At 37.8% G+C, this 72,089-nt stretch overlaps 1 protein-coding gene and 1 long non-coding RNA gene across 2 annotated transcripts; one reads left to right on the top strand and one right to left on the bottom strand.

Moving 5' to 3' along the window:
- Window positions 1-3,651: 3,651 nt before the first annotated feature.
- LOC127103819 (eukaryotic translation initiation factor 4 gamma-like) lies at window positions 3,652-31,362 on the bottom strand. Its single transcript, XM_051041062.1, has 3 exons — window positions 31,339-31,362; window positions 12,343-13,069; window positions 3,652-4,484 (listed from the first exon to the last, which is right to left on the bottom strand). The coding sequence occupies exons 1-3, from the start codon at window positions 31,360-31,362 to the stop codon at window positions 3,652-3,654; spliced, it is 1,584 nt and encodes a 527-aa protein (XP_050897019.1).
- Window positions 31,363-33,848: 2,486 nt separating this feature from the next.
- Window positions 33,849-35,590, top strand: LOC127106342 (uncharacterized). Its single transcript, XR_007795339.1, has 2 exons — window positions 33,849-34,888; window positions 35,297-35,590. It is a non-coding gene; the product is annotated as an uncharacterized LOC127106342 (long non-coding RNA).
- The last annotated feature ends 36,499 nt before the right edge of the window (window positions 35,591-72,089 follow it).

Genomic DNA, 72,089 nt, shown 5'->3' on the forward strand with positions numbered 1-72,089 from the left:
AGTGCATTCCACTATAGTAATTGTAATGCAAGATTTACATTGCTCCCAAACTCTACATTTGCTTCCTTTCTAAGGTAATCCTCTCAACTCCAATTACATAACCATTCTACTAGAATTCCTTAAATCCAACTTACTTGCTCTTCTCCTCAACCATATCTCCTACAACCAAAACTCATTGGAGCTTCCATTACTATATAATGTGCGTTCTCTCTCTCCAACACGAACTCTTATAATTGATCCTTAGGTAACTCCATATTCCATAATGGTATCTTACTAACATTAAACCTTTGACAAGCTATCCTGAACCATATCTCCCTTCTAAGACTGAATATACTTGATTTATCTTCTAGCCTCCATTTGGTCCATACATGTTTCACTTGAAATAGGTAGTCATGTCCTCGAGTCTCTCCTTAAACTTCACCATTACCTTAGGCTTCCAACAAAACAGAACGTCCTTATCTCTCAAGTTCTCAACCACTTGCAAGGTACCATTCCAAATATATATCCCACGAAGTACTTTCGTTCTTCCAAGATACTCTAGTGACCTTAGAAATTGAAACGCTGATGCACTATCTCACTTCTAGACCTTATGACATACGAGCAACATGTCCATAATTTCTCCTTCACCATTTGGAATTTCTTATAATACTTATTCCATATCAGTGGGTATATCTTATTCCACTAGCAAATTCACTTATTCCTCAAAATTCTAACAAACTCATCCGATAGAATTCCTCAACTTCTCAACTCCGTTAATACCGCAGAATTGCTTGAACGATACATTACTCTTCAATTCCATAATACCCGAATCACAACTCCTCTGAAACTTCAACTGGGCTATCCGGTTCTCCTTATTTTCTAACTCTTAGCTTGAGCCTACCCTCAAAGCACAAGTTCCACCCACACTTCAGAGTTCTCGTGGTCGCTCAACCATGATCCTACCTACCACGAACATGGAAGGTAGAGAAAAACAAGAAAGAGGGGTTTGAATTGTTTTTAGAAAATAAAACTTTTTGGAATTTAGACATACATAGAAACAAATAAATTAAGCACAAATTTTTATACTGGTTCGCTTGAAATTCAAAGCTACTCCAGTCCGGCCAAGGTGATTTCGCCTTCAAAAAGGACTTAATCCACTAATCTTGAAAGATTACACGAAAAATTGTGTAAGAGAATAAAGATCTCTTAGCCCTCTGAAGTTTACAGACTTCACCAGTCACTTGAGGAAATTTCTTAGCAATATAATATGATTACAGTAATGATTGGTGCTTCTAAAATAAGCAGAAATTACAAAATGTAAGAGTAAAGAAATATTTCACACGTTAGAGTAGGGGTGTGCAAAAAAATCAGTTATCCATAACCAATTGGTATCCAAATTGATCCACTTTAAAAAAACCAAACCAAATGTTAAAATAAAAATTTGGGTATCCATTTTGTTATCCAAATATAAACCGTTACCCATTATAAAAATTTGGTTTTGTTATTGGTTATCTAAATTTTACTATGCGTTAAATTTTTATATTTGTATGTTTTCATGTTTTATCACATTATAAATCAATTTTAAATTTTATAAAAAAGTTATTTTAAAAATAAAAATCAGATTTCTTTTTCTTTTCACCAAAAATATTATATTTGGATTTTTTTTTCGAAAAAATTATATTTGATATTTTTTTCAAATAAAATTATTATTTTTTTCTAAATAAAAAAGATATTTTTTATCAAAAATATTTTGTATTTTTTTTCGTAAAAAAATAGATTTTTTTTAAATTTTTTATTTATTTTCAGAATATAATTTTATTATTTTCAATTTTTTATATATATATTTTTTTTCTTTTTACTGAATATTTGTTATTTTTTTTATGTTTTTTAAATTTAAAATAAAAATAATTTTAAAACCTCATAAAATTTGTTTATGATCAATTATGAGAGATTTTAGAAATTTGAACAATTTTTTTGATGAGTTATTTATTTTATGAACAATTATGATTTATAGAGATATGATTCATAATTATTTTATTTTATGACCGTTTTTATGTAACACATCATAGTTTGAGATTATTTTTAACCGAGATATTATTTGTGGTGATTATAAAAGTCAAATTTAAAATAATTTTTTAAAATAAATATTTTTTTATATAAAATAATTTTATAATTAGTGAAAATAAAAAAGTTAGTTAAAAGAAAATAAAATTTTTTTTGATATAAAATTGATTTTTTTTAAATATAGTTTTAAAATTTTTTTTTTTATAATATTGGTTTTGAAATTGATTTTTTTAAGAAAATAAAAAATTGGTTTTAAAGAAATTAATTTAAAACTGTTTTTTTTAAACTATTTTTTTTTGAAAAACCGGTTTAAAACCGAACCGATCCACTTATAAACCGATTTCTAAAAAATAAATTGGTTTTATGAAAATGGTTTTAAGAACCAAACCGAACCATATATATGGTTCAATTTGGTTTGGTTCATGATCCATGCACACCCCTATGTTAGAGCAGCAACTCGTGTGAGAGAATGAATAAGAAATATAGTGGAGGTATTGTATTCTCGTGTGTTCCAGGCGAGTTCTTTGAGAAGCGTTCCATCCTTTATATAGGAGTGATGAGAGGATCGTTGAAGGATGTTAATGTCAGAACCTTGGGCAATGATGGATGATTAATGTCATTAATTTCTGTTTTCTTTCCAAAACAATTTTGGGGCGCCATAAACTTTTTCCTGAATTAGATTCTTTCCATAAGTGGGTTCCTTCATACCTAAGTATTATGAATTAGATGGATCGAACTTCAAAGTCTCTATTCAAAAGGGTATCATCAGATAAATGCTTGTTGCTGATTGTCTTCAGAGCTTCCTTTCACTTGATTTCATCAGAGCGTAAGTCTTCAGATTCTAGAGTCATTCTTCCACTTCAGAGTGTCTGATGTCTTTTGTTTAGTTTGCGCTTACGTTGATAAGAGTCAGAGCTTCTGCTTGCACACCTTCTAATTGGTATCTTAGACTTTGATTATATATTTGATGAGTGTCTATTTGACTGTTTTGAATAGAGTCTTGCATACTTGGAAAGATTTCGTTAGGGTACCATTTTTTTGTTTCATCCTTTCTTATCATCAAAATCTTAGAGATACATTGTAGAACTAAATTTGTTCTTACAATCTCCCCCTTTTTGATGATGACAAAACAAGTCAGAGTGATGATAAAGCAGTAAATATCATCTTAGAATCAGATAAGAACAAAGGACTCCCCCTGAGTTAAATCATGAGATTTCTCATAAGTTCTTACCATACCTTCCTTGTGTGGTAGTTGATTTGTACCTTAGCTGTTGTCCTGCATAACTTTAGTTTTCATAAATCATAAAGATATTAATGGTCTCAGTGCATTAAGAGGTTTAGATATGTATTTTCATCAGAGCTGTTACAGTTCTCCCCCTTTTTGTTAGACTCAAAAATACGTAGAAAGTAAAGCAAGAAACATATATTCATATATAAGAGAGAAAATTGGTATAGATAGGCAGCAATGAAGGCATATATCATAAAGCATAAGGAAAACATTAGAAGAAAACAACAAAAAAAGAGCCTAAGTGCCTAAGGGTTTGGAGGCGGAGGCATCCTTTGGAGCAATTGAGTCAGCAGGTTTTGAATGTTGTTGTTGACGGAGCCCTAGTGATCCAACCTAGCTCTCATAACTTGTTGTTCCTTTTGCAGTTCCTCTAGAGTTTTCAATACCAGAGGGGCGAAACCATAGTTAGATTGCTCCCACTGAGTCAGAGCATCAGCGCTGGCCTTTGCAGCTTCCTCTGCAGCAATGCATGCTGCTTTTTTAGCTTCGGCTTTAGCTTTTGCCTCAGCTTCAGCAGCAACCGCAGCTTCAACAACAGCCTTCTCTTCAGCTTCTCTAATTCGTTGCTCTTCTTCCAGGTGAGCTTTCTCTTCTGCTTCCTTTTTGACCTTTTCCTCAGCCTCTCTGACCAAGCGAGTCTGTAGCCTTACTCCAACATCTCTAAAAAAGTCATTGCTAACTTGTTCAGAGAGGCCTTTCAGTTTGAAGGCTTCATAGGTCATCCATCTGATCACTCGGTTCCAGTGGATCCTCACTGCAGAGGGATCATCATTGATGTCATAGTTGACAAATAGAGACTTGATCTTCTCCACTGAAGACTCTGCAAATAAAGTGATTGCTTCTTCTAAGGTGGGGAAGGTAGGTCCAGGTTCAGAGTTGAGGGATGGGGATGATGGTGGTGTTTGGTTGGTGTCAGCGGGAGTGTGAGTAGGGATGATGATGTCCTCAGAGATTGGTATGGTGGGAATATCAGAGGGTTGTGGTGTTGTTTGTGCAGGTGGTGTTGTGGGTTGTTGTTCAGAGGGTGGAGTTGCTGGTTGTTCAGAAGGTGGTGTTTGTGGTTGTTCAGATGGAGGTGGATTTTGTTTTTCAGGGGGTGGAGAGGTGGCTTCTGGTTCAGGTTGTGGTGGTTGTTGTGAGGCAAGAGCATGCACTTAAAGTTGGGCTAGTATGGGGGATTGGGGGTCAGAGGGTTCGGTGTTTAATGAGAGAATGTAGTATGGTGGGGATAAAGGTGTAGAGGAAGACGGTGAGGTGGTTTCGTTCAGCATTTCTTCTTTAGAAACGGGTAAGGTAGTGGTTGCGAGATTGAATTTTAGAGAGTGTGGGTTAGAAGGTTTGGTGGTGGAAGGTGGTGTTTCTGATTGGGTGTAGAAGTGAGTGGTTTGGGGAAGAGAAGAAGCAAGTCACTTTAATTTAATAGAGCGAGAAGGAGGAAAATACTTACTTGGAGAATCAGCTAGAGGGACTGGAGGTCTTGACCCAGAAGTTTCTCCCAATTTAGCCTTCTTGGCCTTCTTTGACTTTTCAGTGGGCTCTCACATTCTTTTCATGAAGTTTGGTGGATGCTCAGGCAGCCAATCCACAGAGAACTCAGAAATATCAACCCCATGGCTTGCAAGGTCGTACAAATAGTGTGCCACCACTTCTTGAGGATCAATTATGGAGAAGAGGTAGAGATTGTTGGGAATCTTCCTCTGATCCTTGAGTTCTTCCCAGGATGTGTCTAGAGTGGGTTTAGCTCTAACTTGCTCAATCACCCCCATACTCTTCAGATTACGAGCATTCAGAGGTCTTCCAATGTCAACTGTGACATCCTCCATCAGATTGTGATGGATCAGGTGATCCACCAACCCACTCTCGATCAGAACATCAGAGATGAGTCTTCCCATAGGAATGTAGGTTATGGGCTTCATATTGTTTCTAGTATCCTTGACATAATCTCTGAGATACTTGAAGAGCAGCGTTGGCAAGTTCAGTTTTAGCCCTTTGTGAATGCAGTAGAGGATGCACTTCTGATCCGTATTGATGTATTGAAGGCAGGGCATTGATGGATGGTGCCCAGGATGATCTTCAGTCAGACTCGGAGGTTCTGGTGAAGTTCCTTGTTCTTGGAGTGTTTACCTCCAGCGTTCTGTTGGAAGATAGTTGAGGCAATTTCCTGGGATGTGTACTTTTCCCTAGGGTTGATGTTGTAGATTCTTCTTCCCCCCGTCTTCTCCATGTTCAGAAGGGAGATGATGGATTTCTCAGTGATTACCATCTTGACCCCCAGAACGTATGAGACGATGTAGCGGTCATCTGTGTCTATGAAATGCCAGAACTCCTTTACCAGATAAGTGTACACAGGGCCATAGAGTCTCTGGAAGTAGGTTTCCCATCCTTGCATTCTTAGTTCCTCGGTGAGGTCCATGCCATTGCGCTTCATGTTGTCAAATTCTACTAGTGATTCGCACAACACTTCAAGCTTGTCAAAGGGAGTGGCAAGATGAATATGAGGTTCACGGTCTAGAATGTGAGGTTCTTTGTAGATTGGGGTAGAAATGACACCAGTAGTAGAAGTTGTTTATTGAGAAGAAATGGGCGTTTGATCAGTTGATTCTATCTGTTGAGAATAGTTGTAGACGGATTATTGTTGAGCATCCATGAAGAACTTTGATGAACTTTATTTGAAGTGTGAAGAAATTTGCTGAAGATGATGAAGAACTGATGAAGATGATGCACTTGATAGAGAAGAGGGTTTGTGTAGGGCGTGAGTGTAAAAGTGTGAGATTGTGATAACTGAAAAATATAAATACACAGAGAGATGCATGCAAAACGACAATGTTAGAGGCAGTTGAGAAGTTATTAAATTAATGATGCACATTAACCAAGTTGACACGCTTAGGGGAGACATGATTACAGCCCATGATGGACGTCTAATCCCAAGTCAGCACACTGCTCGAAGAGATCTCAAGGGTTTGTCTCTTGATTTCTGCTAGACAGCTGTCTAGAAGATCCAAAGTCAGACGCATGATGCCCCATGTGTTGATCTATCTGATCTTCAGGAATACCTAGGGATTGGATCCTGAGGATTTCTGATTCAGATGACTCCTAACTGGTAGAAGTATCAGAGTCAGATCCAGATACCAGATGTTTATTTCAGAGCCTTATTTTTTTGCTATTTCAGAGAAGCACATTTGGTTTATTCTGGGAAAATTTCGATTTTTAAATGTTTCAGAATGAATGAGAGTTTGTCTTCAGTGAGGGGTTTAGTGAAAATATCAGCCCATTGATGGTATGTATCAATAAATTGTAAGGATATTACCCCTTTATGAACATAGTCTCTGATAAAATGATGTTTTATTTCTATGAGCTTAGCTCTGGAATGCAAGATAGGGTTCTTACTTAAACATATGGCAACAATATTATCACAGAAGATAGGAATGTTACTCTCAAAGATCTGAAGGTCTTCTAGTTGATTTTTCATCTAGAGCATCTGAGTAATGCAAAGTGAAGCTGATATATATTCTGCTTCTGCAATAGACAGAGCGATGGTTGACTGTCTTTTGCTGGCCCACGATATGAGATTGTTTCCCAAGAACTGACAGTTCCCAGATGTACTTTTACGTTCCATTCCGTCCCCTGCATAATCTGCATTACAATAACTAGAGAGCCTATACTCTGATGATTTCTCATACATCAGGCCAAGGTTAGGGATTCCTTTCAGATACCTTAGGATTCTTTTAACAACTGTTAAATGAGATTCCCTAGGATCTAATTGGAATATGGAACAAAGACATACACTAAAAAGAATGTCAGGGCGTGTAGCTGTCAGATAGAGAAGAGAGCATATCATACCACGATAGAGCTTTTGACAAACCTTCTGGCTAACTTCTTCTTTCTCCAGAATGCAGGTTGGATGCATGGGTGTCTTGGCAGGTTTGCATTCTGCCATTTCAAATTTCTTCAGAATGTCTTTTATGTGTTTATTTTGATATACATAAGTACCTTATGAAGCTTGATTGATTTGAATTCCCAGAAAGAACTTTAGTTCTTGCATTAAGCTTATTTCAAATTCTACCTGCATCAGCTAAGAGAATTCTTGACACACAGAGGGGTTAGTTGCACCAAAAATAATGTCATCAACATATATCTGGCATATCATGAGATAATTTCTAATGTTTTTACAGAAGAGTGTAGAGTCGACCTTTCCTCTAATAAAGTTATGTTCCAGGAGAAAGTTGCTTAGTCTTTTTCTACCAAGCTCTAGGAGCTTGTTTTAGACCATACAATGACTTTTTCAGTTTAAAAACATGTTCTGGACATTTAGAATTTTCAAAACCTAGAGGTTGATGAACATACACTTCTTCTGATATATAACCATTAAGAAATGCGCTCTTTACATCCATATGATATAATTTGATGGAATGATTTACAATGAAGGAAACAAGTAAACGAATGGATTCTATCCTGGCGACTGGAGCAAAGGTTTCATTATAGTCAATGCCTTCTTGTTGACTGTAACCTTGTGCCACCAGTCGTGCTTTGTTTCTGACTACTTCTCCTTTTTCATTTAGTTTGTTTCTGAATACCCATCTTGTTCCAATAATATGAGTTCCTTTAGGCTTTGGGACAAGATCCCAGGCGTCATTCTTTGAGAATTGATCCAATTCTTCTTTCATTGCCAGAACCCAGTCATTGTCTTGAAGTGCTTCATCACAGAAAGTAGGCTCGACCAGAGATACTAATCTCAGAGGAGTTTCTTCAGATACTTTAAATGTGGACCTGGTTCTAACAGGTTCATCCTTGTTTCCCAGAATCAAATCTTAAGAGATGTTAGGGAGATTTCTTGATCTTTTCTGGGTAGTTGAGATTTCAGTTGCATCTGGACTTTGTTTCTCAGTTTCTTCTTATGCTTTAGTCTTTTCGTCAGAGCCTGCAAGAGTTATCTCCAAATCTGCAAGTTTCTCAACTAGCTTTGACTTTTCAGGGTCAAGCTTATCATCAAATATAACATGTATTGATTCTTCCACAATTTTGGTTTCTGTGTTGTATACTCTGTAGACTTTAGAGCATTCTGAGTATCCTAACATAATACCTTTTTGTGCTTTTGAATCAAACTTGTTCAAATGTTCTTTAGTATTAAGAATAAAACATGAGCGTCCAAAAGGATGGAAGTAAGAAATGTTGGGTTTTCTTCCCTTACACAGTTCATAGGGAGTCTTCTCCAGAATAGGTCTTATAGAGATTCTTTTCTGAATATAACATGTTGTATTTACTGCTTCAGCCCAAAAGTGCTTAGCCACATTTGTTTCATTGATCATGGTTCTGGCCATTTCTTGGAGTGTCCTATTCTTCCTCTCTACAACTCCATTTTGTTGTGGAGTTCTAGGGCAGGAGAAATCATGGGATATTCCATTAGAGTCAAACAGTTCTTCAAAGAACTTATTTTCGAATTCACCACCATGATCACTTCTGACTCTGATAATTTTAGAGTCAAGTTTGTTTTTCACTTTAGAACAGAAGCTAGTGAATATAGAGTGAGACTCACTCTTGTGCTTTAGGAATTTTACCCATGTCCAGCGACTAAAATCCTCAACAATGACTAGTCCATACTTCTTTCCATTGACCGACGTTGTCTTAACAGGCCCAAAAAGGTCATTGTGAAGAAGTTCCAGAGGCTTAGAGGTGGAAAGAACATTTTTATTTTTAAAAGATGTTTTAGAAAATTTTCCTTTCTGACATGCCTCACACAGAGCATCTGAAGAAAACTTCAGCTTAGGTAGACCTCTGACTAACTTGAGTTTATTTAGCTGAGAGAGTTTTCTCATGCTAATGTGGCCCAAGCGTCTATGCCATACCCATTGCTCTTCGTGAAAAGACATCAAACATTTTACATTTTGATCTTTTAGATCTGAAAGATTTATTTTGTAAATGTTGTTTTTCCTCTCTCCAGTGAATAGAACTATTCCATTATTCTGATTAATTGCTTTACATGTTTTTTGATTGAAGATTATATCATAATCGTTATCACTTAATTGGCTTATTAATAACAGGTTATACATTAATCCTTCTACGTAGAGAACATCAGATATAGAGGGAAGAGATCCATTACCAATAGTTCGGGAGCCTCTGATTCTACCTTTCTGATTTCCTCCGAAACCTCCGAAGCCAACATCTTTAAGTTCCGGGATTTGGAACATATGCTTTCTTCCCGTCATGTGTTGCGAGCATCCAGAGTCCAGGTACCATGACTGGTGTCTTAACTCTGCTGCATAAGATATCTGCAACATAAACAATCTTATCCTTTGGTACCCAAAATCTTTTGGGTCCTTTGTGATTAGTTTTCCCAGAGTTTCTTAGAACTTTGAGTTTTCTAGCCTTAGTAAAATGTTGTGTTTGTGCATGCGTGTAGTGATAAGAGAAAGGAGATTTGGGTTTGTCATCTGTAGAAGATTTATCTTCACTAGTATCATACCTTATTCCTCTTTTATTGTTCTGACTGACTCCATTTTACTCTTCTAGTTAAAAGGGATAACTCTTCTTCATCGTCAGAGTCTTCTTTTTCAGAGTTGTCATTGTCTTCCTCTTCAGCTTGGAAGGCTTTGTTCCTTTTTGATTTGTGTCTCTCAGATCTGGACTTTAGTGCTGCAGATTTGTTCTTTCTTTGAGGCTCATCTTCCTCAAGCTCTATCTCGTGACTTCTGAGGGAGCTAACTAGTTCTTCAAGGCTAATGTTGTTCAGATCCTTTGACAGTTTTAATGCGGTGATCATGGGTCTCCACTTCTTTGGTAAGCTTATGACGATCTTTTTGACATGATCTGCAGTTGTGTAGCCTTTGTCCAAAACCTTGAGTCCTGCAATTAAAGTTTGAAATCTAGAAAACATTACCTCTATAGCTTTATCATCCTCCATCTTGAAAGCTTCGTACTTCTGAATTAGACCCAGAGCCTTTGTCTCTTTGACTTGTGAATTTCCTTCGTGAGTCATCCTCCGGGAGTCAAGTATTTCTTTAGATGTTTCCCTGTTGGTGATCTTTTCATATTCATTGTAGGAAATGGCATTCAACAGTATTGTTCTGGCTTTGTGATGGTTTTTGAAGTCACGCTTATGATCATCTGTCATCTTGTTTCTGGAAATGGCAACGCCAGCGTCAGATACGGGAGGTATGTAGCCAATAGTAACTATGTCCCACAGATCATCATCGTAGTCCAGAAAGAAACTTTCGATTCTATCTTTCCAGTAATCAAATTTTTCTCCATCAAAGATTGGAGGTTTAGCATTGTAACTATCTCTTTCATTGGTGTTGGCCATAATGTTTTTCTCACGCTGGATCTCTCTACACTGTTAAGTGTTTGATTAGAAATCAATAACAAAGCCGAAGCTCTGATACCAATTCAAGGTAGAGAAAAACAAGAAAGGGGGGTTTGAATTATTTTTAGAAAATAAAACTTTTTGGAATTTAGACACACACAGAAACAAATAAATTAAGCACAAAATTTTATACTGGTTCGCTTGAAATTCAAAGCTACTCCAGTTCACCCGGCCAAGGTGATTTTGCCATCAAAAAGGACTTAATCCACTAATATTGAAAGATTACAAGAAAAATCGTCTAAGAGAATAAAGATCTCTTAGCCCTCTCAAGTTTACAGACTTAACAAGTCACTTGAGGAAATTTCTTAGCAATATAGTATGATTACAGTAATGATTGGTGCTTCTAAAATAAGCAGAAATTACACAATGTAAGAGTAAAGAATTATTTCACACGTTAGAGCAACAACTCGTGTGAGAGAATGAATAATAAATATAGTGGAGGTATTGTATTCTCGTGAGTTCCAGGTGAGTTATTTGAGAAGTGTTCCATCCTTTATATAGGAGTGATGAGAGGACCGTTGAAGTATGTTAATGTCAGAATCTTGGGCAATGATGGATGATTAATGTCATTAATTTCTGTGTTCTTTCCAAAACAATTTTGGGGCGCCATAAACTTCTTCCTGAATTAGATTCTTTCCATAAGTGGGTTCCTTCATAGCTAAGTATTCTGAATTAGATAGATCGAACTTCAGAGTCTATATTCAAAAGGGTATCATCAGATAGATGCTTGTTGTTGATTGTCTTCAGAGCTTCCTTTCACTTGATTTCATCACAGCGTAAGTCTTCAGATTCTAGAGTCATTCTTCCATTTCAGAGTGTCTGATGTCTTTTGTTTAGTTTGCGTTGCGTTGATCAGAGTCAGAGCTTCTGCTTGTGTATCTTCTAATTGGTATCTTAGACTTTGATTTTGTATTTGATGAGTGTCTATCTGACTGTTTTGATTAGAGTCCTGCATACTTAGAAAGATTTCGTTAGGGTACCATTTTTTTTGTTTCATCCTTTGTTATCATCAAAATCTTAGAGATACATTGTAGAACTAAATTTGTTCTTACAATCTCCCCCCTTTTGATGATGACAAAACAAGTCAGAGTGATGATGAAGCAGTAAATAACATCTCAAAATCAGATAAGAACAAGGGACTCCCCCCGAGTTAAATCATCAGATTTCTCAGAAGTTCTTACCAGACCTTCCTTGTGTGGTAGTTGGTCTGTACCTTAGCTGTTGTCCTGCATAACTTTAGTTTTCATAAATCATTAAGATATTAATGTTCATAGTGCATTAAGAGGTTTAGATATGTATTTTCATCAGAGCTGTTATAGTTCTCCCCCTGTTTGTCAGACTCAAAAATACGTAGAAAGTAAAGCAAGAAACAAATATTCATATATAAGAGAGAAAGTTGGTACATATAAGAAGCAATGAAGGCATATATCAGAAAGCATAAGGAAAACATTAGAAGAAAACAACAACAAAATAGCCTAAGTGCCTAAGGGTTTAGAGGCGGAGGCATCCTTTGGAGCAATTGAGTCAGCAGGTTCTAAATATTGTTGTCGACGGAGTCCTGGTGATCCAACCTAGCTCTCATAACTTGTTGTTCCTTTTGAAGTTCCTCTAGAGTTTTCTATACCAAAGGGGCGAAACCAGAGTTAGATTGCACCCCCCTGAGTCAGAGCATCAGCGCTGGCCTTTACAACTTCCTCTGCAGCAATGCGTGCTGCTTTTTCAGCTTCGACTTTAGCTTTTGCCTCAGCTTCAACAATAACCACAACTTCAACAACAACCTTCTCTTCAGCTTCTCTGATTCGTTTCTCTTCTTCCAAACGAGCTTTCTCTTTTGCTTCCTTTCTGGCCTTTTCCTCAGCCTCTCTGACCAAGCGAGTCTGTAGCCTTACTCCAGCATCTCTGACAAAGTCGTTGCGGACTTGTTCATAGAGGCCTTTCAGTTTGAAGGCTTCATAGGTCATCCATCTGATCACTCGGTTCAAGTGGATCCTCACTGCAGAGGGAACACCACTGATGTCATAGTTGACAGACAGAGACTTGATCTTCTCCACTGAAGACTCTGCAAATAAAGTGATTTCTTCTTCTAAGGTGGGGAAGGTAGGTTCAGGTTCAAAGTTGGGGGATGGGGATGATGGTGGTGTTTGGTTGGTGTCAGCGGGAGTGTGAGTAGGGATGATGATGGCCTCAAATATTGGTATGGTGGGAATATCAGAGGGTGGTGGTGTTGTTTGTGCAGGTGGTGTTGTGGGTTGTTGTTCAGAGGGTGGAGTTGCTGGTTGTTCAGAAGGTGGTGTTTGTGGTTGTTCAAATGGAGGTGGATTTTGTTGTTCAGGGGGTGGAGAGGTGGCTTCTGGTTCAGGTTTGTAAGAACAAAAATTGTTCTACAACAGACTCCATGATTTTGATGATAACAAAGGATGAAACCAAAAATGGCACCCTAACGAAAAGTTTCTAAGTGTGCAGGGTTCTAAAGAAAGAAGAAATAAATCTGATGATGTCATCAGATGCAAAACAAGATCAGATGCAAAATTATCAAGTATCAGAAGCATCTAAAGTGGAATCTCGTTTCAAGAAGCTCTGACTCTGGACAAAAACTGCAAAGTATCAGAAGCATCTGAACATGAAGTAAAGTCTAGAAGCTCTGATTCTGAACAAATGCCTTCTGTAAATTCTGAAGTTATCAGCGCCATCTGAACTTTCAAGAGATAACATCAGAAGCCAGTTTCTCCAGATACACAAAGACTCTAATCAGAATTGTTAATCATGATGAAGTAACGTTTAAGCCAAGTTAAAGTTCTGCAAATGGATTTCCTCAATTAGAAAGAGACGTTAATCTCCACTTCCAAGAGAGAAGATACTAATTGTGGTAAGTAGTCACTTCTAAGAGAAAAAGTCTACTGCAGAAGCTATTAATGGAATGGCGTAACTACATCTCAATATCCAACAGATTCAACGCTACTTCAACTCTACTTCAACTCCTATAAATAGAGAAGAAATCAACATTCAGAAAACAAGAAATCACTAGCCAAAACTATACTGAAATTATATCACGCTCAAGAAAAATCATCTTTGTTCTTCAAAGAATTTCACTAAGCTTTTGCTTATCAAGTGAAAAATTTGTTCTTAAGTTTGTAATATTTGCTTTCTTAGAAGCACTCTAGATTACACATCCTGTATCTAATTTTTTATTTGATTTCCTCAAGTGACTCTTTGTAGTCTGTAGACTTGAGAGGACTAAGAGATTTTCTTCTCTCTTAGGGGTTGTTTGTAATCTTTCAAGATTAGTGGATTAAGTCCTTGTTGAAGGCGAAATCACCTTGGCCGGGTGGACTGGAGTAGCTTTGTGTTATAAGCGAACCAGTATAAAATCATTGTGTGATTTCATTTTGCAAAAGCGCTTATTTTTTTCAAACAATTCAAACCCCCCTTTCTTGTTTTTCTCACCTTCAATTGGTATCAGAGCTCCGGCTCTGTTATTGATTTTCAAATCAAACACTTAACCGTGTAGAGAGATCCAGTGCGAGAAAAACAAATGGCCCACTCAAATGAGAAAGATTCTTACAATGCCAAGCCTCCTGTTTTTGATGGAGAAAAGTTTGATTACTGGAAAGATAGAATCGAAAGTTTCTTTCTGGGTTATGATGCTGACCTCTGGGACATTGTCACAGATGGATACAAACCTCCAACCTTAAATGGAGCTGAAGTTCCCAGAAGCAAAATGTCAGAAGATCAGAAACGTGAGTTCAAAAATCATCACAAGGCCAGAACAATACTTCTAAATGCTATATCATACAACGAATACGAAAAGATCACCAACAGAGAGACGGCTAAAGATATACTTGACTCTCTGAAGATGACCCATGAAGGAAACTCCCAAGTCAAGGAGACGAAGGCTCTGGCGTTGATCCAGAAATATGAAGCCTTCAAGATGGAAGATGACGAAGCTATAGAAGCTATGTTTTCCAGATTCCAAACTCTTATTGCAGGTCTTAAAGTGCTAGACAAAGGATACACGACTGCAGATCATGTTAAGAAGATAGTCAGAAGTCTGCCAAAGAAATGGAGACCAATGGTTACTGCTCTGAAGTTATCAAAGGATCTGAACAATATCAGCCTTGAAGAACTTGTTAGTTCTCTCAGAAGCCATGAGATAGAACTAGAGGAGGATGAGCCTCAGAAAAGGAACAAGTCAGTGGCGCTGAAGTCCAGACCTGAAAGACGGAAGTCAGACAGAACCAAAGCTCTCCAGGCAGAAACTGCAGATACTGACGACTCTGAACCTGAAGACTCTGATGATGAAGAAGAACTGTCCTTACTAACCAGAAGAGTTAAGCAACTCTGGAAAAGAAGGAACAACAACAACTTCAGAAGATCAAGACCCAGAGGGGATAGATCAGAGTCAACTTCAAAAGGTAAACCTAATAAAGATATTACCTGTTTTGAATGTAAAGAAACAGGTCATTATAGAAATGAATGCCCCAAGCTGAAGAAAGATAACTCTAAGAAAGAAAGCTTCAAGAAAAATGCCTTCAGAACAAAGAAGGGATTAATGGCCACCTGGGACGATAGTGAATCCGAATCATCAGAATCTGACTCTGATGAACAGGCCAACGTAGCTCTTATGGCTACCACATCCAGCAGCTCAGATGAAGAATCTGAAGAGGTATTTTCTGAACTTTCTAGATCTGACTTAGAATCATGTTTATCAGAAACTCTTACCTCTCTTCAGAAATTAAAACAAAAAGTTAAAAACATTAAAGGTCTTCTTAAAGCAAAATCTGAAGAGTGTAGTAAACTTGAGACAACAATTCTAACAAGAGATGATACAATCACATCTTTAACGTTAGAAAGAGATGAAGCTAAAACGAAAAGCTTAGAATTAGAAGAAGTGTTGTCTCAAGCACCACAAACTTCAAATGAAATTATTTATAAGTATGAAGAAGCCTTTCAACAATTTCTGAAGAATGGGATAAATAGGAGTATTATGGCATCCATGATTTATGGAGTAGGTCAGAATAATAAAAGGGGAATTGGGTATGATTCTGATTCTGATAAAACTTCTACCAGTAACCTAATTAAATCGCCTTTTTCATACCACTACACACACACACAAGAACACAAATTTAAAAATGCTAGAAGACCCAAAGTTGTAAGAAACTCTGGGAAAACTAATCTGAAAGGACCCAAGAGATTCTGGGTACCGAAAGATAAGATTATCTATGTTGCAGATATCCTATGCAGCAAAGTTCAGACACCAGTCATGGTACCTGGACTCTGGATGCTCGCGACATATGACGGGAAGAAAGTCTATGTTCCAAAGCCTGGAACTTAAAGACGCTGGCTTCGTAGGCTTTGGAGGAGATCAGAAAGGAAGGATCAGAGGCTCCGGAACTATTGGTAATGGTACTCTTCCCTCTATATCTGATGTTCTTTATGTTGAAGGATTAATGCATAACTTGTTATCCATAAGTCAATTAAGTGATAACGGTTATGATGTAATCTTTAATCAAAAAACGTGTAAAGCCATTAGTCAGAACGATGGCTCTGTCCTTTTCACAGGTAAGAGGAAAAACAACATTTATAAAATAAATCTTTCTGATTTAAAAGATCAAAATGTTAAATGTTTAATGTCAGTTCACAAAGAGCAATGGGTATGGCATAGACGCTTAGGCCACATTAGCATGAGAAAACTTTCTCAGCTAACTAAACTTGAGTTAGTCAGAGGCTTACCTAAACTGAAGTTTTCTTCAGATGCTCTGTGTGAAGCTTGTCAGAAAGGAAAGTTTTCAAAAACATCTTTTAAAAAAAAAATGTTGTTTCTACCTCCAAGCCTCTGGAGCTTCTTCACATTGACTTATTTGGTCCTGTGAAAACAGCATCAGTCAATGGAAAGAAGTATGGACTAGTAATCGTTGATGATTACAGCCGCTGGACATGGGTAAAATTCCTAAAGCACAAGAGTGAGTCTCACTCTGTATTCACCAGTTTCTGTTCTAAAGTGCAAAAAGAATTTGACTCTAAAATTGTTAGAGTCAGAAGTGATCATGGTGGAGAATTTGAAAATAAAGATTTTGAAGAATTATTTGATTCTAATGGAATATCCCATGATTTCTCCTGCCCTAGAACTCCACAACAAAATGGAGTTGTAGAGAGGAAGAATAGGACACTCCAAGAAATGGCCAGAACCATGATCAATGAAACAAATGTAGCAAAGCACTTTTGGGCAGAAGCTGTAAATACAGCGTGTTATATTCAGAATAGAATCTCTATTAGACCTATTCTGGATAAGACTCCCTATGAACTGTGTAAGGGAAGAAAACCCAACATTTCATATTTTCATCCTTTTGGATGCATTTGCTTTATATTAAATACTAAAGAACATCTGAACAAGTTTGATTCCAAAGCACAGAAAGGTATTATGTTAGGATACTCAGAACGCTCTAAAGGCTACAGAGTATACAACACAGAAACCAAAATTGTGGAGGAATCAATTCATGTTAGATTTGATGATAAGCTTGACCCTGAAAAGTCAAAGCTAGTTGAAAAGTTTGCAGATTTAGAGATCACTCTGGTAGAATCTGAGAAAACTCCAGAAGCAACTGTCACTCCAGACTCTGAAGAAATTAAATCTCCAGAAATTCCAAGGAAAGTCAAGAGTCGTAGCAACGTATCTGAAGATTTGATTTTGGGAAACAAAGATGAACCTGTTAGAACCAGATCTACCTTCAGAACTTCTGAAGATATTCCTCTGGGACTAGTGTCTCTGATTGAGCCTACGTCATGTGATGAAGCTCTTCAAGACAACGATTGGGTGGCAGCTATGCAAGAAGAGTTAGATCAATTCTCCAAGAATGATGTCTGGGATCTCGTTCCTAAACCCAGAGGCACTCATGTCATTGGAACCAGATGGGTTTTCAGAAACAAACTGAACGAGAAAGGAGAAGTTGTCAGAAACAAAGCACGACTGGTAGCTCAAGGTTATAGTCAACAAGAAGGTATTGATTATAATGAAACTTTTGCTCCAGTCGCGAGGTTAGAATCTATTCGTCTTCTTGTATCTTTTGCTATTAATCATTCTATCAAATTATACCAAATGGATGTCAAGAGTGCATTTCTAAATGGTTATATTTCAGAAGAAGTGTATGTAAATCAACCTCCAGGTTTTGAAAATTCAAACTTTCCAGAACATGTTTTCAAACTTAAAAAATCTTTATATGGACTTAAACAAGCTCCCAGAGCTTGGTATGAACGTCTGAGCAATTTTCTTCTGGAACAAAATTTTATCAGAGGGAAAGTTGATTCTACACTCTTCTGTAAAAATCATAAAAATGATCTCATGATATGCCAAATTTATGTTGATGACATTATTTTTGGTTCTGCTAATATCTCTGTTTGCCAAGAATTTTCTAAGTTAATGCAGGCAGAATTTGAAATGAGTTTAATGCAAGAATTAAAGTTCTTTCTGGGAATTCAAATTAATCAAACTCCAGAAGTCACGTACATTCATCAAAGCAAGTACATTAAAGACGTTCTGAAGAAGTTTGATATGTCTGAATGCAACTCTGCAAAAACTCCTATGCACCCAACTTGCATTCTGGAGAAGGAAGAGGTAAGCAACAAGGTTTGTCAGAAGCTCTATCGAGGTATGATAGGCTCTCTTCTCTATCTGACTGCTACTCGTCCTGATATTCTCTTTAGTGTCTGTCTTTGTGCCAGATTCCAATCAGATCCTAGAGAATCTCATTTAACAGCTGTTAAGAGAATTCTTAAGTATCTGAAAGGAACTCCTAACTTGGGCCTGATGTATGAGAAAACATCAGAGTATAGGCTTTCTGGTTATTGTGATGCAGATTATGCAGGAGATAGAATAGAACGAAAAAGCACATCTGGAAATTGCCAGCTTCTGGGAAACAATCTAATCTCCTGGGCTAGCAAAAGACAGTCAACTATCGCTCTATCAACTGCAGAAGCAGAATACATCTCAGCATCACTGTGCACAACTCAGATGCTCTGGATGAAACATCAGCTAGAAGATCTACAAATCTTTGAGAGTAACATTCCTATCTTTTGTGATAATACTGCTGCTATTTGTTTGAGTAAGAATCCCATTCTACATTCCAGAGCCAAACACATAGAAATAAAACATCATTTTATTAGAGACTATGTTCAGAAAGGGATAGTAACGCTGAAGTTCATTGATACAGAACATCAATGGGCAGATATCTTTACTAAGCCTCTAGCTGAAGATAGATTTCTTTTCATCTTAGAAAATCTGAACATTAAAAATTGTCCTGAGTAAAATTTGGCTCTGAACATGTAAAATGAGACTCTGATAAAAACAAATACACTTCTGCCTCTGACTCTGATACTTCTACCAAGTTAAGAAGATATCTGAGTTAGAAATCTTCAGAAATCCTTTGGTATTCCTGAAGATCAGATACATCAACACGTGGGGAACATGCGTCTAACCCTAGAACTTCTAGACAGCTGTCAAAAGAAATCAAAGGTCAGAACGCTTGAAATCTCCTCGAGCAGTGTGCTTACTGTTGGGATTAGACATTCATTTATTAGCTATAATCATTTTTCCCCCCTAGCGTGCAAATCTTGTGTTCTGTTCCAACGCAATTAAATGTGTCGTTTTGCATGTGTTTTTACTTAGGTATATAAACACTTTTCTCACATTTCACACACTTATCACTTTCACTCACTCTTAAACCCTAAACCCTCTCTCGAAGTTTTCTCTGCAACTCCATCAGTTCTTCATCTTCTTCATCAATTTTCTTCATGAATCCTCAAGAGCAAGAAGTTTTTAACTTCTCCCAACAAATGGAAGCCGCTTCTAATCCCCAAACCTCAAACACTCAAACACCCATGGTTATAGACGTCACCACGACCCCAGTTTACAAAGAACCTCACATTTTGGAACGCGAACAACACATAAACCTTTCAACTCCCTTTGAAGGTTTAGATGTACTGTGTGAATCGCTGGTGGATTTTGAGAACTTAAGAAGAAACGGTGTTGATCTTACTGAAGATCTTCACAAGCAAGGTTGGGAAACCTACTTCAACAGATTGTATGGTCCAATCTATCCTCTTCTGGTGAAGGAATTCTGGAGATGTGCAGATGCTGATGACCAGTTCATTGTCTCGTTTGTTCTGGGTGTGAAGATTGTCATCACTGAAGCATCAATTGCTTCCTTGCTAAACATGGAGAAAGCTGGAGGTAAAAGGATTTACAATATTCCTCCAAGGTCCAAGCGCATCACAGAAGTCATTAACCCTACAATCTTCAAAGCAAACGCTGAGGGAAATCCCTCTAAGAACAAGGAGCTTCATCAGAACCTCCGAGTTTGGCTGAAGATTATTCTGGGAACAATCCATCATCGTCCAGCCTCCAACTCTTCAGATTACATAAATGCTGATCAGAAATGCATCCTCTACTGTATTCAGAAGGGTATCCCGATCAACCTCCCTGTTCTCCTCTTCAGATATCTGAGGGATTCAGTCAGAGAAACCAGGAATAACATGAAGCCCAGATCCTACATTCCTCTGGGTAGATTGCTCTCTGACATCTTCATTGAGCATGGGCTGGTAGATGCTCTGGAGAAGACCAGATGTATGGATGATCTGGCAATTGACGTTGGAAAGCCTCTGAATGCCAAAAATCTGAGGAGTATGGGAATCATCAAAGACATCAGAGTCAAGCCCACTATGGATGTGACCTGGGAAGCTCTGAAGGATCAGAGGAAGATGCCTCATGGCCTTGAAAGGTTCTTCAAGAATGAACCCAGAGATGCCATTGCTATCTACCTTCAGGATCGTCTGGATGAAGGCATTGATATTTCTGATTTCCGCCTTGAAGACTGTCTGGACTCTGTAGAAGATTTGGTCAGATACAAAAGAGGTCTTTCTGAGAAGAAGATAGCTGAGGAAGCAAGGAAGGCAAAGAAAGCCAGACTTGGAGAAACCTCTGGCACCAAAGCTTCAGCACCTCTGAATGTCTCTTCTGGTAAGTCTATTCCTCCTGTCTCTTCTGAATCTATAATGGCTTCCTCTAACCCTCTCTCCTCTCAACCAATATTTACAACCTCTGAAATCCCTCCTTCAACCATCAGAACCTCTCAACCTCCACCTGTTCTAAAAATTGCTCGTAATTTCACAACAACCTCTGACCCTAATCAACTATATCACCACAGCTCTTCCTCATCCTCTGAATATGAATCACCCCCTTACCTTTCCCCTTCTTCTGACCAAGAGTTATCTGATCAAGAGTCCTCTGACCAAGAACACTCTGACCCAAACTCCCCAACCATAGCAACACTCTATGCCCATAGACTTGCTTCACAACGAACACAAACCACAGAACCTGAAATAACTTCACCACTCCAAACTTCACTTCCACCACAACAAACAACAACCTTACCCTCTGAAACTCAACCATCTGATCCCCACACCTCTTATATCACTCCACCAATCCTTCCCGCTGTCCCAGAACCAGAATCTGAACCCTTAGATGTAAACCCACTCTATGCTTCATCCCCAGATTCTGAACTTCAAGCAGAATCTGAACCTCAACAAACTGAACCTCAACCTCTAAATCTCAGCCCTCAAAACTCTCCACCTCATTCACCTGAACCTGAACCTGAACTTACCATACCTACCCTTGAGGAGGCCATTATACAGGTTGCAGAAGCTTCAGTCCAGAAGATCAAGTCTCTGGCTAAAAACTCTGAAGTTAGTGATGATCCTAAATCTGTTAGGACACACTGGAACAGAGTCATTAGTTGGATGACCTCTGAGTCTTATAGGCTGAAGAGTATCTCTGAACAAGTCAGAAATGGCTACATCAGAGACTCTGAGGAAAGACTCCAAGAGAGACTGGCTAGAGAAGCTGAGGCTAAGAGATTAGAGGAAGAAAGGTTGGCCAGGGAAGCAGAAGAAGCCAAGAGGTTGGAAGAAGAACGCCTGGCAAAGGAAGCAGAACTTCTAAGGATTCAGGAAGCTGAAGCCAAGGCTCAGGCAGATGCAGAAGCCCAAGCTGCTGCTGAAGCTGAAGCTCAGCAGGCTCTGATTCAGGGGGAGTCTTCCTCTGCGATCCCTCTGATTCTTAACACTCTGAAAGAGATAAAGCAAGATCAGCAAGAGATCAAGAAAGATCAGAATGAGCTTCGTGCCAGGATGGACAAGCAAGATGCTCTGAATGAAAACATCCAGAACATGTTTGCCATGTTGCTTCAGAGACTTCCTCAACCTCCAAACCCTTAGGCACTTAGGATTTATTTTGTTTGCTTGCCTAGTCTTTTTGCTTCTGTCTTCTTGTTAGCTCTGATATTCTTCTTTGCTTCTGATGTTTTTGACTGTTGTTTGCCTTTGTGCTGTTTAATGATATGTTTTTCTCTTTATTACTCTTTTTATTTTTTATGCCTTTTTGATTATGCCAAAAAGGGGGAGAAATTATTAAATAGCTCTGATGAAAATTATGTCTAAAACCTTGAGCATTCTGCAACAATTATAGAAATAGCTCTGATATAAATAGCTCTGATTAAATAATAGCTCTGATTAAATAACTCTAACATTAAAATTAAGAAATTGCAGAAAGTTTTCAGAAATCTCATTGCTTGGAAAGCTCTGGTAAGAACTTCTGAACTCCCTAGTACTAACTCAGGGGGAGCTTTTGTCTATCTGATCTAATATCTTTCATGTTTCATCTGATAATTTTATTTGTTTTGTCATCATCAAAAAGGGGGAGATTGTAAGAACAAAAATTGTTCTACAACAGACTCCATGATTTTGATGATAACAAAGGATGAAACCAAAAATGGCACCCTAACGAAAAGTTTCTAAGTGTGCAGGGTTCTAAAGAAAGAAGAAATAAATCTGATGATGTCATCAGATGCAAAACAAGATCAGATGCAAAATTATCAAGTATCAGAAGCATCTAAAGTGGAATCTCGTTTCAAGAAGCTCTGACTCTGGACAAAAACTGCAAAGTATCAGAAGCATCTGAACATGAAGTAAAGTCTAGAAGCTCTGATTCTGAACAAATGCCTTCTGTAAATTCTGAAGTTATCAGCGTCATCTGAACTTTCAAGAGATAACATCAGAAGCCAGTTTCTCCAGATACACAAAGACTCTAATCAGAATTGTTAATCATGATGAAGTAACATTTAAGCCAAGTTAAAGTTCTGCAAATGGATTTCCTCAATTAGAAAGAGACGTTAATCTCCACTTCCAAGAGAGAAGATACTAATTGTGGTAAGTAGTCACTTCTAAGAGAAAAAGTCTACTGCAGAAGCTATTAATGGAATGGCGTAACTACATCTCAATATCCAACAGATTCAACGCTACTTCAACTCTACTTCAACTCCTATAAATAGAGAAGAAATCAACATTCAGAAAACAAGAAATCACTAGCCAAAACTATACTGAAATTATATCACGCTCAAGAAAAATCATCTTTGTTCTTCAAAGAATTTCACTAAGCTTTTGCTTATCAAGTGAAAAATTTGTTCTTAAGTTTGTAATATTTGCTTTCTTAGAAGCACTCTAGATTACACATCCTGTATCTAATTTTTTATTTGATTTCCTCAAGTGACTCTTTGTAGTCTGTAGACTTGAGAGGACTAAGAGATTTTCTTCTCTCTTAGGGGTTGTTTGTAATCTTTCAAGATTAGTGGATTAAGTCCTTGTTGAAGGCGAAATCACCTTGGCCGGGTGGACTGGAGTAGCTTTGTGTTATAAGCGAACCAGTATAAAATCATTGTGTGATTTCATTTTGCAAAAGCGCTTATTTTTTTCAAACAATTCAAACCCCCCCTTTCTTGTTTTTCTCACCTTCAAGGTTGTGGTGGTTGTTGTGAGGCAAGAGCACGCTCCTGAAGTTGGGCTAGTGTGGGGGATTGGGGGTCAGAAGGTTCGGTGTCTGATGAGAGAATGTAGTATGGTGGGGATGAAGGTGTAGAGGAAGACGGTGAGGTGGTTTTGTTCACCATTTCTGCTTCAGAAACGGGTAAGGTAGTGGTTGCGAGATTGAATTTTAGAGAAGGTGGGTTAGGGTTTGGTGGTGGAGGGTGGTGTTTCTGATTGGGTGTAGATGGGAGTGGTTTGGGGAAGAGAAGAAGCAAGTGGCTTTAATTTAACAGAGCGAGAAGGAGGCAGAGACTTACTTGGAGAATCAACTAGAGGGACTGGAGGTCTGACCCAGAAGTTTCTCCCAATTTATCCTTCTTGGCTTTCTTTGAATTTTCAGAGGGCTCTCGCATTCTCTTCATGAAGTTTGGTGGATGCTCAGTGGTAAGGCGTGTACCATACCAAGGAGGTCCCGAGTTTGAACCTCATTGGTGGCATATTTTAATTTATCAAAGAATTAATTAATGTTAATTGATTGATCAAATGAATCAATCGATTGAATGGAGATTTCTCACAAAATTTAACTAAACCAATCGATTTCTCATAAAATTTCGCTAAACCAATCCATTGAATGGGAGGACCAATAGGAACCAATCGATTGGTTCTTCAATTTTCTTCAAAAATTCATCTGTTAACTCCATTTATTCCAATAGATTAACACCAATCCTAACTCCCAAAATATATATTATTTCCCCCCTAAAGGCTAATCTATCTAAGAACTCACCTTGAAGATGAATATGGTGAAATAGAGATGAAGTTGGTGATGATGATGATAAAGATGAGATGATGTTGGTGAAGATGATAATCCTCCATGGTTTTTTTTCTTCTTTTTCCTCCAAGCTCTTCTTTCCTCTTTCTCTCTTCTCCTCTCTTCTCTTTTTTTCTTGTTCTTATCTCTTCCCTTTCTTTTTCTTTCTGATATCTCTCCTTCTCTCTTACCTACTAACTCTCTTTTCCTTCATTCTTATCCACTTCTTCTTTTCCTTTCTACACCACACAAATATATAACATATAATTAATATATATTATAATATTAGGTAGTAATATAAAATATCTCAATTGATATTTTATCTTCTAGTACCAATTGACCAATTATTAATGTTACCAAAAATGTCCTCTCTTGTACTTATTAATATTGGTTTGTCTCTTTTATTAATGATTAATCTCTTCAGAGTTTACTGGTTACTTTATTGGTCCAAACTGACAATACTTAGAGCACATATGAGCTCAAATTGTTACAACTGATAATAGTTAGAGTACATAGGAACTCAATTGGTCTCAACTGACAACTAATTGAGCATTTAAGAGAATATGGAATATTACACTTGGTGAGCACTAAGCCTTATGGAATTATTCCATGTTATTTACAAGGCAAGGTTAAAGCTGTTAAGAAAAGCCCCAGACTCCCATACTTAACAAAGAGTTTCTCCCTCTCAACATGACCAGGGGCACAAATAATCACATAAGTATCAATCCTTCTCTTCTTTTGCTGAGAAGGGAGTTCCTCGCCAAGGCTAAATCCTTCTTCATAGCCGAGCTTTTGGTACCAATCACATAGTTTTTCTTCCATTTTCACCTCTGCGGGGGACAAAGGGCTTAGCCTAGAGTGATAAGAAGAAAGAGGCTGGCGAAAATGAGCTATAAACTAGTACTTAAAAAACCGCTTTTTCAAGAGCGGGCGTGTACTACTAGGTCCGAAGATAACACAAAAGTAAGATGAGCCCCAAAAGTGTCAGGTTTCACCAGTACGAAACGTTAAAAAAAATCACACCAATAAGTGGTGAAAGGGATGTACCAAGGCACTTAAGGGCGAAGGGAGACCAATCCCTGATCCCGGGTATCATCTTGATAAGTACAAACCACGAAAAAAAAGACTAAAAAAAATCTCCAAAGAAGGTTTCCAAAACTTATGCTCTACAAAGAGTTAAAACACCTTCATATAAGCCCAAGCTCCGAGATGAAGTTGTGAGGGGGACAAATGGCTTAGCCTAGAGTGATAAGAAGAAAGAGGCTGGCGAAAATGAGCTATAGACTAGTACTTAAAAAACCGCTTTTGCAAGAGCGGGCGTGCACTACTGGGTACGAAGATAACACAAAGTAAGATGAGCCTCAAAAGTGTCAGGTTTCACCAGCACAAAACGTTAAAAAAATCACACCAATAAGTGGTGAAAGAGATGTACCAAGGCACTTAGAGGCGAAGGGAGACCAATCCCTGATCCGGGGTATCATCTTGATAAGTACAGACCATGAAAAAAAGACTGAAAAAAATCTCCAAAGAGGGTTTCCAGAACTTATGCTCTACAAAGAGTTAAAACACCTTCATATAAGCCCAAGCTCCGAGATGAAGCTGTGAGGGGGACAAAGGGCTTAGCCTAGAGTGATAAGAAGAAAGAGGCTGGCGAAAATGAGCTATAGACTAGTACTTAAAAAACCATTTTTGCAAGAGCGGGCGTGTACTACTGGGTCCAAAGATAACACAAAAGTAAGATGAGCCCCAAAAGTGTCAGGTTTCACCAGCACAAAACATTAAAAAAAATCACACCAATAAGTGGTGAAAGGGATGTACCAAGGCACTTAGGGGTGAAGGGAGACCAATTTCTGATCTCGGGTATCATCTTGATAAGTACAGACCACGAAAAAAAGACTAAAAAAAACCTCCAAAGAAGGTTTCCAGAACTTATGCTCTACAAAGAGTTAAAACCCCTTCATATAAGCCCAAGCTCCAAGATGAAGCTTTGAGGGGGAAACTTTCAAGCGACCTATCACAACCACTTCGAAATCAGATAAGGGTAAACTACCCCTAACTCAGTGAAAACAAATTCATACAGAGGAATTTAATAACCCTTAAAAGAGCTACATATCCTCTCCCCAATAGCTACAGGGAATAATCAACCAATTCGAGGGATTACCGACCTTAATGTCAGCTTTTAATACAACCTCGATTGTATTCCTGACGGGGGAAGTCCCAACCACTTCAACGGCCACCCAATTATACCTAATGGAATTAGCCGATTTTACTAGTTGGAGTCCCTTTCAGCCTAACACATCATCTTTATAATGATCATCAAGGATGATTCAAGACACAACATCAGACTATACCTAAAACTCCAAGTGACGGACAATTTCAACATTTATAGGATCATGAGCAGTCACTCCCCAATATGTTTTAACAAAACAACTGTCATGTTCCCTCTTTTGACAAAAAACTTCTATTTCTTCCTTGGTTAAGACAGGGGGACACATCGGCTTTTCCACGAGATTTTAACCCATATCAGGTTTCTCTAGAAATAAAGTCTCTGAAGATTCCCAAGAATGAGCCTCGTATGAAAGAGATTCTCCAGACGACCCTTCCATTTCAGAATCATCACTCAAGAGGACGACTTCCGATTTGAAATTCCCACAGTTAGAAGGGACGAAATTTGAATAAGAACCCATTCCCTTTTTTTAAGATGAAAAAACATTACCCTCTAAATCACTCTCAACGGATATAGGGTTATCCTTCATAGTAGCAAAAATATAATAAAATACAGGAATGAAAAGTTGAAGGGAAGAAAGGTACCTCAAAATGCAAGGTACCTTTTGAACAAAAAGAAGATGAAAAGATTCAAGGAGACAAGGGAAACTCAATCTAAAAGAGGGCAAAAAGCCCCCTCCCCCCTCCTCTCTCTCTCTCTCTCTCTCTCTCTCTCTCTATATATATATATATATATATATATATATATATATATATATATATATATATATATATATATATATATATATATATATATATATATATATATATATGTGTGTGTGTGTGTGTGTTGTGTGTGTGTGTGTGTGTGTGAAGGAGAAGAACGATCCAAAACGCAACGGAATTTAAAAATTCTCCTTTAGTGATCCTTACGAATGGGCATGATCAGTGATAGAATCGTTACCTCTTGTGGCGATTGAAAACTTTGATGCAGATCTACTTAAGTATACCGTACCTTACGATGTTCTACAATTCACTTAAGTACACCGTACCTTACGGTGTTCCTTAGTTACTCTATCTCTCATCAATCCGTCATTTTGTGTGTGACCATGTAGGTTTTCGTGACATTGGCAATTATATTAAATCATGCATTTAACATAATAAACAGTGAGCGGTATCTAGCAACACATCACTGCTACCCAAGACACGAAAATGTCATATGATCTGACAAATCCTTTTGTGATAATACTTATGTGTACAATTACCCTTTTGCCCTTATGTCTATATTGAACATAAGGCATAGACCGTGTCATTCTTGTCCAGTTCAATATTGGGCCCGTAGACATTTATCCTATTATGCAGGATGAGAAAATTCCATCTAGGTCACTCATGTCCCTCAGCATGCTTCGTGGAGTACCCATCAACTGTCTTTTTGGTCATCCTGTTACAAACAACGTTTGATCAACAATAAGGCACTCGACTCTACATCTAGGGTCCATAGTGGTTTTAGGTCGAAGGGTGGTATACACCATTATCACCACGAAAATAACTTATGACACTTTGCATAACATTCTATATAGTATTCTCATAGCGGGTCAATCCAGTATAAATATTACTCTTAATATTCATACCTATGTTTAATACTTGATAACTCCTTATCCATGATCCATGAGATGTGATCATCAGTCTGTATACATAATAGTATTAATGCTTTAATGTTATCCCATTTCACAATAAAGCTCGAATACGGATACTTTAAGAATAATGTCCTTATGTTTAATGGGATCTCATGATTAAGTCACACTTGATACATTAAACGGACTAGCTATTCTAGGGACTTTATTAAACAAACATAATAAAGAAAAAGCCTTTTATTATTAATAAATAATTTGATATAAGTACCAAAAGTATTGGCCTCTAGGGCTTACACCAACAATCTCCCACTAGCACTAGAGCCAATCAGGCATACCCCTAATGGCCATAAATCTAGTATGGCCATCATGCTTCTGCCGCGCAAGAGGCTTTGTCAGTGGGTCAACAATATTGTCAAGTGTAGGTACTCTGCATATTTTCACATCTCCTCTATCTATTATCTCTCGAATGAGGTGATAACGCCTAAGTATGTGTTTGGATCGTTGGTCAGATCTAGACTCCTTAGCTTGTGCGATATCACTATTGCTATCACAATAGAGACCAATGGGATCCATAATGCTAGGAACTATGCCAAGTTCACTAATGAACTTTTTGATCCAAACAGCTTCCTTTGCTGCACTTGAGGCAGCAGTATACTCGGCCTCGGTTGTAGAATCAGTAACTGTATCTTGCTTTGAACTTTTCCAGCTCACAACGCCACCGTTTAAGCAAAACACATAACCAGATTGCGATCTAAAGTCATCCTTATCTGTTTGGAAGCTAGCATCGGTGTATCCAATTACAACAAGCTCTTCCTGACCTCCATATATCAAGAATGAGTCCTTATTCCTTCTCATATACTTAAGGATATTCCTGACAACTACCCAATGAGCATCACCGGGATCAGTTTGGTACCTACTCGTTGCACTTAAAGCATACGAGACATCTAGTCGAGTACATAACATGGCATACATGATAGATCCTATTGCCGATGCATATGGAATATTATTCATGTGATCCCTTTCTTCCTTAGTTGAAGGGGATTGTGTTTTTGATAGACACAAGCCATGTTACATAGGTATGAAACCTTTCTTAGAATCATGCATATTAAAGTGTCTCATCACTTTATCTATGTATGTACTCTGACTTAGGCCAAGCAGTTTTTGTGATCTATCTCTATAGATCCTGATTCCCAATATATAGGCTGCTTCATCCAGGTCCTTCATAGAAAATCATTTCCCCAACCAAGACTTTACTTGTTGCAGGATAGGGACATCGTTTCCAATGAGTAATATGTCATCTACATATAATATCAGGAAAATGATCATGCTCCCACTAACCTTCTTGTAGACACAAGGCTCATCTCCGTTCTTGATGAATCCATATTGTTTTACTGTTTCATCAAAACGAAGATTCCAGCTTCTGGAAGCTTGCTTCAATCCATATATTGATCTTTGTAACTTACATATCTTTTGGGCTTCGTCTGGTATGTTAAATCCTTCAGGTTGTGTCATGTACACATCCTCAAGAAGATTCCTATTAAGGAAAGCAGTTTTGACATCCATATGCCATATTTCATAATCATGATATGCATCGATAACAAGTGAAATCCGAACAGATTTAAGCATTGCAACTGGTGAAAAGGTTTTATCATAGTCAACCCCGTGAATTTGTTTATATCCTTTTGCAACTAGTCTTGACTTATAAGTATATACCTTACCATCCATGCCAGTCTTCTTTTTGAATACCCACTTGCATCCTATAGTGTTAACTCCTACAGGAGGCTCTACCAAGGTCCAAACTTGGTTTGTGTACATGGAATCCATTTCAGATTTCATGGCTTCTAGCCACTTCTTAGACTCAGGACCAATTATGGCCTCTTGGTAGGTCACAAGCTCATCTTGATCCATGAGTAATATATCACCTTGATCAGTTATGAGATATCCATATCTCTCAGGTAGGTGACGTATCCTGATTGACCTACGTTGGTCTTGTTCTACTTGAACAGGTTGCTCTTCCACAACTACTTGTGTTTCCTACTCTAATTCCTCCATAGGTGTATCAATGCTTTATGATTCTTGAATCCCTTCAAGCTCTACTTTCCTCCCACTGATTCCTTTAGAAATAAAATCCTTTTCTAGGAAAACTCCAGTTCGAGCGACAAACACTTTACCCTCAGAAGCATTGTAGAAGTAATACCCTCTTGTTTCTTTAGGATACCCCACAAATAAGCATTTGTCAGATTTGGGCTCAAGCTTAGTTGAAATTTGTCATTTCACATAAACTTCGCAACCCCAAATCTTCATGTAAGACATATGTGGTTTCTTACCACTCCATATCTCATATGGTGTCTTCTCAACCTTTTCAGATGGAACACGGTTAAGTGTGTAAGCTGCTGTCAATAGTGCATGTTCCAAAAGGAGTTTGGAAGATCGGCATGACTCATCATGGATCAGACCATGTCTAACAAGGTTCAATTTCTTCTCTCAGATACACCATTCCATTGGGGTGTTCCAGGAGGAGTAAGTTGGGGTAGGATCCCACACTCTTTCAGATGGTCATCAAACTCTAGGCTTAAATACTCACCACCTCGATCTGATCGAAGAGTTTTAATATTCTTACCTAGTTGGTTTTGTACTTCATTCTTGAATTCCTTGAACTTTTCAAAGGACTCTGATTTGTGTTTCATTAAATACACATAACCGTATCTAATGAAATCATCAGTAAATGTGATGAAGTACTGAAAACCTCCTCTGGCTGGTATGTTCAGTGGTCCACATACATCAGTATGTATGAGGGCCAAAAGATCATTAGCTCTTTCACCTTTTCTTGTGAATGGAGACTTTATCATCTTTCCAATTAAACAAGATCTGCATGTGATCAGTCTCCAATCCTCCTTGTTTTCTGACACTCATTCGACACCTTTGTAAGAAGTCGGTAACACATTAGTCCACTTATTTTATTATTTTGTTTAGTTATTTATATGTTTGGTATTGTTATCTCCATTTAATGAGTACATATTCTATGCATCATCATACTCCATTTTATGTCCTTTTATGGTAGTTCTTTTGGTTTCAGGTGTAAACAAGTGTACCAGAGGGATAGACAAGCAAAACAGGCGTTCTGGGCCCGTCGGGAGAAGAAAAATGGACTTACAGTAGCCCTGACACGGCCACCCATGTTGGCCAACACGGGCTGTGTTAGGAGAAAGGGCATGGAAGAGGAAAATAGGGAGCTGACACGGGTGCCCGTGTTAGCATCCCTGAGCAGGCGTGTCAAGGCCTTGTACCTCAGAAGCCAACACGGCCTGGCGTGTTTCCTGACACGGCCAGTGTTGACCTGGGTACTTGATTTTCTAATTTTATGTGTTTTTTGGCACAACTTATCCCGGAGGGCAGTTTGGACTTTTACGCGAGAAAAATTGTCATCAGGAACTATTTACAGGAGATTTGAATATGGAGAAAGGGTCTTTTTACACGATAGAAAATTGGAGACAATCAAGATTGAAGGAGTGGAAAGCGAATAAGAACGAAGATCCTTCAAGAGCGGACGCGATTGAAGATCAACGTAATTCTAAACTTTTTGTAATTTCTCAATTTTATATTGTATCTGATTTGAATAATATGATAGGCTAAACCCCCCAATGCCAGGGGGTGTCCCTGAATTGATCATGTAATGACTCTGATGTTAGATTTTCCTTAATATATGTTATTTGATTTCAATTTCACTATATGATTCGCGTAATGCTTTCTTTATGGCAAAAGTTAAGATTGATGTATGGTTAACGATTAACAGGACTGCAATGGTTAAGGTTTTCATATAGTGAAACCATAGTAGATATCACCTAGGACTAGGGATACCCTATGGTTACCGGATTATTCTTGTTAAATTAAAATGCTTGGTTTCACCATAATCACCTTAGGACTTAGAGGTTAGATTGAATACCAAAGGTTTCCCTCCGAGGTCTTAGGGGTAAATAATCTTAAGATCCGGTAATTGAAATAATGTTCAGTATTAAGGAGATATACACTCAAGGGTCATTATAGGAGATGTTTATACACCTTCCTTGGCATATCATATTAATTTGTGAAAATATTTATTTGTTTTATTCTTCCTTACAGTAAATTGTACCAAACCCAAACTCTCACTTTTGTTCAATTGAGTGACTGTTTACTCTTATATTGCTCGCAATACTCGATATCGATCTTTGGGAAACATCCCTCTTATTACTACATCGGCCAAAATAGTACACTTGCTATTTTTCTGATCAAGTTTTTGGTGCCGTTGCCAGGAATTGCCAAATATAAGTTTAAAATTATCTCAATTGAAATTTTGTTGCTCTGCAACTAAAATTTATTTTCCGTATTTTGAATATTTTATTTCTATTATATCAACTAATCTGTGTCTGATATTTGTATGCGAGGTAAGGCCTCAGTTGATTTTCCTTTTGACGCAGAAATCGAGAGAACCTTGCGAGCAAGACTCAGACAAGCTCGATTAGCCAGATTGGAATAAGACGAAGAACAACTTTCCATCCATTACAACTCAGATTCAGGTTCCGATAGAGAGATCGAAACTATGGTTGATGTTCCATCGCCAGCAGAAAGACAGTTGGGAGACTACGGAGGTGCCAATGCATAAACCGACAGATTAACTATTGTCAACCAACGAGTGAACGTGGCTAATTTCCAGCTGCACCCTGTCATACCCCTATTTTGTCCAGGCATTTTAAGTTTTCGTAAATCTGATTTCATTTTCAATTTGCATCATATACACAGCATCACATGCATTCCATCATGAATAATACCTAAAATATCAGTCGGAATAAATTCTTGGAAAATACAGACAAATTGGTTAATCCGTTTCTCAAATACGTGCAAAATCAGCGGGTAAAAAGTTTCAAAATTAAAATTGTAGATGTCGGTATTATTAATCTATGGTTCACGTAGTTTAATTTGGTGTGCTCGTTGTATTTTTTTCAGTGACTTTTTTAGTTGCATTTTGACCAGTCTGGGCCTTTTAACCGTTGAAAATTTATTTCAAAATTCAAAGAAACGTTGTATTTTTTCAATAAGTATATTTCGTGCTGATCATTTTAGTGCATCCGATTTAATCTTTTGAGCAAATTTTCGCCCGACTTTTATTCATTTTTAGTCATTTTAATTTTATTCTTTCGCCAAAATATTCAAATTAAATAAATGGGAATTTCCATATCTTCATTTTAATTTTATCATGTTTATTTAGGAAGTTGTGAATTTTTATTTGAATTGATTGATTTAATCCCATTTAAATTAATTAAATCATCTAAAAAAAGATAACTTTGCAATTTTGATTGGTTTGTTTTTTTTTGATTTAATCTGAATGGTTGATTCAAATTAATCAATGGTCCTCATTTGCAATCAATACCCATTTTCTATTATCCAATCATCAAATAGAAATAAAGAGTAATATTAAATAACATATAAAAATCTCCTTCTAGAATCCCTCTCTCTAGCTGGGCATCCAACGAAAAGAGAAGGGAGGTGTGACAGCTGGTCACGTGAAGGCTTAAGGATGCAAAACCATTTCCAACCAATTCACTCTCTAAAAAAAAAGGAAAAAATAGAAAAAGACAAAAAAACCACACCATTTACTACATGGGATCTCTCTCCACTAGGAAGAAAATAGGAAGGCGGCTCTCATCATGACTCTGTGGGAAAGAAAAAAAGAGGACTTTTCCTCTTCTAAAAGTACTCCTCAAATTCTCTCTCTTGGTTCAAAAATAAAAAATAAGAAATAAAATAAAAAGGTTGTAACAACCTACCCACTACGAACGTTTCTCTCTCTCTCTCTCTCTCTCTCTCTCTCTCCAGGAACCCACTCAACAAAATACTCTCTTTTCTACCACACGCGTCTCTCTCACCATAATATAACTCTCTTTTCACTTAATAAATAGGGGGCCACGTTACAAATTCTCTGGGCTCTCACCTCACACCTCACACTAACTCATCCTCTCCATCTTCCTCAATCACACCACCGCCACCACAACACCACAAAACCGCCACCAAACATCTCCGCCACGACCACTGTTCACAATCTTCTCACCACCGCCTTCTCCGATTCGCCTCCTCCCTCGCCGGCGAACACAACCACACAACCACCTTCTTCATTCCGACGAAACTTCCGCTCCACCTCCGCACCAACCTTCTCCTTCGGACACTCTGCATCCAACCTTTCCTCCACCAGAAACCTCCATCTCCGCCCTCACCTCGACCATCACAACTTCCTCCATCTCCACACCATCGATCTCACTCGCCCTAACCACCTATCATCTTAAACCTTAAATCCGCCGCCATCATCCTTAGCCCACTTCACAACCACCGTCGCCAAAACCTTCTCCGCCGCGAAGTCTCTCGGCTGCGCCGTCGCCTTCGCACGTCACCTCACTCCTCATCGGCAAACAAAACCTCATTTTTCATCTCCGACAAAAAATCCTCGCCTCCAGTCCAAGATCTGACTGCCCTTTAAGCTTTCATTTCCGTCGCCGGACCGTGGATTGGAGGAATCTATTGACGAAGGAAAATAACAGATTAACATTTTTGGAAGAAGCATACTCGGTGGCTCCCTTGTCTGTCCCGAATTGCAAAATATTGCGGTTACTTTCATGAACGACGGAAAATCCTTTGTACCCGCACTCAAATCGCTGCCGTGTCAATAATAACTTTGGGTAACATTCTGGTTTAGGCAAATGTCATATTATGTTTTGTCTGTGTTGTTCGGCTAACAAAAGTTAGTGTTCAAATTCAAGATGGTATACAAATTCGACATATGGTGGATATTACAGTTTGAGTAACAATTTAAAACTGTAGTTATTTTCATTTCCTCTCCTTTTTGCACTCCATTTGCATATGACTCTAATAGTGTCTGATTTCTCAATCTTTTATCGATTTCACCCGATTTGCTTATTAACTCAGTTGTTTGGTTCATACCGTAAGATGTAAATAAGTGTTGGTCTGCATTGTTTTTTTGTTTGTGATGATTGAAATAATATAGAAAGTATAGACTGAACATGCTAAATTTTTTAATTAAAAAGCGGACTTGTTTTGATCTTTTTTCCATAACTGTGATATCATAGGTGAAGAGGGAAGAGTGAGAGGAGAATTTCATATTCATGTATGTTACGCACGATATTGGAAATTGGGTTGGTTTGGAAAAATCAACTTTGTTATAATTTGTTAAATAAACTTTATTCCATCATCAAATAATGAGATTAGGAATTTTATGGGTTAAATTGTCAAGCCCACTTGCTATATACACATGTACCTATTTTGATCATACTATCTTATTACTTTTATTTTGTTTCTACTCTTTGAATGTTTGTCTGTACGTAATTTGTGGCACAACAGAGTGAACATTGTAAATAATCTCATGCTGCTATTATTTATGTTGTTTGTGTTGTGTTGCATTTTAAATTGGATTAAACTAATGGATTCGACTTTTTATGTCGATATGCCACCTCAATTTCAATACATTAATAGAATATTTCACCGAGTTATAATCTTACGAATGATATTAATTGTGTTGTCATTTGGTACAAACCGGTTTAGAGCACACCGATTCCATTAAATAAATCGACAATTGTCACTAAATCTAATTATTGAACTTTGACTAGTTAAGTTATTTTGGATTAATTAATTTTGATTAACTTAGTTATTTGATTTAATTCGATAATTTTGATAATTAATTTTAATTAGTTTAATTAATCAATTTAACCAAATTTTAATCAATTAATTTCGATCGATTTCTTCCACTAGCACTTCACATCATTTCAAAACCATTTCATCATCAATTTCAAAACAATTTTAAAACCACTAAAATCACACAATTCTTGATTTAACATCAAGCCCACCTTCAGAACAAACCCTTTGTAAGTCGATTGCTTTAGCATCGCCATCAACCTCACATGTAAATAATTTTACTAACATTCTGTACAAATTCAAACCATTTTCTAAACAATTTAACTTCTAAAGAATTTTCTCTTTTAATGTAAACTTGGGATGAAAATGATATAGGAAGCGTTCGCTTCACTATTTCTCAAGTACTCGAATGATTGGCGCACGCCATATTACTCAAACTCTTGTCACCCGATTAAAAACTTCAACCACAATATTCAAATCATTTCTCTCGAATGAATACAAATTCTAAACCCTTTTAATTCTAACCCTCGAATAATAAAAGGATGGGAGGCGTTCGCCTCACCATCTCGCAAATGATTGAACGATTGGCGCCCGCCACATTGCTCAATTTCTCGTCATCCAATTAAAACTGCAATCATATAAATTCAAATCATATTTTATATCAAACCCAACTTCACGGGAAATAAACCTTATAAATTAAATTTCAATTGAAGAGAATGGGAGGTGTTCGCCTCACCATTCTTTGATTATTCGAACGAGTGGCGCACGCCACCTTGCTCAAATCATCGCCTTTCGACCAAAACTTGCAAATCCAAATTCAAATCATCCTCCCAAATTAATACGACCTCTAAGAACATATCTTTTATAAATTAAATATCGGATGATAAAAGATGGGAGGCGTTCGCCTCACTATCTTTCGAATGCTTGAATAATTGGCGCTCACCATATTGCTCAAGTTATTAACTGCCGATTAAAACACATTAAATAAATTTGGATAACGGAATAGGTGGCACACGCCTCATTATTCCTAGAATGAGCAAGTGGGACTCCTCACTATCGTGCATATTCTACTTCCGCAAACAAACTTTTCAAAAATATTTCGAACGAAAAAGGGAGTAGAAGGCGTTCGCCTTGTTATCCCTCGAAAGAATCGAACGATTGGTGTGCACCACATTGCTCAATCTTTTGTCGTTCTTCAAAAATATCTCAAACACATCAAATCTAATTCCTCTCCCCGTGCGATCGAAACCAACCAAACAAAACATCAAACACATCAATTCAACTTATCACCCAGCGTGACCAAAACTCTTTTCAAAAAGAACACTTTAATCTTTTCTAATGTGCACAACAAACTAGTGCTTAAGTCTTCGTCGAGAGTAGACAAGCCAACGTTTAGCCTTTAGAACGCGATCCACACAGTCGTTCATTAAAAAACACCAACCAATCGTAGTTCCTGAACTACGAATGCTCTGATTTCCTTATTGCACCATAAGGATACGTATGCAGGAGATTCTGTATCTTCGCGAGCACACTAATAAAAACCTCCCTTCTCCCCTTTCTGAGGTCTCCCCTTTCTGAGTACAACGGACGTAAGGGGTGATAATACCTTCCTCTTGCGTAATCGACTCCCGAACCTGAATATGGTTGCGACGACCATTATTATATTTTCATAAAGGTTTTATCGATATTTTCCTATTCCTTCATTGGAGTAAATAAAGTTCGGTGGCAACTCTGTACGAACACAATTTTTCGGCGTCCATCGCGAGGGATCGCATTTTTTCGAGGTGAGACACACTCGAGTACCATTAATCAGCTTGAAATGAAGCATTTTACTGGAAAAGTGAATAAAGATGAAAACAAGCATTTGCAGAGATTTCTGACCATGAGCAACACTCTGAAAATTGATGGTCACACTGAAGAAGCCAAGAAATTTAGAATGTTCACATTTATCTTAGCGGAAGAAGCTGAAGAATGGTTTTATTCTTTACCTGCCGGTAGCATCACAACTTGGGAAGAAATGGAAAAGGAATTCCGGAAGAAGCTGAAGAAATGGTTTTATTCTTTACCTGCCGGTAGCATCGGTATTTCTATGGAAGAGGTATGAAATTCTGAATTTTAAGCAGAAGGACGGGGAAACTTTGGGAGACGCCTATAAGAGATTCAAGAGAGTCCTGGTAGTATGCCCCACCCATAGTATGGATGCAATTGAACAAATGCAGGTGTTTGTGAACGGTCTTAAAATAAAGACCAAACAACTGATTGATATCACAGCCGGTGGTTCCACAAATTTTTTAACAGCCACCGATATCAAGAAGATCATTGAAGCTACTGCTGCTAATGAGCACATGGAGTTGTATGATAGGTGTCAAAACAAACCAGAAGGGGTTATAGATTTAAAGCTGGAAACTAATAAAATCTGTATTGAAGATACTATATCTACTGAAGTTGATAAGAAGCTGAAGGTGATGAATATAGGCACCCAACTGGTGGCACAAGTCCAACCGGTCCCTATTGTCTGTTGTGAAATTTGTAGTGGTCCGCACCAAACTTGTTATTATTTTGCAACTCCTCAACAAGTGGAGGAAATCAAATTTTTGAAGCAGAATAATCCTTATTCCAACACGTACAATCCAGGTTGGAAAAATCATCCCAACTTCTCATGGAAAGACCAAAAAGGAACTTCTCCTCAACATGGTCAGTACCAAACTCAATATCAACAACAACGACAACAACAGGCCCCTAAGAAAGTTGATTGGGAACTTGCAATTGAAAGAATGGCTTCCCATAATGTTCAATTTCAAGAAGAAACCCGGAACAATCAGAAAAACACCACGGCATCTATAAAGAATCTTGAAGTACAAATGGGGAAAATCGCTCAGCAACTAACTTCGAGTTCTCAAGCACAAGGTGCTTTACCTAGTGCAACCGTGACAAATCCTAGAAAGCATAATAATGTGAGCGCGGTGACAACACGAAGTGGTAAAATTGATGAAGTTGTTGAGGAAATGGATGAAGAGGAAGACCAATTGATCGAAGTGAACCTTGAGATCAAAGAAAATGAAGTTGTTAGAGAAGAAGTGGTAGCACCGAAACCAGCTGTAAAAGAAACAGACATTGAGCCCAAGCCGGTTTTTAAGCTCCTATTCCCCACTAGAAACAAGAAAAAAGGGCAACATGAGAAAAACTTTGAAAAGTTCTTAGAGTTGTTCAAGAAGCTAGAAATTAACATTCCGTTGTTGGAGGCACTTGAACAAATGCCTACGTATGCCAAGTTCATCAAGGATATCATTTCTAAGAGGCGTGTCACCGACACTAACCCATGTGCTATTGGACATAGGTCATTCAAAAAAGCTCTTATTGATCTGGGAGCTAGTGTGAGTCTCATGCCGTTGTCTATTTACAAGAAGCTTGGTATAGGGGCTGTGCAAGATACCAGAATGACACTCTAATTCTCCGATCATTCGGTCAAGAAACCGTATGGCATTATTGAAGATGTTTTGGTTAAAATTGATAAGTTTGTATTTTCGGTGGATTTTGTAATTCTTGAAATGCCGAAAGATGAAGAGATCCCTCTCATTCTGGGGAGACCTTTTTCGGAGACGGGACGGTGCTTGATAAACATAAAAGAAAGAACAATGACACTGAAGGTTTATGATGAGGAATTGAAAATCGATGTTGACAACACCCTGAGGTACAAGGATGATATTTGTACCAGTCATACTATAGAGGTTCTGGATCAGGTGACGACATATGATAACCCTTTACATACACCCCAGTCTCCTTTGGAAAGAGTGTTGAATTTTGTCCATTTTCGAGTCTGATAAAGAGGTGGACAACGGGTAATCTGAAGTGCTTGCCTTGTTGGACGCACAAACCCCGTGAAAAGGATCTCGACCACGCCGGTGGAAGGATTTACGCCTACCTCAATCTAGTGAGGAGAATGAAGAACTTAAGAAGGAAACAGAGTTGAAGGAACTTCCTGACAATCTCAAATATGTATTTCTCGAACCTGAAGGAAAATGTCCTGCTATCATAAACTCAAGCTTTTAGAATATCCAAGAAAAAAAGCTCATCTGAGTCTTGAAAAAGTACAAAAATGCTATTGGATGGGGAATTGAGGATTTGAAGGGTATTATCCCTGTAAGACACCAATTTTGACCCTAAAACCCCTCATGCAAATTCATCATATGCATTGGGATCATACCTTGGCATTCTCCTTACCCCTTTATTCATTGGGTTTGTTTTGGGAGAGATCACCAAGCACCATGTGATTGTATCATACTTGTATATTGTCATTTTTCTAACCAAAATACCAAAAATATGTCTTTGCATTTGCCTAACTCTTTTGTAGGAAGGGCATGATCACCATTGATCTAGCAAGCTCACACCTAGGGTTTAAGAACCTCATGGCTAAGAGCACAATCAAATATTGATCCAAAATGTCTCAAAGTATCATATATAGTCCCAATGATCTCTACATGTCATATTGATCAAGTATTCTTCAAGAGTTTGGAGGTGATTTGCCTTGAAAACCCTAGTTTGACTGGGTATCTTAAGTAACTTCTTCAATAAGCTATCTCACCAATTGATCAAATATTTCAAGGGACACTTCAAAATTCATCATATTATGCATATATGATCTACCATGAGCCTAGAAAGTTAAGAGAATTGGAGGCTAGCAAGTTGGTTGATGGTGGTTGGCCAGATGAATTCATCTGATCAAAACTGGGTCTCCCTAGACCCTATCTCCTACAATTTTCACCATATGAAAATTATTCCAAGAGAAACTTTACTCTAAATGACATTCCAAGCAACTTTAATGTTAAGACCTAGAGCTAGTTTTGCTTGGAAAATCATTTTCTATGTTGAAACATTATAGGTCATTTTGTCTAAACCCTAATTTGAAAGTCAACTTCCCAAGGACATAACTTGCTCAATTTTTATGAGATGAAAGACTTCCAAGTTGAGAAATCAAATTCAAGATGTCTAATTCAACTTTTATGTTTGGAGTGGGATCTAATTCAACTTATATGAGCATGTGATATAAGGATACATTATAGGTCATTTTTGCCCTATACCATTGAACAAGTGATTTTCCTCAACTTCAAAAACGCATAACTCTATCATTTTAAATCCAAATCACATGAAATTGGTGACCATTTTGAAGTTATTTGAAATAGATACAACTTTTATGAAGACACTTTTCTCATTTGAAGCTCACATAAAAAGTTAAGCAAGGTGGAATATTAAGATATATCGCTTAACACTTAGAAAAAATTTCAGCATGTTAAAATTCCCAAACTTCCACCTCAAAATTCACCATGTTCCAAGTTCCAAATGAAAAAGTGTCCAACATCAAAGTTTCTCCCTTGATCTAAGCTTTCCAAAGAATCCAATTTCATGCAATTTGGATGAGATTTGCTAGGGCTGCGCATGGTCTTAACAGGTCTGCATCAAGTGGAAAAATCAAATGTCCAAAACTTCACATTGCATTGCCTTGACATCCAAGTCTCATTTGAACTTCAGAACAGTTGTACATGAATCAAATTGGATTTCTTCATGGGCCTGTACACGCCCATGCAAGCTTGTGGATCACATTGCCAAATATAGCAATTTTTCAAGTGTGCAAATATCACTCTCAAATGCTATAAATACAGGCCCATGGAGCTCATTTCAAACACACCTTGCGCGCCATCTTTGCCCCCCAATTGAAACCCTCACCATTCAAAGGAAAACCTGAGAATTTTAAACTTGAAAATTGAGTTTGAATCTCACTGTTTGGAGATTCAAAAACTCCAGGATCCAAAGCTTTGTACCATTTCTAAACCTCTTATGCAAGCTTCTCAAGTGTGATCATATCAAGTTTGAAGCAAGCAAGATCCATTTCTGCACAACATTGAAGGTAAATTTCAGAAAACTTCTTCTCTTCGATTCTCACTCAATTCTCATCAATTCTCTTGGATCTTTGGTTGTCTAAAGTCCTACCAATATAGGCAAGAAGATTGAGTTGCTTTGAGGTCAAATCGAAGCAACTCAGCTGACACACCTCAAAATTCAACTCCTCATATCTTTCTATATGTGTCGAGTTAGTTAAAATTGAGGTCAGAATCGTGCTCTACGCCATTTTTTCTTTCAGATCATGTCCTCTTTTTTCATTAGTTTAATGGTGATGAGTGAACCAGTCTGGTGGACCTCACCTGAGAAGGTGACCGTTGGTCCAGCACCGGTGGTGTGCTGGACAGGTTCTGAGTCATTGATCTTGTTTAAATTGTTTTAATCTTGGGCGTTGGTAGTGATTATCACGCGTGTGACGCGCTGACTAAGTTCCACCATGGAACGCACGTTTCCATCCACTTGATCTACCACTTCAATTAATGAGGGAGATCAAGTGGTCCACGTTTTATTGATTTTTTGATTTTCATTTTCTTTCATTTGATTTTTATTAATTCATATTAATTTTGATATTGATCCAAAAAATATGAGAGTTTCACCAATTTTTTTAAATAAACTCCTCTTTCATATTTTGAATTAAAATTATTTTTTGGATCATTATTAATATTTTTCATGATTTAATTGATTTTGTGAATATTTTTAATTGTTTAAAAATACTTTTAAGTCTCCAAAAATTCTAAAAAAAATTCTCCAAGGTCCTTTGACCTTGTTTGACCTATGATAAATCTCATGGCCATATATTTGGTGTTTTGATCAGGTTTTAGGAATTTGACAAACCATATTTAATTTAATGCATTATTTTTAGTATTTTAAATTGAATAAATGCCAAAAAATTGTGTTGAGCTATTTTGGTGGTTTGTATAAGTTTGACTTGTGTTGTTGGGCCTTGGTCAAGGTTGATTTGACTTTGCTAGGTTAAGATCATTAGATTTAGGGGATTGATCGAATGTACGTTCCATCTCCCAAAATGAATGAATCATCTTAATTTGGTAAAAGTCCTCCTTTGACCAATTTGAGTTTTGATCCATTCCCCTCCCTCTTCATCTAATTCCCCTTCTCTATGCATCCATTTAATTTGGTCTATGATGTCTCTAAATCCTAAGGCTAGTTGATTGAAAAATTAACATAAGTATGGATGAGATTAGGCCACCTTTTTGCATATTCTTTTTGTGTGTGGTATATTTCATGAGCATAATCCATTATACTATGTCTCTAACATGCATTAACACCAAAATTCTATTCCCTGGCCTCAAATAGTTGTGACTTCTACATAAGTCCAATTACGATTGCTTAACATATCGCTAAATTTTTGATACAAAAGACATAAAATTCTAGTTAGTGAGATTGTAAGTCTACCCTCCTTCATGGTATTGTGTGGAAACTTGGCCTTTTTTCCTTCCTTTGGAAGATGTCTTGGTTCAAGGATCCATGCTTGTGATAAGTGGGTTGAGTGTTCTCCAAAGAATGACTTAAAATGAAAAGCAAAAGCAAAAGCAATACTAACTTCTAACTCATTAACAATTAACATTTACTTTCAAGCCCTTTACTTTTTAATGCACTTTAACTTTTAAGCTCTATTCATTTGCCATTATTCATACCATTCTAATTATTTATATTAATGCCTTTTCACTTTGTCCACTTGGACCATATTGTGTGATATATCTTGTTCTTGTGTATTTTGTTTGCTTGTGTGGTCTTTGGCCATTAATGTACATAATATGAAACAAAAACCCTAAAAAACTATTATGTGGACTGTTGGTTTGATCTTGGGCAATTGGACTTAGAATTTAGGCAACATCCCTATGCAAAAACGACTTGGCCAATGCCTACTTTCATGTAACCAAGTGCTTGCAATTTGAAACTTCATCTGATACATCATTGTAGATACATTTGAGTTCATCTGCAACATGATCATTGTGAAGCTGATATTTTGAAATTGTGACCTGTGGAATTCATCTGTTACATGGGCAAATTTGAAGGAGATCATGGAGTGGATAAAGCTTGGATAGGGCTATCTTTATTTGATGCCTTTGCTCTTCAAGATAATATTGTATGCATTATTTGTTGCTTGATTCTAATGCCCAAGGGAATATGGGGTTTCTATATGACATTCTTGTCTATTGGATTGCTACCCATCGGTCAGATCTTTTCAACTCTTAACTTTTAAATTTATGATAGGATTAGTCTCTTCATCTCCTTCCTATCTCTTTAATTTCAAAATCTCTCCCTCCTTTTAAAAACTTCTTTGTTTGAACTTATTATTTTCAACACTTTAACCACTTTGCAAATTAGAAACTTTGGCCTTATGCCATTGCATTTTCAAACTTCTTTTCTTAAATCAAACTTGTAAATAAACTTAACTATACTCGACTTAAAATTTTCAAAAGCCAAAAATAACTAACTCATTCAAACCATTTTCTAGGCCCTTGTGCCTTTCAAACTTAATTTTTGATTAAAAGCAATGCATCCACTTTTGAAATTTGTATCACGAACTATGAGGTTTTAATCCCTCATAATTATGTTGGTACGTAGGCACAAGTCCGAAGGTCTTGTCAAACACAAAAATATAATCAACGAATTCTTTTCTCATCCCCCCATTCTATTTGTTTGTAAACATCACTTTGTCCAAAATACATATGCACAAAAGAAAGGGCTCCCTAGGAGTACCTAGGACACTTTGGGTGCTAACACCTTCCCTCTGTGTAACCAACCCCCTTACCTGTAATCTCTGACATTTTATTAGTTTTGATTTGAAAACTTCTTACTATTGGGTTTTGTTCGTACTTTTTCCCTTTTCCCTTGGAAACAATAAAAGTGCGGTGGCGACTCTTGTTATTTGATGTCTTGCTTACCCATAGCTTGATGATCATGAATTTACTGCTACAGAAATTAAGTGGCGACTCTACTGGGGAGTAGTCTCCAGTGGGTTTAGCCTACTTTTTTATGTGTATATAATTGTATATATGTGATGTACGTATATTTGTGTGATATAATTTGCTTGTTGTGCTTCGTGATCTCTGAGTGGTGAGATAAGTTCTAACCCGAACTTGAGTGCAATTAAGATAGGAGGATGGTATAGTCATGTTCGACTTGTGTGGAGTAGTCCTTAACAAGTTGGCTTGAGATCCATCTGCTCAGTGGAAACCCTTTTTGATTTGGAAATTTCACACAAGTATTTGTGGTTAGGCATTACTATCTCTAATTTAGGCATGAGAAGCCGAGGACCGTTGAACATTTACCCCCTCTTGGCCTATTTAGGACGTATTGCGGAGACTGTTCAGGTGTAGACTTGATAACAGTTGTTACGCGATACTACACTCAGACGAGTTTCTCTTGAGAATATTATGGGTCGATGAGTCAGTCATCTTAACCTGTAGTATCCGATAGATGGAATTAAGACTCTGGGAACTTTTCAGAACATGATCTACAGGTTTCATCCTTAGTTCACTCCTTTGGGATGGTTCTTACCCAGACTCCATGCTCGTGACTCACAACAAACCCTTAATTCTTGGTTGATCAAATCAAGTCTTGTCAATATCAATGGAACTTGGGTGTTGATAAGGTGTAAAAGGTGTAAACCATAATCCACTAAACTGGATGATTGATCTTGACAATGACTTGATTCATCCCTTGACCTTTGTTTGCTTGCCTTGTCTGTGATCCCTTATTTGTAGTTGTTGCATTCATGCATTCATGCGCATCATAACATTCATCACACGAAAATTTCAAGGAACTGAGGTATTACTTGCAAATATTTTCAGACCATGGATTGTGGACGAAGGAACACTAAGAAGTACAGTTTCAGATGTCTTGACTTGAAAGAGTTAAGGAAGCTAGCATCTTTTGTATTAGATCCCTTGGACTTCAAACAACACCATGGGAAGCTTCTATCTATCTTGTCTATTGATGTGGTTGAAGGACTTTTGAGTGTATTAGTGCAGTTCTACGACCCTCTCTACCATTGCTTCACTTTTCCTGATTATCAGCTTGTGCCTACGTTGGAGGAGTATGCCCATCTCCTCGAAATACCTGTTTCTAGCAAGGTACCTTTTAGTGGATTGGAAGAGATTCCCAGATCTCATCTTATTGCTGAAGCTCTTCACTTGAAGAAGTCTGAAGTAGAGGATCATTGGGTGAAGAAAGGAGGAATGTTTGGGTTGCCATCTGATTTCCTCATCAAGGAAGCTACTGCCTTTGCTCATGCCGGTAGAGTGGACGCTTTTGATGTTATCTTTGTGTTGCTAATTTATGGATTAGCTTTGTTCCCTAACATTGACGGTTTTGTTGATGTTAACGCCATTATACTTTTCTTGATTGGGAATCTTGTGCTTACTTTATTGGGTGATATGTATTTCTCTTTGCATCTAAGGAACTCTAAGGGTGGTGGAACTAGTGTCAGTTGCATTCCTCTCCTGTACATGTGATTTATTTCGCACTTGCCTCAGACACCTGCTTTTGTGGAGAACAAACAATGTCTACGGTGGTCTCAGAGACTTATGTCTCTCACTAATGATGATATAGTTTGGTATGATCCTTCTTTGAGCAGTTTGGAGATTATTGATTATTGTGGTGAATTCTCTAATGTGCCTCTCATTGGTACACAAGGAGGAATTAACTACAACCCTGCTTTGGCTCGTCGTCAACTTGGGTTCCCCTTGAGAGACAAACCTAATAACACTTTGTTAGAAGGTCTTTTCTATCAAGAGGGTAAAGATCCCTAATATTTGAAGTAGAAGATTGTGCATGCTTGGCATAATGTGCATAGGAAAGAAAGATCCGAATTTGGTCCGCGCAATTGTGTGGCTTTAGAAGCGCACACTCTTTGGGTGAAGAAGAGAGCTTTGGAGTTGAAGATGCCTTATCCTTGTGAGAGACCTATATCTATGGTTGTGGTTGAGCCATTAACTCTCCTTAACCAAGATGTAGAGGAGTTGGAAGACGCACTCGCCAAGATGAAGCAAGAGAAAGATATGTGGGAAGAGCATTTTCGTGCTTTAAGCAAGAAGCATGAAGAGTTGCAGTTGGAGTCTAAGGACAAAGATACACTTATCGAGCTACTTGAAGACCGAGTGACAAAGAGACAGAGAGAGCCGAAGGTTTCATCTTCCTCTAGTATGCCTCAGCCTTTCGTCGCTTGGAAGAAGATTGTTGATCAGCTTGTCCTCGAGAAGACTCAGATGAAGGCTTCTTTTGAGACCGAAATTCGACGCATTCGAAGGAAGTACGCGCCTGCAGCTAGATCTTCTGACGTTGTTAGGGATCCTTAGGATGACTAGTCTCCTTTTCTCTTGTATTTTTCATTTGGTTTCTGAAATTGTACTCAGTGTAATCCTTCCAATTATATAAATAAAAAGAGATTTTTTGTCATATCAAATTGTTGCAATTATTGTTAAATATATATATTTTGCAAATAATATAGTAAGTTCCTTGAAAAATAAATAAACAAGCATTACATTCCATGCATCATTTGCATAAGTAGGTTTCTCTTTCGCCAGATGTCTTATTGGTGTTTCTTTTGTGCTTCAGCCAAGCTGACTCATCAGTACAACACTCGCGCCAATCATCTGAGAATTATGGAACATCTTAAGCAAGAGAATAGAGAGTTGAAGGACGATCGCCCGCCTGACTTCCATGATGGAGTCAGTGTTAGCTACTCAGAGCAAGTCGTCTCCGACACCCGCAACTCCTCCTCCTCAAAGGACTGTTATTTCAGAGGTGGCTACCTCTACCATGCATGCTGCTACCGCTCATTTTGCGCCTACCATGCCTACCGGATTCCCATGGGGAATGCCGCCGAACTTCATGCCTGAAAGTTTTGCTCCTAATTTTGCTTCCATGTCAGCATCTAGCCCGGTCATGTCTGTGCCACCTCCCGTTGTGCACACCTTACCTCGTGTGGAGGACACCATTAATCATTCCGAGCCATCTGAGCGCCCGAATGTTTATGAGAAAATGGACGAGATGAAGGTGTAGAGGTAAATTCATGATCATCAAGCTATGGATAAGCAAGACATCAAATAACAAGAGTCGCCACCGCACTTTTATTCTTTCCAAGGTAAAAAGGGAAAAAGCACGAAAAAAAACCCAAAAGTAAGAAGTTTTCAAATCAAAACTAATAAAATGTTAGATATTACAGGTAAGGGGGTTGGTTACACAGAGGGAAGGTGTTAGCACCCAAAGTGTCCTAGGTACTCCTAGGGATCCCTTTTTTGTGTGCATATGTATTTTGTACAAAGTGATGTTTACAAACAAATAGAATGGGGGGATGAGAAAAGAATTCATCAATTATATTTTTTATGTTTGACAAGACCTTCGGACTTGTGCCTACATACCAACATAAAAATGAGGGATCAGAACCTCGTAGTTCGTGATACAAATTTCAAAGTGGGTGCATTGCTTTTAACAAAAATTAAGTTTGAAAGGCACAAAGGCCTAAAAATGGTTTGAATGAGTTAGTTCTTTTTTTTGGCTTTTGAAAGTTTAGGTCAAGTACAGTTAAGTCTCTTTACAAGTTTGATTAAGAAAAGAAGTTTAAAAATGCAATGGCATAAGACCAAAGTTTCTAGTTTGCAAAGTGGTCCAAATTTAGAAAATAACAAGTTCAAACAAAGAAGTTTTTGAAAGGAGGGAGAGATTTTGAAATTAAATAAATGGGGAGGAGATGAAGAGACTAATCCTATGCACAAAATTAAAAGTTAAGAGTTGAAAAGATCTGACCGATGGGTAGCAATCCAATAGGCAAGAATGCCATATAGAAATCCCAAACTCCCTTGGATATTAGAATCAAGCAACAAACAATGCATACAATATTAACTTGAAGAGAAAGGTATCAAATAAAGATAGCCCCATCCAAGCTTTAGCCACTCCATAATCTTCTTCAAATTGGCCTATGTAGCAGATGAATTCCACAAGTCACAGGTTCAAAATAATAGCTTCATAGTGATCATGTTGCAGATGAACTTAAAGGGATCTTCAAAGATGTATCAGATGAATTTTCAAACTACAAGCACTTGGTTTCATGAAAGTTGGCATTGGCCAAGTCCTTATTGCATATGGAGGTTGCCTAGATTCTAAGTCCAATTGTCCAAGATCAAGTCAACAGTCCACACAAAAGCTTTTTAGGGTTTTTGTTCTTATTATGTACATTAATGGTCCAAGACCACACAAACAAACAAAATATACACAAGCAAGATATATCACACAATATGGTCCTAGTGGACAAAGTGAAAAGACATTAAAATAAACAATTAGAATGGTATGAATAATGACAAATGAATAAAGCTTAAAAATTAAAGTGCATTAAAATAAAGGACTTGAAATTAAATGTTAGTTGTTAATGAGTTAAAAGTTAGTATTGTTTTCCTTTTGCTTTTTTTTAAGTCATTCTTTGGAGAACACTCAACCTACTTATCACAAGCATGGATCCTTGAGCCAAGACATCTTCCAAAGGAAGGAAAAAAGGTCAAGTTTCCATACAATACCATGAAAGATGGGAGACTTACAATCTCACTAACTAGAATGTTATGCCTTTTTGTGTCAAAAATTTAGCATTATGTTAAGCAATCGTAATTGGACTTATGTAGAAGTCACAACTATTTGAGATCGGGCAATAGAACTTTGGTGTTAATGCATGTTAGAGACATAGTATAATGGACTATGCTCATGAAACATACCACACACAAAAAGAATATGCAAAAGAGGTGGCCTAATCTCAACCATACTTATGTTGATTTTTCAATCAACTAGCCTTAGGATTTAGAGATATCATAGGTCAAATGAAATGGATGCATAAAGAAATGGAATTAGATGAAGAGGGAGGGGAATGGATCAAAACTCAAATTGGTCAAAGGAGGACTTTTACCAAATTAATATCATTCATTCATTTTGGGAGATGGAATGGAAATTCCATCAATCCCCTAAATTCAATGATATTAACCAAGCAAAGTCAAATCAACCTTGACCAAGGCCCAACAACATAAGTCAAACTTACACAAACCATCACAAGAGGTCAACACAATTCTTTGGCATTTATTCAAATTAAAAATACTAAAATAGTGCATTTAAATTAAGTATGGTTTGTAAAATTCCTAAAACCTCATCAAAACAGCAAAGAAATGGCCATGAGATTTATCATAGGCCAAACAAGGTCAAAGGACCTTGGGAGAAAAAAATTCAGAATTTTAAAAGACTTAAAAGTATTTTTAAACAATTAAAAATAAACACAAAATCAATTAAATCATGAAAAATATTAATAATGATCCAAAAAATAATTTTAATTCAGAATATGAAAGAGGAATTTATTTAATTTTTTTTTGTGAAACTCTCATATTTTTTGGATCAATATTAAAATTAATATGAATTAATGAAAATCAAATGAATTAAAACAAAAATCAAAAAATCAAAAAAACGTGTGCCACTTGATCTCCCTCATTAATTGAGGTGGCAAATTCAAGTGGACATAAACGCGCGTTCCATGATGGAACCTAGTCAGCGCGCCACACACGTGGTAATCAAAATAAACGCCTAAGATTGAAACAATTTGAACGGATCCTGTGGCTGAGAGACGTGCCAACACACCGTCGGAGCCAGAGCTCCGGTCTTCTTCTCTGGTGGACCTCACCGGTCTGGTCCACCCTCAACCATCACCAAAACAAAAAAAAGGACATAATCTGAAAGAAAAAATAGCGTAGAGCACGAATCTGACCTCAATTTCAACTAACTCCAAATATATAAAAAGATATGAGGAGTTGAATTTTGAGGTGTGACAATTGAGTTGCTTTAATTTGACCTCAAAGCAACTCAATCTTCTTGCCTACATTGGTAGGACTTCAGACAACCAAAGATCCAAGAGAATTGATGAGAATTGAGTGAGAATCAAAGAGATGAAGTTTTCTAAAATTTACCTTCAATGTTTTGTAGAACTTGATGTTTCTTGCTTCAAACTTGATCTGATCACACTTGAGAAGCTTGTAGGAGAGGTTTGGCAATGGTACAAAGCTTTGGATCCTGGAGTTCTTGAATCTCCAAACAGTGAGATTCAAACTCAAATTTCAAGTTGAAAATTATCAGGCTTTCCTTTGAAATGTGAGGGTTTAAATTGGGGGGAAAAGCTGGCGCGCAAGGTGTTTTTGAATTAAGCTCCAAGGTCCTGTATTTATAGCAATTGGGACTGATTTTTGCACACTTGAAAAATTGCTAAATTTGGACATTTCATGCACAAGCTTGCATGGGCGTGTACAGGCCCATGAAGCAATCCAATTTGATTCATGTACAATCATTCTGAAGTTCAAATGAGGCTTGGATGTCAAGGCAATGCGAAATGTGATTTTTGGCATTTGATTTCTTCCAATCATGCAGCTCTATTAAAGCCATGTGCAACCCTATCAAACTTTATCCAAAATGCATGAACTTGGGTTCTTTGGAAAGCTTAGATCATGGGGAGCAAGTTTTATGTTGAACACTTTTCCATTTGGAACTTGGATCATGGTGAATTTTGAGGTGGAAGTTTGGAAATTTCAACATGTTGAAATATTTTCTAAGTGTCAAGTCATATATCTCAATATTCCACCTTGATTAACTTTTCATGTGAGCTTCAAATGAGAAACGTGTCTTCATCAAAGTTGTAGCTCTTTCAAAGACCTTCAAAATTGTCACTAATTTCATGTCATTTGTATTTAGAATGATAGAGTTATGCATTTTTGAAGTTTGGGAAAATCAATTGTTCAATGGTATAGGTCAAAAGTGACCTATAATGTATCCTCATATCACATGCTCATAAAAAATGAATCATCTCTCACTCCAAACATCAAAGTTGAAGTAGACATATTTAATTTGATTATGAAACTGGGAAAACTTTCATATCATAAAAATTGAGCAAGTTATGGCCTTGAGAAGTTGACTTTCAAATTAGGGTTTAGACAAAATGATCTATAATGTCTCAACATAGAAAATGATTTCCCAAGCAAAACTAGCTCTAAGTCTCAACACGAAAGTTGTTCGGAATGTTACTTAGAGTAGCTTTTCTCTTGGAATTATTTTAATATTGTGAAAATTGTAGGAGATAGGGTCTAGGGAGACCCAGTTTTGATCAGATGAATTCATCTGGCCAACCACCATCAACCAACTTGCTAACCTTCAATTCTCTTGACTTTTTAGGCTCATGGTAGATCATATATGCATAAGATGATGAACTTTGGAAGTTTCCCTTGAGAAATTTGATCAATTGGTGAGATAGCTTATTGGAGAAGTTACCCATGATACCTAGTCAAACTAGGGTTTCCAAGGCAAATCACCTCCAAACTCTTGAAGAATACTTGATCAATATAACATGTAGAGATCATTGGGACTCATATATGATGCTTTGAGACATTGTGGATCAATCTTTGATTGTGCTCTTAGCCATGAGGGTCTTAAACCCTAGATGTGAACTTGATAAATCAATCAGGATCATGCTCTACCTATAAAAGAGTTAGGAAAATACAAAGACATATTTTTGGTAGTTTGGTTAGTAAAATGATAATATACAAGTATGATACAATCACATGGTGCTTGGTGATATCTCCCAAAACAAACCCAATGAAAGAGGGGTAAGGATGATGCCAAGGTGTGATCCCAACGCTAATGCATATGATGAAATTACATGAGGGATATTAGGGTCAAAATTGAGGTCTTACAGAAGGATCAATTTCTTGAGTTGCGCAAGGAATTGAAGACGTTGAGAGGTAAGGACCTGTTTGGGAAGAGTGCTGCTGAGTTATGTCTGGTGCCAAATGTGAAGATTCTGGTGAAATTCAAAGTGCCTGACTTTGAAATATACAGAGGGAACACATGTCCACTCAGTCATTTGGTGATGTATGCCCGCAAAATGTCTACCCAAACTGACAATGATCAGCTGTTAATTCACTACTTCCAAGACAGTCTGACCGGTGTTGCACTCAGATGGTATATGGGGTTGGACAGTGCAAGCATCTGCACCTTCAACGATTTGGAAGAAGCTTTTGTCAAGAAGTATAAGTATAATATGGACATGGTGCCTGATAGAGACCAATTGAGGTCTATGTCTCAGAAGGATAAGGAGACATTCAAAGAATATGCACAGAGATGGAGAGAATTAGCTGCTCAGATCACCCCTCCTTTAGAAGAGAAGGAGATGACAAAGATCTTTTTGAAAACCTTGAGTTTGTTTTACTATGAACGCGTGATCGCCAGTGCCCCCAGTGACTTTACCGAAATGGTAAACATGGGGATGAGGCTTGAAGAAGGTGTCCGAGAAGGACGATTGTCAAAAGAGGAAGCATCATTAAGTAAGAGATATGGCAACTGTTTCGGGAAGAAGAATGACAGTGAAGCTAATGCAATCTCTAGTGGGAGGCAGAGGAGGCCTCAGATCAGAAAGAGTCAACTATCCCGTCAACACGATCATCAAGTATCCTCAGTAATTCCAGTATTTTCGAACAGTCAATCAACATCAATTCAGAAAGAACAACAACGTCAACAGCAACAACCACAACAGCGAACAAACACCTACAACAACAACAATACCAACAATCATCATCAGCAAAATTTCGAGAGGAAGAAGGTCTCTTTTGACCCGATTCCTATGACGTATGCAAAACTTTATCCATCTTTGGTTCTTAAGAACCTACTCCAACCGAGAAATCCGCCACAAATTCCAGAACCACTTCCATGGTGGTACAAACCTGAACTTCGTTGTGCTTTTCATCAAGGGGCACCCCGACATGACATTGAGAACTGTTATCCGCTCAAGTACGAAGTTTAGAAGATGATAAAGAGTGGAATGGTATCCTTCGATGACCGTGCGCCGAACGTGAAAGCAAATCCACTGCCCGCTCATGGAAATTCTTCTATTAATATGGTGGATGGTTGTCCCGGAGAATTTAAAGTGTTTGATGTTTGTTTCATTCGGAGGTCCTTAGTTGCAATGCATAAGGACATTTGTATGGTGAGTGATTGTAAGCATGACCATGACGGTTGTGCTATCTGCAGTGTCAACCCGAGGGGTTGTGTGGTAGTGAAAAGGGACATCCAGCGGTTGATGGATGAAGGCATGATCCAAAATGTTCAATCCCGTCATGTAGATGACGATGTGAATGTCATAGTGCCCGTTTTCAAGAATCTGGAAAGAGTAGTCATTCAGTAGGAAAACAGTAATAGTAACAACAACAGTTAAAGATCGGTATCACCATTGGTCATACGGTTAGCGGGGTCAGTCCCGTATTCATCCGATAAGGCTGTCCCATATCAGTACAATGCGACGATGTTGAAAGATGGTCAAGAAGTTCCATTGCCGATGACCAGTTCTGTAGTGAGTATTGTTGATGTTACTAAGGTGACCCGTAGTGGTCGAGTGTTTGGGCCGGTGTTCCCAAAAGATAAGGAAGAATCAACTGTCAATAAGAAGGTGGAAGTGCATGCTGTAGATCCGGTTAGTGCTCCAAAGTGTCAGTCTGGTGAATCCCGTAATTTGAAGGCTGATGATGATGATGAGGTACTTTGTCTAATAAAGAAAAGAGAGTTTAATATGGTGGAGAAGCTGCTCCAAACCCCCTCAAAGGTTTCAGTACTGTCTCTGCTAATGAATTCAGAAGCGCACAAAGAAGCACTACAAAGAGTTCTAGAGCAAGCGTTCGTGGAACATGATGTTACGGTGGATTAGTTTGATCATACAATAGCTAACATCACTTCTTGCAATAACCTCAGTTTTTGTGATGAAGAACTCCCTGAGGAGGGTAGGAATCATAATCTGGTGTAAGACCCCAATTTTGACCCTAAGATCCCTCATGCAATTTCATCATAAGCATTAGCATTGGGATCATATCTAGGTATCCTCCTTAACCCTCTTTCATTGGGTTTATTTTGGGAGAGACCACCAAGCACTTTGTGATTGTATCATACTTGTATTTTATCATTTCACTAACCAAAATACCAAAAATATGTCTTTGCATTTGCCTAACTCTTTTATAGGTAGGGCATGATCTCCATTGATCTATCAAGTTCACATCTAGGGTTTGAGACCCTCATGAACAAAGAGCACAACCAAGAATTGATCCAAGAATGGTTATGAGCATCATATATGAGTCTGAATGTTCTCTACATGTTATATGGATCAAGTTCTCTTCAAGAGTTTAAGGGTGATTTGCCTTGGAAACCCTAATTTGACTGGGTATCTTGAGTAACTTCTCCAATAAGCTATCTCACCAATTGATCAAAATTCTCAAGGGACACTTCAAAATTCATAATCTTATGCATATATGATCTACCATGAGCCAAAAAAGTCAAGAGAATTGGAAGTTAGCAAGTCGGTTGATGGTAGTTGGCCAGATGAGTTCATCTGATCAAAACTGGGTCTCCCTAGACCCTATCTCCTACAATTTTCACCATATGAAAATGATTCCAAGAGAAAACTTACTCTAAACTACATTCCAAACAATGTTCATGTTTATACCTAAAGCTATTTTTGCTTGGAAAATCATTTTCTATGTTGAAACATTATAGGTCATTTTGTCTAAACCCTAATTTGAAAGTCAACTTCCGAAGGCCATAACTTGATCAATTTTTATGAGATAAAATATTTCCAAGTTGCACAATCAAATTCAATGTGTCTACTTCAACTTTGATGTTTGGAGTGGGAGCTAATTCAACCTTTTTTAGTATGTGATATAAGGTTACATTATAGGTCACTTTTGACCTATACCATTGATCAAGTGATTTTTCCAAACTTCAAAAATGCATAACTCTATCATTTAAAATCTAAATTACATGAAATTGGTGACCATTTTGAAGTTATTTGAGAGAGATACAACTTTTATGAAGACATTTTTCTTATTCGAAGCTCATATAAAAAGTTAAGCAAGGTGGAATATTGAGACATATGGCTTTAGGAATTTAGGAATTGGACAAACCATATTTAATTTAAATGCACTATTTTAGTATTTTTAATTTGAATAAATGCCAAATAAATTTGTTGACCAATTGTGATGACTTGTTTATGTTTGACTCTTGTTGTTGGGCCTTGGTCAAGGTTGATTTGACTTTGTCAAATTAATATCATTGGATTTAGGGGATTGCTAAAATGTACATTCCATCTCCCAAAATGAATGGATGATATTAATTTGGTAAAAGTCCTCCTTTGACCAATTTGTGTTTTGATCCATTCCCCTCCCACTTCATCTTATTCCCTTTCTTCGTTCATTCATTCCCTTTGGCCTATGATATCTCAAAGTCCTAATGCTAGTTGATTGAAAAATTGACATGAGTATGGATGAGATTAGGCCATACCTTTTGCATATTCTCTTTGTGTGTGGTATGTTTCATGAGCATAGTCCATTATACTATGTCTCTAACATGCATTAACACCAAAATTCTATTGCCCTACCTCAAATAGTTATGACTTCTACATAAGTCCAATTACGATTGCTTAACATAGCGCTAAATTTGTGACATAAAAGGCATAAGCATTCTAGTTAGTGAGATTGTAAGTCTCCCCTCTTTCATGGTATTGTGTGGAAACTTGGCTTTCTTTCCTTCCTTTGGAAGATGTTTTGGTTCAAGGATTCATGCTTGTGATAAGTGGGTTGAGTGTTCTCCAAAGAATGTCTTGAAATGAAATGCAAAAGCAAAAGCAAAACAATATTAACCTCTAACCAATTAACTACTAACTTTTATTTTCAAGCTTTTACTTTATTGCAATTTACTTTTAGCACTCTATTTCATTTTCCATTGTTCATATCATTCTAATTGTTTATGTTAATGCAATTTTCACTTTGTCCATTTGGACCATATTGTGTGATATATTTTGTTTGTGTATACTTTGCTTGTTTGTGTGGTCTTTGACCATTAATGTACATAATAATAACAAAAAACCCTAAAAAACTTTTGAGTGGACTGTTGGCTTGATCTTGGACAAATGGACTTAGAATCTATGCAACCTTCCTATGCTAAAGAACTTGGCCAATGCCAACTTGCTGAGAAATCAAGTGCTTGAAATTTGAAACTTCATCTGATGCATCTTTGAAGACATCTCTAAGTTCATCTGCAACATGATCATTGTGAAGCTGTTATTTTGAACTAGTGACTTGTGGAATTCATCGGTTACATGGGCTATTTTGGAGAAGATCATGGAAGGGATAAGCTTGGATGTGGCCATCTTTATTTGATGCCTTGCTCTTCAAGATAATATAATTGTGCATTTGTGTGTTGCTTGATTCTAAAATTCCAAGGGAATTCTGGGTTTCTATTGACATTCTTGTCTATTGGATTGCTACCCATTTGGTCAGATCTTTTCGACTCTAAACTTTTAATTTTGTACATAGGATAGTCTCTTCATCTTCTCCCCATTTATTTAATTTCAAAATCTCTTCCTCCATTTTTTAAAATCTTCTTTGTGTGAACTACTTTTGTTCTAAACTTAGACTACTTTTGCAAAAAGATAGAAACTTTGGCCTTATGCCATTGCATTTTCAAACTTATTTTCTTAAATCAAACTTGTAAATAAACTTGACTATACTCGACCTAAACTTTCAAAAAAGCCAAAAAGAACTAACTAATTCAAACCATCTTTTAGACCTTTGTGTGTTTCAAACTTAATTTTTGTTAAAAACAATGCATCCACTTTGAATTTTGTATCATGAACTACGAGGTTTTGATCCCTCATTTTTATGTTGGTACGTAGGCACAAGACCGAAGGTCTTGTCAAACACAAAAATATAATTAATGAATTATTTTCTCATCCCCCCATTCTATTTGTTTGTAAACATCACTTTATACCAAGTACATATGCACACAAAAAGGGCTCCCTAGGAGTACCTAGGACACTTTGGGTGCTAACACCTTCCCTCTGTGTAACCAACCCCCTTACCTGTAATCTCTGACATTTTATTAGTTTTGATTTGAAAACTTCTTAATTTTTAGGTTTTTTTCGTACTTTTTCCATTTTCCCTTGGAAACAATAAAAGCGCGGTGGCGACTCTTGTTATTTGATCTCTAGCTTGTCAATAGCTCGATGATCACGAATTTACCGCTACATATGGCTTTGCATATTTCCATGAATTGCAAAGGTGATGCTTTCTCCAATGTATTGGTTCACACCGGGTCTTCATTAAACGTACTGCCAAAGTCAACTCTTTCAAAGCTATCATATCAAGGAGTGGTGTAATCGTCAAAGATTTTGACGGTTCACGCAAAACAGTGATAGGTGAAGTGGACCTTCTAGTGAAGATAGGTCCGAGTGATTTTCAGATTACTTTTCAAGTAATGGACATCCACCCGGCCTACAGTTGTCTGTTGGGAAGGCCATGGATCCATGAGGCAGGAGTTGTTACCTCCACATTGCATAAGAAGCTCAAATTTGTTAAGAATGGAAAGTTAGTCATTGTTGGTGGGGAAAAGGTGTTGTTGGTTAGCCACCTGTCATCTTTCTCTTATGTTGAAGCTGAGGATGAGGTTGGAACTCCGTTCCAAGCCTTATCTATTACTGCTGAAAAGAGAGTTGGGGCACCTATGTCCTCATTGAAACATGCAAGGAAGATTGTTGAAGAAGGCAATGTTGATCAGTGGGGGCGCATGGTAGAGGTCTCCGACAACAAAGGTAGAACCGATCTGGGTTTTCAGCAAGGATTGTCTACTGCGAGATCAGAGGATATGCAACTTAGCTTCCATAGTGGAGGGTTCATTCATGGAAATGAACAAAACTTAGTTGTTGTGATAGAAGATAAAGAAGAGGAAGAATGCACCAATTTTGCGACGCATGGAAAGGCTTGCAACAATTGGACCGCTGTTGACATTCGTATTATTTTGCATCGATCTAAGTAATTGCTTTTATATATTAAAAAAATCCTTCTCCTATGCCTAAGAGGGAAGTGAACATTGTTAGGCATTTCAAATTTGATCATCAATAAAATTAATTCTATTCATCCACATCTATGATGTTTTATTTTTACTTTTTGCTTTATTCTGAAAATGGTAATCACAAAAAACATAAATAAATAATATAATTGTCCATCTGCATAATATTTGGTCACAAATTCATTTCTCTAAAATCAAAATATCAAATCATTATGCAGGTTGGTTCCTAACCCCATTGAATACATTGATCCTTCTCCTTCTCCAAATTTTGAATTCCCTGTGTTTGAGGTCGAGGAGGAAAGTGATGAATAAGTGAGTGATGAATTGTCTCGTCTTTCCGAGCATGATGAAAAGATAGTTCAGCCTTTCGAAGAGCAGATTGTGTTAGTCAACTTGGGTTCCGAAGATGATGTGAAGGAAGTTAAGATTGGATCTCGACTATGTCCAGATACGAAGAAGGGGTTGGTTGATCTTCTTCGAGAGTATTCAGATGTGTTTGCTTGGTCCTATAAAGACATGTCTGGTTTGGATTCTGAGATTGTGGAGCATAGATTGCCGTTGAAGCCAGAATGCCTGCCAGTCAAGCAGAAGTTGAGAAGGACGCATCCTGATATGGCAGTGAAGATCAAAGAAGAAGTGCAGAAGCAGATTGATGCTGGTTTCCTTGTGACCGCTGAGTATCCGCAATGGGTGGCCAATATTGTGCCTGTGCCGAAGAAATATGGAAAAGTTTGCATGTGTGTCGATTATAGAGATTTAAATAAAGCTAGTCCGAAAGATGATTTGCCCCTGCCACACATTGATATGTTGGTAGACAATACTGCTAAATTCAAAGTCTTTTCATTTACGGATGGATTTTCCAAATATAATCAGATCAAGATGGCACCCGAAGATATGGAGAAGACCACATTCATTACACCCTGGAGAATATTCTATTATAGAGTGATGCCTTTCGGTTGAAAGAATACTGGTGCAACTTACCAAAGAGCAATGACTACTCTTTTTCATGATATGATGCATAAAGAGATTGAAGTTTATGTCAATGACATGATTGATAAATCTATTGATGAAGAGGAACATGTTGAGCATTTCTTGAAGTTATTCCATCGTTTGAGGAAGTATAAACTCCGCTTGAATCCCAATAAGTGTACTTTTGGTGTTCGTTCTGGTAAGTTGTTGGGCTTTATTGTCAGCGAGAAGGGTATTGAAGTCGATCCTGCCAAGGTCAAAGCAATACAAGAGATGCCTGCGCCCAAAACTGAGAAGCAAGTCAGAGGTTTTCTCGGCCGCTTGAATTATATCTCAAGATTCATTTCACACATGTCTGCCACATGTGCGCCTATATTCAAGCTTCTTTAGAAAGATCAGTCTTGTGATTGGATCGAAGACTTCCAGAAAGCTTTTGACAGTATCAAAGAATATCTACTTGAACCTCCGCTTTTGTCTCCACCTGTTAAAGGAAGACTGTTGATCATGTATTTGATTGTGTTTGAAGATAGTATGGGTTGTTTTCTTGGTCAGCAAGATGAGACTGGAAAGAAAAGACTTGTTGCGCATTGGCTTGGGCTGCTAAGCGTCAGCGTCAGTATATGTTGAATCATACCACTTGGTTGATATCCAAAATGGATCCAATCAAGTATATATTTAAGAAGCCTGCTTTAATTGGGAGGATTGCCCGTTGGCAGATGTTGTTATCAGAGTATGATATTGAATACCACTCTCAGAAAGCGATCAAAGGTAGTATCTTGGCTGACCATTTGGCTCACCAACCGATTGAAGATTACCAGTCAGTACAATATGATTTTCCCGATGAAGAGATCTTGTACTTAAACATGAAAGATTGTGATGAACCAGTGCTTGAAGAAGGGCCAGAACCTGGTTCCCGTTGGGGCATGGTATTTGATGGAGCTGTTAACCAGTATGGTAATGGCATTGGGGCAGTGATTATTACTCCTTAAGGCACGTATTTTCCATTTACAGCTAGATTGACTTTCAAGTGTACAAACAACATGGCAGAATATGAAGCTTGCATTATGGGGCTCTAAGAGGCCATTTATCTCAAATTCAAGCATTTAGATGTCTTTGGAGATTCAGCTTTGGATGTGAATTAGATCAAAGGTGAATGGGAGACGAATCAACCCGGTTTGATACCATATAGAGATTATGCGAGGAGCATTTCAACTTTCTTTACAAAAGTTGAGTTTCATCACATCCCTCGAGATGAAAACCGGATGGCAAATGCTCTTGCAACGTTGGCTTCAATGATCGTAGTGAAATATTGGAATGAGGTTCCCAATTTGACTGTGATGCGTCTTGATAGGCCAGCTCACGTGTTTGCTGTTGAAGAGGTCAAAGATGAAAAGCCGTGGTATTACAACATCAAGTGTTTCCTCCAAAGTCAGATTTACCCATCTGGGGCATCTGTGAAAGATAAGAAGACTTTGAGAAGATTAGCCGACAACTTCTACCTGAACGGTGATATGCTTTATAAGAGAAATTTCGACATGGTTCTGCTCAGATGCATGGATAGACACGAAGACAACCTGTTGATGACTGAAGTCCATGAAGGTTCCTTTGGTACTCATTCCAATGGACATGCAATGGCGAAGAAGATGTTGTGAGCAGGTTACTATTGGCTGACAATGGAATCTGACTGTTGCAAGTTTGTGAAAAAATGCCACAAGTGTCAAATTTATACAGATAAGATCCATGTTCCTCCGACACTGTTGAACGTCATTTCCTCTCCATGGCCCTTCTCCATGTGGGGAATTGATATGATTGGTGTAAGACCCCAATTTTGTCCCTAAGATCCCTCATGGCATCATGTCATATCATATCATTGCCTCAAGGATCATTGTGCGCCTTGCCTTCCTTCCTTGTGGGTTGGTTATCCTTTTGAGAGTGATTCTTGATCACCAAGCATGTTTTGCATTTGTGTGTCATTGCTTTTCATTTGTTTACTAACCAAAAGTACAAAAATATTTCATCTAACCTTGTTACTTGCAGATGAAGCTATCACAGGTCAAGGCAGTCAAAGGCAGTCATTGAGCAATAAATGGTGGCCATTATGAAGAATTTGGACCCCATGATCATTCATAAGAGTTCATATGAGCTATGACATCATTTTGAAGCAAAATCCCAAGTGGAAGAGGCTTGAATTTCATCTGAGCATAGCCAGGTCAACTGAAACCCTAGCCAGTCAACTGCAAGTCAACTATGATTTTTGGAGGTGGGGAATGATTAGAAATACTTCATTCATGTTCAAACAAGTCTCATTTGACATTTCAAACATCAACATTGAAGAAAATAAAGTCAGGTCAAAACTTTCCAAAAATAGAAAGTGATCTATAATTCAAATTTGCCAAAAATGGAAAGTTTTGGACCAACTTCAACTCAATCTTACGTCATCAAAAGAAGCGTCAAATGAAATTTTGTTGAACATGAAAGTTGTAGCTATTTCTCTCCCATTTCCAAAACGTCAAAGATCAAGGATTTCTCATGTGTGGTTAAGGAGATATGATCAAATCATTGCCAAGTTTGCATGGGATTTCAAATGAGCATAACTTTTCAACCAAAACTCTAATTCAAGTGGTTCTTTTTGCTAAATTCTTCTCTTAACCTCTAGTTTCCAAAACATACATTGCATTTCATCAATTGTCATCATATGAACATGTGCCAATTCACTTGATTTTTGGAGGGAATTTTTAAAGTTTAAAATTGGTGCATTATTTGAATATTCTATCATTGCCAATAGCTCCAAAATGAAATTTTAAGTGAAATTTAATCCGAATTCGTGCACTATTCACCATGCATTTCATGCATAGGGTGAAAATCCTAATTTTGCATATGCACCACACTCTTGCTAATTCACTTAATTTCAACTAAGCATGATTAATTTGGATTAAGAGATAATTAGTACAACATATAAATACTCTAATCATAACAGAATTTGAGGGGTTAATCCCTTTTTCACCATTTTTGGATCTAGAAGCTTTTTCCCTCCAAAATTTTCTCTCAATCAAAACTTGAAAATTCTCCACATAGCATAGCATTTTTCTTTCATATTCTGGTTTATTGAGTGTAGTGGATGAAGAATCAAGCATTGGATCATTGAATTCGAGTAGAAATCCAGCATACTCCAAGCAAATTCATGAAGATGGAAGTGGAAAATTAATTAAGATCTAAGCCATTGCAAGCTCCAATTTCGTCATAAAGCTTCAAGTTATCAATATAGGAGTGGATCTGGACACTTTAGGAGCTTGAATCGCTGGTTTTATTGTTCTGCTCTTCAAGAGGTAAAAATTTGAGTCTCTTAATTCTTCAATCCATTGCCATGTTTAGGTAGAGCTTTTCATGCTGATTGATCTGATATAAAATTCGAGTGAAATGGATGAGAAACGAATGAGTTATGCTTGATTAAAGTTTGACATGTCAAAATGTTTTTGCTCGTTTCTCTTTGATCTTGATGAATTAGGATTAGATGTTGATTGATCTGTAATCTCCATTGGAAGAGCTTTCTGTTGATATAATTTTTTGGTGAAGTTCTGGAAAATTTTCTGAACACATGCACTGTAGCTCCGCCGTCTTCGCGAAGAAGATGGTGGAAACCACCACTGGCCATACGCGTATCACTATGCGCCATACGCGTATCACTGTGCACCATACGCGTATCACTGTGCGCCATACGCGTATCACTGGGCACCATGCATGCCATACGCGTATCACTGTGCACCATACGCGTATCACCTGCAGCATATTTTCAAACTTAAATCCATTTAATCTTTCTCTCCAATTTCCATATGCATTGTCCATTTTATTTTAATGTTGTTTTCCAAACTTCAAAAATTCATATTAAATTGAAAATTAATCCAAAAAATACCTGGTTTTTTGCTGTTTGTTCCTTGTTCCATATAGTTTTTTATCATCATAATTTCCAAATTTTTGCGTGGCTGGATTTTATTTGGTGCTAGGTTATGTGATCATGTATGCTTATTTGACCTTGCCTTGGTTATAATGTTGTGAAATGCTGGTCTTTGATCCAATGAATGTGAAATTTTGCATGCTAATTTTAGACACCTTTCTGGATGTCTTGGCTTTGGTTTGACATTTTTCCCATGTATCATTTCTGTTTTATGATCATGTTAAGTTGGTGTGACAATTTGTGTCATACCTTTTGATGTTCAATTTGAGTGATGTGTTTGCCATGCCAAATGATCTCCAAATGTCCTGATTTATTATGTGATGCTTGACATGGATGTTGTGAATGAGCATGAATTTTCTTGGAATTATTTGATTGATTTCTGATTTTATTGAGATTTTTCATTCTGGTTGGTCACATTGGTGCTTTGAAATTGCTTTGAACTTCATTTGATTGTGAAATACTTTTGGTATATGATATTGATGTGAGACCTTTTGGATTGTCTTAAGATGTGTTTGAAGTTGATTCATATTAATTTTCAGCTTCTGTTTTAAATTTTTTCTCCTTCTTTGACCCTAGGCTTTGACCTAGTGGTTTGCCTCTCATCTTTGAAGCTTTGTTTCAGGTTGCACATGCAAGTTACACAATTGATGATGCCTCATCTTGAGAGCATTTGATATTTGCTTTTGATTACTAATGTGTTTTTTGTAGGTTGATGTTGATTCAATTGAGATTCACTTGTGGCTTATGCCTTTGCCTATATTGGTTGTCTGTTGCATTAACTGTTGGTTGTTTGTCTGTATAGTATACTGATTTGTTTGATGTTTCCACAGGTACATTAGTTGCTTAAGTTCACTTTGAACTTGCTTTTGCTTGGTTGCTTAACCACTTTAGGTATAACCTCTCTTCTTCATGTAGTCTGGAAGACCTGGCTTGTTATGTGGCCAGGCACCTGTCTGAAGTCCTCCTTAAGAGGCAATGCTTGTGTTTGTTTATCTTTGTCCCCAAGCAGGAAAAGTCCTTTTGATAAGGCAATTGGTAGATAAAAGAGATGCGTAGTCCATCTCCTACTATTCTGTGTGTCATCCCTTTGCTCACATTACATGTTGATGCATTGTGGATCTTAACCCAAGATCTATAGAGTCATTAACTTGTGGAGAGAGTTCCAACTTTCTGAACTCCCACACCTTCTGATATTCAAAGCTCTCCTTGACCAAGGATAGAAGCTATGAGGCACACCCCTCATCTCTATCTCATCTGCTTCACCTTAACTCTCAATGTTAAGGTTAAGAGCACCATTTACCCCATTCCAGTTGACTTTAAAGTCTAACCCTTGCTTGAGCCTAATTGCTTGTACATAGTGTGTGCTAACTGAATCATTGATTGCTTATTGGTTCATCTGTACATGTTTGCTTGTGTGCTTTGTGCATTTATCATCATTAATTGTTCATTATTGCATGATCATCATTTCATATCTTTGTGACACATCTTTGTTTGTCCATTGAGGAATCAACTGTAAGTCCATTCATTGGCCTTTGTTCCTATGATTGGGAAGGGATTGAGTGTAACACCATTTCATTGGCCACTCATGTCCTCTTTGCTTATGCTTTTGTTTGTTTGTGGTATGTGAGGATGCAATTGTAAGTCCATGTTGTTGGCATTTGTATTCCTATGATCATCCTTTGGAGATTGGTATAAGCCCAGATAAATTGGCATCTGATATCCATGTTTTGTTTTTGCTTTGTGAGATTGGTATAAGCCCATTGATTGGCATCCGGTATCATTGTTTTGTTTTAGGAGATTGGTGTAAATCCATTGATTGGTATCCGGTATCCACCTTTGTTTGTGAGATTGGTATAAGTCCATTTATTGGCATCCGGTATCATTGTTTTGTTTTGTGAGATTGGTATAAGTCCATTTATTGGCATCCGGTATCATTGTTTTGTTTTAGGAGATTGGTGTAAATCCATTGATTGGTATTCGGTATCCACCTTTGTTTGTGAGATTGGTGTAAGTCCATTGATTGGCATCCGGTATCACCTTGTCTTTTATTTGCTTACTTGCTTTGTTGCCTATTCCAAAGGACACACTTGAATCATCTTCTATATGATTTCAAGAGGTGAACACCTAAGAAGTTTTACTTCCTCACCCTCCCATTTTTGTGTGTGTTTCCAAAACTCCCTTTTCACATGCTAATTCAAAAACTTTGACATAGTGTGCAAACATTTTTCATGTCTTCTCAAATTAGAAACCTGGACCTTAAGTCCTTGACTTTTCAAACTTCATTTTCATAACACTTCTTTCTGAATTAAATACTAATCATACTTTGACCATCCTTTTGTGAATACTCATAATACATTAACTTCACTCATTCAATTGTTTTGTGGCTTTGTCCATTGTTGATATGTTTTCATACATTAGCCATAGGTTTCAATTCTCATAGTGGTTGATGTAAATCTCACCACATCCTTAGTGAGTTGATTGTAAGTCTTCCATACTTATTATAGGGTTAACCCCTCACTAGTATGTTGAAGCCATCCTCGCATGGTGGATTGTTGGTCTTGGTTGAGTTTTCTCCCGTTGATAATGAAAAGCCTTAGTGCTCTTGTTTTAAAATGAACCCATTCATATTTTGGAAATCTTTTAGCCGAACTACGGCGTTTTGATCCTTACCTTTCATGGAAGTTACGTAGGCAACGGTTCATCCGTTCAAACACAAAAATAATAACTTGTATATTATTTTCTCATCTTCCCAATCATGTTTGCACAATATGTCATAAACAAATAAACTTTTTATACAACAAGTGTGAAAAGGGCTCCCTAGGAGTACCTAGGACGTTTTGGGTGCCTAACACCTTCCCATTGCGTAATTAACCCCTTACCCAGATTCTCTTATCTTTTCATTAGTTTTCTATGTGTAAAACTTCTTAGGCTTTTGTTCGCTTTTTAGCCATTCCTTTGGATAAATAAAAGTGCGGCGGCGACTCGATTCTTTGTATGCTTTGCTTTTGATTTAATCAATAAATCATAATGCGACGAATACACCGCTACAGAAAAGTGGCGACTCTGCTGGGGACAGCATTAGACCTTCCTTGGTGGTTTTGCCTACTTTTCACCCTTGTTGTATGATATTTGTTTATGTGTTATTTGATATATTTTTGTACAATTTGGGATAACTGTATTGATTGTAATGTTTGAATTGCTTGATATACAATTGCTGTTTGCTTTGGTGATCTCTGTGAGATGAGTTCTATACCCGAACTCGAGTGCACTCTAGGATAGGAGAATGGCATAGTCTCGTCGACTTGTGTGGAGTATTCCTTAACAAGTTGACTTGCGAGTCCATTCACTTGGTGAAGGTCATGTTGGATTAATAATGTCACACAAGTTATTTGTGGTTAGGCATTATTCTTTCAATCATGTGCCTTAGAAGCCAAGGACCGTAGTTTACCAAACCCATCTTGGCCTATTTTTAGGACGTAGTGCGGAGGTCGTTCAGATGTCAGATCTGATGCGATTATTACGCGATACTACACTCATAAGAGTCTCTCTTGAGAATATTTTTGGAATACGAGTATTCGTTTCTCCGATAATATCCGAAAGATGGGACGATGATTATGGGAACCTCTTGTAGAACATGTTCGGCAGGTTTAAACCCTAGTACACTCCCTTTGGGTGGTTCTTAACCGAGACTCCATGCTTGTGACTCTCAACAAACCCGTGATTCGTGGTTGAGTCGTTCAGACATCCTTAATATCAATGGAACTTAGGTGTCGATAAGGTGCAAACCATAATCCACCAAAATGGATGATTGATATTAAGGATGATTGAGCCGGTTCATGTACCGTTAATATCAATGGAACTTGGGTGTCGATAAGGTGAAAACCACAATCCACCAAAATGGATGATTGATATTAAGGATACAATGAGCTTTCCCATGACCTTTGTCTGGTGTGACTTGCTTGATCCTTGAGTGTGATTGTTGCATTCATGCATTCATGCATTCATCTGCATCCATATCATCAAAAAATGAGAATTTTTTTTTCAAAGAACTTAAGGGGTTTCTTTGCAAAAAAATTTCAGATATGGAAAGACAAAGAATTATTCAATGAAATAATTTCCATATGCGATAAAATGATTAATATTTCAAAGTTTGCAAATAAAACCCTCGAGTTCCTTTGAAATAAAAACAAAGCATATGCACAAACACTTCATGCATCATTTGCATAAGTGGGTGTTGTTCTCAGCCTTTGGTCCTGTGGTCTAATCCCCGTGCTCTTCATTTATTTTGAAGACGCACCTCGCCGGTACTACACCAGAGCCGATTCTTCGAGATTGATGGATCATCTTGAGCAAGAGAATTGTGAACTCATGGAGGAATTTGCCAGACAGAGTGCTTTTGATGGGTTTATTCCTGGTTGGCCATTTGTCTTCTTTCTCATATATTGATGCTGACGATGAAGTTGGAACTCCTTTCCAAGCTTTATCTATTGCTGAGCCGATTGAGAAGAAGTCTCCTTCATTCACTTCCTACCGTGATGCGAAACTGGCCATTGAATATGGTGCAGTTGCTGGTTTGGGGAAGATGATTGAGCTTGAAGACAATAGATCCCGGGCTGGCATTGGCTATTCTTCTGGGGCATTCAACGAGCATGGGCTGTTCAAGAGTGGAGGATTCATCCATGCTGATCAACCTGAGGAAGCTGCTGCTATCTTGGAAGAGGATGCAGAAGATCTGAGCAACTTCATCATACCTGGTGGTGTCTGCCACAATTGGGTCGCTGTAGATGTTCCTACAGTCATCCATAGATCAGAGTAATGGTTCACTTTGTTTAAAATCCTTCTCCCATGCCAAAAGGAGAAGTGATGACATTGTTGGCAGCATTTATACAATGATATTTTCATTCAATTAATGCATTGTTAAACATTTGTTTTTCCATTTGTTTTCACTTTTTGCTTTTTGCATGAAATCAGTGATCACAAAAAACCCATAAAAACAAGAATAAAAGCAATCTTTTCATCTGCATAATGATTTGCTTGTTTAAATTCTGAAGTTTTTATTAACCAAAATCATTATGCAGGGATTTCTAAACCCATTGAACATAATGATCCAACGCCATCTCCCAATCTTGAATTCCTTGTATTTGAGGCAGAGGAAGATGATGTTGAAGGGGATTCCTGATGAGCTTACCCGTCTTCTTGAGCATGAAAAGAAGCTCATTCAGCTGTATCTTGAAAATCAGCAAAACAGTCAAACTGGGGCATTACAAATGTAATAAAAAAAAGAGAGAGGGTGAAAAACAAAATGAAAAGTCAAAAATCAAAAAAAAAATTCAAAAAAAAGAAAGAAAATAAAAGGAAAAATGATACCCTCAAACCCCTAGTTGACTGATGCTGAATGGATTCAGAGTCGTTATGACCAACTGAATTTGATTGAAGAGAAGCGATTGACTGCCATATGTCATGGTCAGTTATATCAGCAGAGAATGAAGAAAGCATTCGATAAGAAGGTCAAGCCTCGTGTGTTCCGAGAAGGAGACCTTGTGCTCAAGAAAGTCTTGTCTTTCGCGCCCGATTCCAGGGGCAAGTGGACTCCAAACTACGAGGGTCCGTACGTTGTTAAGAGAGCCTTTTCAGGCGGTGCATTGATGCTTACAACAATGGATGGGGAGGATTTCACTCGTCTTGTGAATTCAGATGCAGTCAAGAAATACTTTGCCTAAAAAAAAGTATATGCAAATGAAAAACAGAATAGCTCGCTAAGTTGAAAACCCGAAAGGGCGGCTTAGGCAAAAATGAGTGTCTCGGTGGAGAACCCGCAAGGGTGATCCAGGCAAAAATTAGAGACTTGAAAAAAAAAGAATATTTGCATCCCGCTAGATTGAGTACCTCACCCTGGGGCAATCTAGGCAAAAATTAGGGATTTGGCAAGTAACTGCATCCTGACAAGACTTTCTGTCCGCAGCCGTCTTTTCGTCAGAGGTTCTCGATTCGTCGTCGACTGAAGCTTCGAATACATCGAGATTCAAATTGGTAGAGAAAGGATCATTATGTTCAATGTAGCCCTCTTCCAATATATATCACTGATTTCAAATTTGTACAGATCTATGGAGTCTTGCCATTTGCAGGCTACCATTCCATCAAATCAATTTGAGCTTTTTATCCAATTATTTGCACTCTTACTTGTTTCAATTCAACAAATGTTTGCATGTTTTAATTGATAAAATGTCATTGTTTTAAACAAATAAATTTTTCAAATTTGTTGTTTTAAACAAAGTGAACATTCACAATGATGAAAGGATACTTAAGAATTTCTCAGTGCTCTCCCAAGGGTGGCATGATTTCCAACAGGTAAGACATTTGTTCATATTCCTGGCTTGGTTGTATCCTCTTTATCCTGCTTTGTTGTTGGGGTTGTTCCCCAAGCAGAGTTGTTGTTGTGGGTTGTTCCCCAAGCAGAGTGCTTGTTGAAGACTTCGTTTTCTTCTCCAGCAGTATTCTCTCCCAGCATGGGTGTTTTCCTTTTGGTAGATTCGGTGGTTGGTGGTTTGAAACCCTGGTACCCCGTCTCTCTCCAGTGCAGTCGCCAGTGGAGTTGTTGTTTCTCTCCTCAGCATGGTTGCTTTCTTTTTGAAGATTCAGTGGTTGGTGGATTGATATCCCGGTACTTTACCACTTTCCTCAGTTTTGTCGCTGGCGGAGTTGTTGCTATCTCCCCATCAGAGCGTTTAGCTTTCAGTAGAGAAGTGATTATTTTCCTCCTCAGCAGTTGTTCATTTGTGTTCAGAAGAGTCATTATTTGGTGGTTGATCCCCAGCTCTCCTCCATATCCCCAGTGGGTCCCTCAGTGGATTCCCTAGCCGTCAGTAGATTTGTGGTTTGGTGGATTGTATTTATGCAAAATCCCCAAAAGAGTTGGTATCCCCAATAAAGTCAGGATTGCATCTGTGATGATACTCTCAGAGTCTCCGCCAGAGCTGGTATCCTCGACAAAGTTGTTTTTATGGCAGTTTCTTCTTGTTGAAATCTCTGTTTCCCCAGTAGGGTTAGTTGGTGGTCTAGCATCCAGAGATTGGGTTGATTCCCTGATTGCTCTTGATCCTCAGTAGTGTGGCTTGTTGCAGAATCTACTTGTGTGATCTGTTTTTCCTTCAGTGGGTGTATTCCCGATGGAGTGGCTATTTGTGTTCTCCCCAGGTAGAGTTGCTTGTGCAGTAGATTCTACATGGATGATCTGTTCTCCCTTTGTGGGTTGTTCCCTAGTGGAGTGGTGTGGATTTGCTTTCATAGTAGTTCTCGCTTGTGCAGTGAACTTTTGATACTGAGGATCCCCTGCAGATATCTCGGGATTTCTCCCATTCCCCAACAGATTTGCCTTGGTGGCATTTGTTGCCTGTTGTGACCTGGTTGGGTTGATTGTAGATCCATCACTCAGAGATTTTGTGATATTCTTTGATCTTTTACCTCCCCTCAGATCTTTGCTTTTTAGCATGTGGATCTCCAGCAGATTGGCTTTCCAGTTGGTTCTTCCTCTGGAAGTGTAGTACCGGGCGTTTGATTCTTGGACTTGTTTGTGTTAGATATGTCTGTTTTGTCAGCATTCATCAAACATAAATCACGCATATTCATGCGTACTCATAAACATTCAGATATTCATGTTGCATTTTTGCCATATATCTCTTGTTTGTGTGTCTCCTGCTATGGGTGATATAGATCTCCAATAGATCTTCCCAAGCAGATGTCAGGCGTTTAATCTCTCCATATAGAGTCAGCCCCATAAGCAGAAAGTGTTTGTCTTTCTTTCTGCAGCTCCCCACTGAGATATATTCTCGTGGATGATGGTTTCTTTCGTTTCCTCCCAACACATATATTGGGATGGATGTTCCTATTGAGTTATATCCTCATTAGGACGTGTCTTGATTCAGTCTGTCTTTTCGGATTGATCCCGAATAGACCATTTGTCAACTGTTTCCTGTGCTTCCCTGTGGAATAAATGAATGAATTGCCCAGTAACCGGCATTAATTCTTTTATCCCCAGCGGAATCTTTTTGGGCCTCTACCCTTATACCGGTAGTTGTAAGTCCTATGTTCCCTCTTCTTGGTGGAATTTGTGGTTATATACCTTTTATTCCTCAGCAAGAGTCTTTGGTTTTCTACCCAATATCTTTGGTTTTCTACCCAATATTCGGTAGTTGTAAATCCTAGTTTTTCTGCTCTTCAGCAGTTGGTGGTTTGTTATAAACCCTATTTTGTGTCCCGTGCGGAATTGTGATTCTTTCATTCCCACGCGGAGTTGTGGTCTTCTACCCCGTATTCGGTAGATGTAAACCCTATCTTTTTATCCTCATCAGAGTTGTTGGCTACTACCCCGTATACGATAGTTGTAAGTCCTATCTTTTTTCCCCTAGCAGAGGTAACCTTTGTGGTTCAGTCTGGTTGATGGTGGATTTTGTGGTCCTCTACCCAGTATTCGGTAGTTGTAAATCCTATGTTGTTGT

This window comes from Lathyrus oleraceus, chromosome 7 (genome assembly GCF_024323335.1).
Source record: "Lathyrus oleraceus cultivar Zhongwan6 chromosome 7, CAAS_Psat_ZW6_1.0, whole genome shotgun sequence".
Classification (NCBI taxonomy): Eukaryota; Viridiplantae; Streptophyta; class Magnoliopsida; order Fabales; family Fabaceae; genus Lathyrus; species Lathyrus oleraceus.

Excerpts from the sequence above, each read along its gene's own strand:
- LOC127103819 (XM_051041062.1), bottom strand. The coding sequence starts at position 31,362 with ATGGGTGGCCGTGTCAGGGCTACT. Across the intron at positions 13,070-31,338 it reads GTGGCCGTGTCAGGGCTACT|AACAATTTTTGTTCTTACAA; the intron begins GTAAGTCCATTT and ends AGTCTGTTGTAG. Across the intron at positions 4,485-12,342 it reads TGATGCTCTGACTCAGGGGG|TGCATGCTCTTGCCTCACAA; the intron begins GTGCAATCTAAC and ends CCCAACTTTAAG.